Source organism: Rhinoderma darwinii, chromosome 5 (genome assembly GCF_050947455.1).
Source record: "Rhinoderma darwinii isolate aRhiDar2 chromosome 5, aRhiDar2.hap1, whole genome shotgun sequence".
Lineage (NCBI taxonomy): Eukaryota > Metazoa > Chordata > Amphibia > Anura > Rhinodermatidae > Rhinoderma > Rhinoderma darwinii.
This window is the reverse complement of record NC_134691.1, coordinates 342,539,465-342,611,553: the sequence shown is the minus strand read 5'-3', so window position 1 is coordinate 342,611,553 and position 72,089 is coordinate 342,539,465. Positions and strand designations below refer to the sequence as shown.

At 48.5% G+C, this 72,089-nt stretch overlaps 1 protein-coding gene, 1 long non-coding RNA gene and 1 other non-coding gene across 5 annotated transcripts in view; 2 read left to right on the top strand and 1 right to left on the bottom strand.

Annotated features, from left to right (window-relative positions):
* Positions 1–240, bottom strand: part of LOC142653094 (uncharacterized) — a 1,512-nt gene extending 1,272 nt beyond the window's left edge. The window contains exons 1-2 of the long non-coding RNA XR_012848047.1: positions 151–240; positions 1–29 (exon numbers count right to left, since the gene is read on the bottom strand). The exon at positions 1–29 is cut by the window's left edge and continues 28 nt beyond it. This is a non-coding gene — a long non-coding RNA (uncharacterized LOC142653094). The remainder of the gene's footprint in view (positions 30–150) is intronic.
* A 19,113-nt stretch (positions 241–19,353) lies between these two features.
* On the top strand, positions 19,354–48,186 carry SMARCC1 (SWI/SNF related BAF chromatin remodeling complex subunit C1). 3 transcript variants are annotated; one of them, XM_075827895.1, is made up of 28 exons: positions 19,354–19,872; positions 24,395–24,514; positions 24,794–24,879; positions 25,746–25,827; positions 26,284–26,376; positions 26,459–26,528; positions 27,135–27,204; positions 31,270–31,345; positions 31,424–31,549; positions 31,840–31,955; positions 34,934–35,058; positions 35,138–35,197; positions 35,370–35,407; positions 36,312–36,433; positions 36,523–36,594; positions 36,764–36,877; positions 37,211–37,364; positions 37,436–37,549; positions 37,650–37,709; positions 37,783–38,041; positions 38,324–38,485; positions 39,110–39,171; positions 39,573–39,690; positions 39,831–39,976; positions 42,527–42,661; positions 43,412–43,709; positions 45,637–45,804; positions 46,413–48,186. In XM_075827895.1, the coding sequence occupies exons 1-28, from the start codon at positions 19,447–19,449 to the stop codon at positions 46,505–46,507; spliced, it is 3,567 nt and encodes a 1,188-aa protein (XP_075684010.1). In that variant the 5' UTR covers positions 19,354–19,446; the 3' UTR covers positions 46,508–48,186. The 3 variants fall into 3 exon arrangements, with proteins under 3 accessions (XP_075684010.1, XP_075684011.1, XP_075684012.1); XM_075827896.1 differs by having other exon boundaries at positions 19,355–19,872; positions 43,412–43,679; positions 45,637–45,810; XM_075827897.1 differs by having other exon boundaries at positions 19,415–19,872; positions 45,637–45,810.
* LOC142654770 (small nucleolar RNA SNORA5) lies at positions 21,299–21,449 on the top strand. Its single transcript, XR_012849109.1, has one exon. It is a non-coding gene; the product is annotated as a small nucleolar RNA SNORA5 (small nucleolar RNA).
* Positions 48,187–72,089: the final 23,903 nt, after the last annotated feature.

Sequence of the window (72,089 nt, the reverse complement as noted above, 5' to 3'; positions counted from 1 at the left end):
TGAGGAACGATGTCCTCCGACTGGAAGTCCTGAAAGACAAGATCTGATATAAGATCCCAGACAAGAACCTACAGATATATACAAAGAATGTCCTAATCTTATCATGAGGAATAAGACGTCATCTATTATACGGAGAGAACGGAGACTTACCTCAAACTTCCATGGTCTCAGGTGGTGGGTTGGACTTTCATAGGTCAGAATGACATTAATCCAGTATGAAAAGTCCTGGAAGAGACAAGGAGATCAGTACATTCACATATAGCCCATCCCCCACAGTACAGCCGGGTCCGGGGGTTCAGGGTGTAATAAGAGGTAAATACTCACCGGCAGTTAAACCTTACTTGCCATGATTAAGAACGCAGCTCGCGTTCGAAACGCGTAGGCTCAGGTTCAAAGCCTGACTACTTGCATCTTGGGACTGCGTCTCCCTTTCGATTTTACTACTTTTCTCCAATAAACATGGGACTCTCATCTCCCTTTTAATACCATCATCAGCGCTGGATCAATTCTTTCTCCTCATTTGATACAAGACACAATGTGTGATGTCATCTCCAAGCCACACTCACCATTGTGACATCATCACAGCACCAGACATAAGCATCTGCACTGTATCTCCATTATTAACACTACAGGGAACATACCGTATTTTTCGGACTATAAGACGCAGACAGGTTTTAGACAATAGAAAATAGGGAAAAAATTATTTGTTAAAAAATAATTTATTCTGTTTCACCACATTCTGAGAGCCAAAACTTTTTTTATATGTTTTTTATCGATTGAGCGGTGTGAGGGCTTATTTTGTTGCGGGATTAAATTATTTAATTTTTTACATTGTGCTTGGGGAAAAATGAGAAAAGCTTTTTTTTTTTTACACTCCTAATAATTTATCTAACATGTTAATTTTTTTTTACACATTTTATTAGTTCCCCTAGGGGACTTGAACCAGCGGCCACTTGGTTACATGTGGAGTTACTGAAACAGCGTAACGACGCTGTTTCCCTAACTCCTATGGTAGTGAATGGCAGTTATGGAAGCAGCGTAGCATGCGAGCTACACTGTATCCATAACTACTGTTCAGTTCTATGGGAGTTACGGAAACAGCGTAGCTCAGAGAACCAAACAAGTGGCCGGGAGAGCACAGAAAGCTAGAACGGGGTTTAGGGGGCCCCGTTCTAGAGATACAGTGAAGGAAATAAGTATTTGATCCCTTGCTGATTTTGTACGTTTGCCCACTGTCAAAGACATGAACAGTCTAGAATTTTTAGGCTAAGTTAATTTTACCAGTGAGAGATAGATTATATTAAAAAAAAAAAAAACAGAAAATCACATTGTCAAAATTCTATTTATTTATTTGCATTGTGCACAGAGAAATAAGTATTTGATACCTTTGGCAAACAAGACTTAATACTTGGTGGCAAAACCCTTGTTGGCAAGCACAGCAGTCAGACGTTTTTTGTAGTTGATGATGAGGTTTGCACACATGTTAGATGGAATTTTGGCCCACTCCTCTTTGCAGATCATCTGTAAATCATTAAGATTTCGAGGCTATCGCTTGGCAACTCGGATCTTCAGCTCCCTCCATAAGTTTTCGATGGGATTAAGGTCTGGAGACTGGCTAGGCCACTCCATGACCTTAATGTGCTTCTTTTTGAGCCACTCCTTTGTTGCCTTGGCTGTATGTTTCGGGTCATTGTCGTGCTAGAAGACCCAGCCACGAGCCATTTTTAATGTCCTGGTGGAGGGAAGGAGGTTGTCACTCAGGATTTGACGGTACATGGCTCCATCCATTCTCCCATTGATGCGGTGAAGTAGTCCTGTGCCCTTAGCAGAGAAACACCCCCAAAACATAATGTTTCCACCTCCATGCTTGACAGTGGGGACGGTGTTCTTTGGGTCATAGGCAGCATTTCTCTTCCTCCAAACACGGCGAGTTGAGTTAATGCCAAAGAGCTCAATTTTAGTCTCATCTGACCACAGCACCTTCTCCCAATCACTCTCAGAATCATCCAGATGTTCATTTGCAAACTTCAAACGGGCCTGTACATGTGCCTTCTTGAGCAGGGGGACCTTGCGGGCACTGCAGGATTTTAATCCATTACGGCGTAATGTGTTACCAATGGTTTTCTTGGTGACTGTGGTCCCAGCTGCCTTGAGATCATTAACAAGTTCCCCCGTGTAGTTTTCGGCTGAGCTCTCACCTTCCTCAGGATCAAGGATACCCCACGAGGTGAGATTTTGCATGGAGCCCCAGATCGATGTCGATTGACAGTCATTTTGCATGTCTTCCATTTTCTTACTATTGCACCAACAGTTGTCTCCTTCTCACCCAGCGTCTTACTTATGGTTTTGTAGCCCATTCCAGCCTTGTGCAGGTCTATGATCTTGTCCCTGACATCCTTAGAAAGCTCTTTGGTCTTGCCCATGTTGTAGAGGTTAGAGTCAGACTGATTAGTTGAGTCTGTGGACAGGAGTCTTTTATACAGGTGACCATGTAAGAGCTGTCTATAATGCAGGCACCAAGTTGATTTGGAGCGTGTAACTGGTCTGTAGGAGGCTGAACTCTTAATGGTTGGTAGGGGATCAAATACTTATTTATCTGTGCACAATGCAAATAAATAGATATCATTTTGACTATGTGATTTTCTTATTTTTTTTTAATATAATCTATCTCTCACTGGTAAAATTAACCTAGCCTAAAAATTCTAGACTGTTCATGACTTTGACAGTGGGCAAACTTACAAAATCAGCAAGGGATCAAATACTTATTTCCTCCACTGTACATCACTAATATTCCCTGCCCCCACTGTCCACAGTCCCGTATAACAGACTTTGGGCGTTATTTATGATAAATGTTTAACATTAAACTTTTATATATATATATAATCTATCTCTCACTGGTAAAATTAACCTAGCCTAAAAATTCTAGACTGTTCATGTTATTGACAGTGGTCAAACTTACAAAATCAGCAAGGGATCAAATACTTATTTCCTTCACTGTAGGTGCGGGTCCCAGAGGCGGGTCCTGCATCTACCTGACATTTATGATATATCCTGTGGATATGTCATAAATGTCCTTCATAGAATAACCCCTATAAATGCCTCGGTCGCTATTGACCACTGCATTTAACTAGTTAAAGGGGTTTGCCATAAAATACATGTATCCCCTATCCACAGAATAGGGGCCACATGTGAGATCTCTGGGGGTCCGACCGCTGCGACCCCCAGCAATAAGGAGAACAGGGGAGCGAAAGTCACCCAAAGCGCCACATGAGAAGCCTGGACTTCCGTGGTCTGTGTCCGACTTATCTGTTCCGCAGCTCTACCTGGCTATACATGTTGTGCTTCATGACGTACACACTCTCCCTCCATGTTTCACACACTTGCACCCCATTATTCATTTATTTCTATTGAGGCACTTTACTCATTACTGCCCCCTATATTTCACTTATATTATTATCACTTGCACATACACTATTCATGTATTATTTTTTACTACACATCCCATGCACCACACGCCACTCCCCTCAAGACTAGTGGGAGTGGCTATTACTATTTAAAGCACCTGCTCACTCTCCTTCATCAGCGTTTCTGACCAGTCTGTGTCCATTTGTAAGTATGGCCTTTTCCGGTGTTTTTGTGTATATATGTCCCCTTGTTTTTTTATCTGTTATATTTCTAAAAACTGAAGAATCTGGGCAATAAATATTGAGTTGCATTTCTCTGGTAAAAGTTTGTGTTACAAAAAAAATGGATTAAAATTGAATTTTTGCAAAAAAAAATGAAATTTGTAAATTTCACCTCCACTTTGCTTTAATTCCTGTGAAACATCCAAAGGGTTAAGAAACTTTCTAAATGCTGTTTTGAATACTTTGAGGGGTGAATTTTTTTAAAATGGGTGACTTATTGGGGGTTTCTAATATATAAAGCCCTCAAAGCCACTTCACAACTGAACTGGCCCCTGTAAAAATGGCCTTTTGAAATTTTCTTGAAAATTTTAGAAATTGCAGCTAAAATTCTAAGCCTTGTAACGTCCTAGAAAAATAAAACGATATTCAAAAAATTATGCCAATCTAAAGTAGAAATATGGGGCATGTTAATTAGCAACTATTTTGTGTGGTATAACTGCCTATCTTGCAAGAAGATACATTTAAATTTAGAAAAATGCATTTGCAATTGTTCACAAAATTTTGGTGTTTTTCACAATTAAATACTGAATGTATCGAACAAATTTTGCCAGTAACATAAAGTCCAATGTGTCACGAGAAAATAATTTCAGAAACGCTTGGATAGGTGAAAGCATTGCGAAATTATTACCACATAAAGTGAAACATGTCAGATTTGAAAAATAAGGCTCTGTCAAGATCAAATGTGGCCAAAGCGGGAAGGGGTTAAGGATAATATATTTGATATTTTTCGCAGTATTAGGGTGATGATTGGTGATACACATAGCGGTGACGTGTGAAGCATTTTTTGCGCCGTTTGTCTAAATACAAATATACGTTTATATTGTAATGAATAAAGTGCAGTAAATACATAGATTGTTCTAGAGTATTGAAGTCTAGTACAGAGGTGATAGGGATGTGAGCAGCGCGCCGGAGCTTCTGTGGGGAGATCGGTGACATCACTGGCATGGGGTGGTCCCCGTCATTCAATTACACTTTTGGAGCAGCATAGCGCCGTGGAGTGTGGACTTCTCTACATTCACCTGTAACGTCTGCGGCCACGGCCCGTCATTCCTACTCACCTCCCGACGGCCCCGCCCGCAGACTCTCTGGGGCCGGCCGGCATCTCCTTCCTAGGAGACACCGGCTCTCACTTCCGCTCCGCTCTGCAGTGGCCTCAAGGGTGCGCGCATTTGTTCGTGCCCGGCCTTAAAGGGCCAGCGCATGCACATGAAAAATGTTACTAATTAGCCCTAATCACTCTGGACTATAAAAGGGGCTCTGCCCTTTTACTCCTTGGCTGAGCGTTGTTTGTATACCTATGTTAGTCTTACAAATGGTTCCTTAGTCGTGTCCTGTTCCCAGTGATCCCGTGCCCTGGTACCTGTATCCCGTGATGTATTTCTTCCTGTGCCCTCTCTAGTGCTGGAGCCGTGTTGTGCCGTCTGCTACGCCTGTTGTCATACACCACGTCTGGTGTCATCTGCCACGCCTGGTACATTCTGCCACGTTTTGAATCACCTGCTGTCAAAGTACTATCGGTGCCTAAGTCTCGCTACTGTCTGGACTATTACAGGTAACCTTGTGCTTGGACTTTGTATTGACTTGGTTCACTGTTGTTTGGCCAGCTGCTACTCCGCTACAGCGGTGCAGCCTAGTGGGTCCACATACCCACAGATCGTGACATCACCTATGACACACGCGTGCTACTGGTACTGATATGTGTTATCTGTGGTTGTATCTTTATACTTTCTTCCCTTTTAGGCGTCCGCTCCTCTATACAGAACATGATCAGCTTGTTGTGGATTGTTCCTGTCGGAGCGCAGCAGTTTATTCATAGTATTTATGTCTCTTTATGGTGAATTTAGGAGATCACTTACTGCGAGCGCAGAGACGTCAACCTGGGGGATCCCTTGTAGCACTAAAGTGTATAACGACAGCGCCTGGGACTGCAGGGGTAGAGGATGGGAGGAGTAGTACAGAGCAGGAGAGGGTCAGGGATGTTGGATTGGTTAATGTAGAGGCCGGCTTAGATTTAGTTTTAAATAGAGGGATTAGGAAATGGCTCGCACTTTTACCTGCGACAGCAAGAAGTGTTCAGAGCGTCAGTGTAGACAGTACCTCTGCTGTCTGGGCACTTTTTTCACAATGACAAAGGAGCTGCCTGGTGATCTCCTCTGTGCCGGCACGTTGATGCAGCGTCGCAGGCCCCAGTCCTTATTCAGGTGTGGGAGCATTCTTAGACCCCTGCTGGCAGTTCTGGGGTTTTCACTTGGACAGCAGGTCAAGTGGTTAGTGGCCTTTTAGCACCAGCCACCTCCATAGGTCAAGTGAGGCAATCAGGCTTTCGCCAGGTATCAGCTGTTAGCAGTGACCCATTGCCTTGTTGACAAGATTTGGATGGATGCATTCTAGAGGGCTCAGTGGTCGATGCGTTGGCCATGGTTCAGTTTCCCTCTCTGAGTTTTCTTCAGGTGCGGTTCCCGGTAAGGGTAGAAGAAGGAGGATACGCCGCACCAGGGGACACAGGTGTCCTGGTCACAAGCGTCTCCAGAGGCATTATTCTAGGCAACACCATTCCCGCAGCAGGAGCTCATCATCCTCGACAGCATCTTCTTTGCCTTCGGGGTCTTCTTCATATGCCAGTACCGCCAGCTGGTGGGAGGCAGAGCAGTTGGAACCACCGTGGCCAACGTCATCGTCCTCCACCTCTGCAAGAACAGTCCCCCAGAGGTTACTCCGACCTGCTCTTCAGGTGGGGCGCTGTTTGTGGTTCTGGCGGCGGTGGTCTCACTGGAAGTACCCTTGGGAGTCGTGAGTACGCCTTCGTCCGCTAATCAGACAGTTTGACGGAAAAAATAGTGCTACTTGTTGCACAGATGTCACGCCCTAGCCCGATAGACCCCATTGTAAGACAATGTCCTAGGTTTGAGTGGCGCATGTGCAGCATGTGTTATTGGTTATTCATGCGTACAGTATATAGAAGCTGTATCGTAAAAAGTTTTAAAAGTTTTAATAAAAGTCAGTTAGACTTTCTATCACTTATATTACGGTTACTGCTTCTAACAGCAGCACGGACAGTCTATATTCCGTGCTGCCCATGGCTCATAACTCTGAATCGGTAATATAAGTTATTTAAAAGAACGATTATTGTGAACACTCCGTAACTCGCTGAGCTACACTGTTTCCGTAATTCCCCACCATGTAATCAGTAATTGGCCGGGAGGCAGTGTGAGCACAAAAAACTAGAACGGGGTTTAGGAGGCCCCGTTCTAGAGATAGGGGTGGGTCCTAGAGGTGGGACCCTCATCTATCTGACATTTATGACATATTTTGTGGATATGTCATAAATGTCCCTCATAGGAAAACCCCTTTAATGCCTCGTTTAGACAGACACAATTTTGCGTCAGTATTTTGGCCGCTAGACCCTCGTGGTTTAAGTGAACCAAACATCATCAAAGAATCGTATGGTGAAATCAGTTCGGTTTACTTGAACTGTAAGTCCGGGTTTTGCAGACATAATACGGACCGCAAAATCTGGCTGCTTTATGGCCGTCTGAATGGCGCCTAAGAGACTTTCATCATCCCACTAATCAAGGCTAAGAAACAATCACTGCGGGTCCCAGCCAAGATATGTGGGGAATATCCGGACCATAGACATTGAAATGGGAGGTTCATCTAATCTCGGTTGTATCTGCAGACAATTGAATGTGTACGATGAACCACGGACGTTAGATTGCTGCCAGATTTTACCAAGGAGCTGTGAACAATTCTCTCTATAGCCGACTTCACTGGTCCTTGAAGACGTGAGCTCACCTGGTCTCTTTGCTGGGAAGCAATTGGATCCATCTGGTGCCTGTGGACTGTCCATCTCTAGGACCTGGAGAATGACGATCTCAGATAGCAGCCTGCCGCCACCATTCCTCTGGATCTAGCCACCATCTATGCTCCCTTTATAACACCCTTTTACAGGTGACATATACACAATCGAGAAACATTATTATGACCACCTCCTACTTTTGACGTTGGCAACGTGTAGCCCATGAAGTGAACGTGTGGTGGCTTGGTAGGTATATAAGGGGTGCGATAGTCTGATCACATATCACTTGTTGTTGCCCCGGGTAACAGGGGAGGTTTATCAGAGGTGTAATAAGGGATGATTGTCGGCTTTCGGGCCAGGGTGGCGGTATTTCTCACACAGCGCAGTTTGTGGATTGTTCTCGTGCTGCTGTGGTGAAAGTGTATTGTGAGTGGACAAGTGGCACCATTGGGAATAACCAATGTGGAAACTGTGGAGCACCACGCGCCATTGATGTGAGAGGTGAACGTCGGCTACGATGGTGCGCAAGGGCTGAACGACGCGCTACAGAGGAGCAGCTCACCATGAAAATCAACCAGGAGGCGACCAGACGAGTGTCCAAAACGACAGCGAACCTGACTGTGTATGGGGCTCCGAAGCCGACGGATGGTCACCGCTCCTATGTAACAAAGGGGCAGCGGAAAAAAAGGCTTCAATTTGCACGGCAGTATCGGAATTGGACTGCCGATGATTGGTAAAGGGTCGTCTTCTCCAAAGAGTCACATTTTCTTCTTCATGGAACGGATGGACGTTGGCGTGTCAGGCGAGAAACATCAGAGAACAAACACCCGGCAGCCATTGCTGGAGGAACACAAGCCGGTGGCAGCAGCGTTATGGTCTGGGGACGTTTTTCAAGGCCTTCTCTGGGCCACTCCTCCATATGGACGGTCCAGAAGTGATTTGGGTGTGAATCCATCGCTGCAGATCCCGTCCCCCCCTACATGCTGATTGTCTTCCTTGGGGCAGCTGGAATCTTCCAGACAATGCGACATGTCACACGGCTAGAAATGTCCGACAATAGTGGGAAGAGCACGACCACGACCTCCAAGTACTTCCCTGGCCCCCTAATTCTACAGATCTGAACCCAACTGAGCATCTGTGGGACCTCGATCGTCTTGTTGGATCTATGGATCCTCCCCCGCGCACCCTCCAGTAAATGTGGGATGTTCTTTAGTCAGCGAGCCTGAGACCACCGACCAGCATCTTATTGATCACTCCCCGCCCGTCTGGGTCTCGACTGTCTAGGATTAATGCTCTTATAAGACCATGTTCACCCATAAATATCATGTATTTTATGTTTCTGTGCTAAAAAACGTACAAAAAAAGTTTTGGATACGTTTCTATGGGGCAAATAAATGTCTAAATTCTGTATTTTTATCATTAAAAGGTTTACTTCTGGATATTACTTATTTTATGGTTCAGAATAGAGTCATCGCACCCCAAAAATGTATACGAAATGTATTTTTTTTTACATTGAGACAGTATAGTCAAGGCATGCCACTGTGATACCTAGATAGAAATACTCACAATGTACAGCACTGACAGAGCGCTAAACTGAAATCTGAACAGAGCCAAATACATTTCATTACTTATCCCGTATAAGCCTGAATTATACTCCAGAGCTGCACTCACTATTCTGCTGGTGGAGTCACTGTGTACATACATTACATTACTTATCCTGTACTGATCCTGAGTTACATCCTGTATTATACTCCAGAGCTGCACTCACTATTCTGCTGGTGGAGTCACTGTGTACATACATTACATTACTTATCCTGTACTGATCCTGAGTTACATCCTGTATTATACTCCAGAGCTGTACTCACTATTCTGCTGGTGGAGTCACTGTGTACATACATTACATTACTTATCCTGTACTGATCCTGAGTTACATCCTGTATTATACTCCAGAGCTGCACTCACTATTCTGCTGGTGCAGTCACTGTGTACATACATTACATTACTTATCCCGTACTGATCCTGAGTTACATCCTGTATTATACTAAAGAGCTGCACTCACTATTCTGCTGGTGTAGTCACTGTGTACATACATTACATTACTTATCCTGTACTGATCCTGAGTTACATCCTGTATTATACTCCAGAGCTGCACTCACTATTCTGCTGGGGGAGTCACTGTGTACATACATTACATTACTTATCCTGTACTGATCCTGAGTTATATCCTGTATTATACTAAAGAGCCGCACTCACTATTCTGCTGGTGGAGTCACTGTGTACATACATTACATTACTTATCCTGTACTGATCCTGAGATATATCCTGTATTATACTCCAGAGCTGCACTCACTATTCTGCTGCTGGAGTCACTGTATACATACATTACATTACTTATCCTGTACTGATCCTGAGTTACATCCTGTATTATACTCCAGAGCTGCACTCACTATTCTGCTGGTGGAGTCACTGTGTACATACTGTAATGTCCGTGGCTGCGGGCTGTCAGCTCCAGCCTCCCGCTGACAGCCGCAGCCACGAGTGCATCCACTCACCTCCGCCGGAGCCCGCAGGGTGCGCGCGCACGCTCTTCCCCGCTCTTAAAGGGGCAGCGCGCACACCGGACATCTTGAACGACCTTTGACCCGTGAGTACCCTGGGCTATAAGAGGGGTCCAGCCCCCTAGTTCGATGCCTGAGCGTTGTTAGTTTTCCCAGTCTGTCTTGCAAATGGTCCCTTAGTGTTTCCCGTTCCTGTTGTTACCCGTACCTTGTTCCCCGTTCCTGTTTCCCGTGCTTTGCCCTAGTATCAAGTCGTGCCACGTCCTGTGTCATCTGCCACGTCCAGAGGAATCTGCCACGTCCTGTGTCATCTGCCACGTCCAGAGGAATCTGCCACGTCCTGTGTCATCTGCCACATCTGGAGGAATCCGCCACGTCCTGTGTCATCTGCCACGTCTGGAGGAATCCGCCACGTCCAGAGGAATCTGCTACGTCCGGAGGAATCCGCCACGTCTGGTGCAACTTGCGGCTCCTGTGTCATCCGCCACGTTTGGCGTCATCTGCTGCACCCATCTCATCTGTGCCAGAGCTGCGGCCACCATCTGGACTATTCAGGTACCCTTGTGCGGGACATTGTATTTCTGGGCTGTCCTGTTTGGCCAGCTGCCTCCCCGCTGTGGCGGTACGGCCTAGTGGGTCCACTAACCCGCTCCGTGACAGTACGCTCAGGCCATGGACCCCGCTGGTCAACCTGAGACGTTGACTACACAAGCCATGCTGGCTGAGATGGAGGATCTCCAGTCACGACAAGACAAGCTCCTCCTGTTGGTGAACGCCATAGCCCACCGGCTGCTTGCTCCAACCACAGTCATCACCGCACCCGTTCCTGCGGTTCCGCCTGCTACACTTCCTGTCTGTACCGGTACCAACCCCCTGTGTTTCTTGCCGCTACCTCCACGCTATGACGGAGATCTGAGGTCCTGCAGGGGATTTTTGAATCAGTGCCTGATCCATTTCAGACTACATGCCAGGTCCTTCTGTTCGGATGACGTCAGGATCGCCTTCATCATCTCTCTCCTTACCGGCAAAGCCCTGGCATGGGCCAATCCTCTGTGGGAACATCAGGGACCAGAGACCCGGGACTTGCAGTGCTTCTTACAGACCTTCCACTCGATCTTTGAGGAACCTGGGAGAGTTTCTTCGGCTGCTGCATCCTTGCTGACTCTACACCAGGGAGACCTCTCCGTGGGCGAGTATGCCATTCTGTTCTGTATCCTGGTTGCTGAATTTACCTGCAACAACGAGGCTTTGGTGGCTACATTCTGGCAGGGACTGTCTTCAGGGATCAAGGACGAGCTGGCTGCTCGCGATCTGCCATCTACCCTGGACGATCTTATCCTACTCGCCTCCCGTGTCGACATGAGGATCCGGGAACGTTCCCAAGAGGTTCTCCGGGGGAGAGAACTTCCCAGGCTGGATTCTGCTGTCCCGCAATCCTCCTCAGTCGTCCCACCAGAGGACCCGATGCAGAGTAATTATGTTAAATTGTCTACCCAGGAGAACCGACGCACTTCTGGACTTTGTTTGTATTGCGGCCATGGAGGCCATATTGTGCGTCTGTGCCCCCAGAGGCCGGAGAGACCCCATTGCCTAGGATTGGTTGGAGAGACAACCCTAGGTGGAACGGAATCTAACAGAGGATTCGCTTCCTAATTGACTATTCCTGTGACCATGGTATCCGGCGACAGGACGCATCATGTCTCTGCCTATCTGGACTCTGGCTCTGCTGCAAATTTTATCCAGAAAGAGCTTGTGGATCATCTTCAGCTGCCCACAGTTCCCCTGGAGACATCTTTGGCTGTTGCCTCAGTTAATGGACTGCCTCTGCCTGATCCCATCATCTCTAAAACCAAGCCGTTGAAGCTCCAGGTTGGAGTACTTCATTCTGAATTTATTTTGTTCCTTGTTTTGCCAAAGGCCATCAATCCTGTTCTGCTGGGCCTGCCTTGGCTTCGACTACATGCCCCAGTCCTGGAATTCTGGAGAGGTTCTCCAATGGGGCTCCAAGTGCCATGGTCGTTGTCTGTTGCAGATCCATCCTGTCAAGCCTTCTCTGCCTCAGTCGCTGTCGGGACTGCCTCCCCATTTTGCTCAGTATGCAGATGTTTTCAGCAAAAAGGAGGCTGAGACGCTGCCTCCACATCGCACCTATGACTGCCCCATTGAACTGGTTCCTAATGCCTCTCTTCCCCGTGGACGGGTATATCCTCTCTCCTTGCCTGAGTCTCTATCCATGTCGGCCTATATCAAGGAGAATCTGGAGAGGGGTTTTATACGAAAATCTTTCTCCCCGGCCGGGGCTGGATTCTTCTTCGTTAAAAAGAAGGATGGATCCCTTCGTCCCTCCATTGACTACAGGGGCCTCAACCTGATCACAGTCAAGAACAACTCATCTCTGAGCTATTTGATCGCATACGAAGGGCCAAAATTTTTTCTAAGCTAGACCTGCGTGGGGCTTACAGTCTAGTCCGGATTCGCCGGGGTGACGAATGGAAGACGGCATTTAACACCCGGGACGGGCACTACGAATACCTGGTGATGCCCTTCAGACAGTGTAACGCTCCCGCAGTGTTTCAGGAGTTCGTTAACGACATCTTCCGAGATCTACTCTATGTCTGTGTTGTTGTTTATCTCGATGATATTTTGATTTTCTCCCCAGATCAGACGACTCATCGGAGGCATGTTCGTCAGGTTCTGCTACGATTGAGGGAGAATCATTTATATGCCAAGCTGGAGAAGTGCGTCTTTGAGAAGAGTTCTCTGCCCTTCCTGGGCTACATCATCTCGGATCAAGGCCTCAAGATGGATCCTGAGAAAGTGAAGGCTGTCCTGGAGTGGCCACGTCCCCAAGGCTTAAGGGCCACACAGCGGTTCCTGGGATTCGCCAATTTCTACCGGCAGTTTATTCCTAACTTCTCTTCTCTGACGTCTCCCATCTCGACCCTTACCAAGAAGGGTGTGAATGCCAAAATGTGGACTCCAGAGGCAGAGTCCGCATTTATTAGCCTCAAGAGAGCCTTCACTTCAGCCTCGATCCTCCATCATCCTGACGTATCTCGGCAGTTCTCACTGGAAGTGGACGCTTCCTCTGTCGGTGCAGGTGCACTTCTGTTCCAGAGGAGCTCCAAAGGAAAGGCAGTAGTATGTGGCTACTACTCTAGACTGTTTTCTTCTACTGAGCGCAATTACTCCATTGAAGATTGGGAGCTGCTGGCCATCAAATTGGCTCTGGAGGAGTGGAGACATCTTCTGGAGGGCGCTGCTCACCCCATCCTGATCTCCACCGACCACAAGAACCTCACTTACTTTCAGTCCGCTCAAAGACTTAATCCTCGTCAAGCCAGGTGGTCGCTGTTCTTCACCCGTTTTCTGTTTGTGCTCCACTACCGTCCCGCGGACAAGAATGTGAGGGCTGATGCCCTGTCCAGATCGTTTGAGACGGAAGACACGGTGGAGTCCCTTCAGACCATCATAGACCCGTCCTGCATTGTCACTGCTAATCCTCTGCAGGTTAGAGACATCCCTCCTGGGAGGACTTTTGTTCGGTTGGCAGACAGGAGAAGAATTCTCCGCTGGGGACACAGTTCTAAACTTGCTGGGCACGCCGGTGTCCGTAAAACCCGAGACCTGATTTCTCGTTACTTTTGGTGGTCCACGCTACATAAGGATGTTCTGTACTTTGTCTCTTCTTGCACGGTGTGTGCCTCTAACAAAGTGACTCACTCCAAGCCTGCCGGTCTGCTTCAACCTCTGCCTGTACCCAATGCCTGATCCTGAGTTACATCCTGTATTATACTCCAGAGCTGCCCTCACTATTCTGCTGGTGGAGTCACTGTGTACATACATTACATTACTTATCCTGTACTGATCCTGAGTTATATCCTGTATTATACTCCAGAGCTGCCCTCACTATTCTGCTGGTGGATTCACTGTGTACATACATTACATTACTTATCCTGTACTGATCCTGAGTTACATCCTGTATTATACTCCAGAGCTGCACTCACTATTCTGCTGGTGGAGTCACTGTGTACATACATTACATTACTTATCCTGTACTGATCCAGAGTTACATCCTGTATTATACTCCGGAGCTGCACTCACTATTCTGCTGGTGGAGTCACTGTGTACATACATTACATTACTTATCCTGTACTGATCCTGAGTTACATCCTGTATTATACTCCAGAGCTGCACTCACTATTCTGCTGGTGGAGTCACTGTGTACATACATTACATTACTTATCCTGTACTGATCCTGAGTTACATCCTGTATTATACTCCAGAGCTGCACTCGCTATTCTGCTGGTGGAGTCACTGTGTACATACATTACATTACTTATCCTGTACTGATCCTGAGTTACATCCTGTATTATACTCCAGAGCTGCACTCACTATTCTGCTGGTGGAGTCACTGTGTACATACATTACTTATCCTGTACTGATCCTGAGTTATATCCTGTATTATACTCCAGAGCTGCACTCACTATTCTGCTGGTGGAGTCACTGTGTACATACATTACATTACTTATCCTGTACTGATCCTGAGTTACATCCCGTATTATACTCCAGAGTTGCACTCACTATTCTGCTGGTGGAGTCACTGTGTACATACATTACATTACTTATCCTGTACTGATCCTGAGTTATATCCTGTATTATACTCCAGAGCTGCACTCACTATTCTGCTGGTGGAGTCACTGTGTACATACATTACATTACTTATCCTGTACTGATCCTGAGTTACATCCTGTATTATACCCCAGAGCTGCGCTCACTATTCTGCTGGTGGAGTCACTGTGTACATACATTACATTACTTATCCTGTACTGATCCTGAGTTATAGCCTGTATTATACTCCAGAGCTGCACTCACTATTCTGCTGGTGGAGTCACTGTGTACATACATTACATTACTTATCCTGTACTGATCCTGAGTTACATCCTGTATTATACTCCAGAGCTGCACTCACTATTCTGCTGGTGGAGTCACTGTGTACATACATTACTTATCCTGTACTGATCCTGAGTTACATCCTGTATTATACTCCAGAGCTGCACTCACTATTCTGCTGGTTCAGTCACTGTGTACATACATTACATTACTTATCCTGTACTGATCCGGAGTTACATCCTGTATTATACTCCAGAGCTGCACTCACTATTCTGCTGGTGGAGTCACTGTGTACATACATTACATTACTTATCCTGTACTGATCCTGAGTTACATCCTGTATTATACTCCAGAGCTGCACTCACTATTCTGCTGGTGGAGTCACTGTGTACATACATTACTTATCCTGTACTGATCCTGAGTTATATCCTGTATTATACTCCAGAGCTGCACTCACTATACCTGCTGGTGGAGTCACTGTGTACATACATTACATTACTTATCCTGTACTGATCCTGAGTTACATCCCGTATTATACTCCAGAGCTGCACTCACTATTCTGCTGGTGGAGTCACTGTGTACATACATTACATTACTTATCCTGTACTGATCCTGAGTTACATCCTGTATTATACTCCAGAGCTGCACTCACTATTCTGCTGGTGGTGTCACTGTGTACATACATTACATTACTTATCCTGTACTGATCCTGAGTTATATCCTATATTATACTCCAGAGCTGCACTCACTATTCTGCTGGTGGAGTCACTGTGTACATACATTACATTACTTATCCTGTACTGATCCTGAGTTACATCCTGTATTATACTCCAGAGCTGCACTCACTATTCTGCTGGTGGAGTCACTGTGTACATACATTACATTACTTATCCTGTACTGATCCTGAGTTACATCCTGTATTATACTCCAGAGCTGCACTCACTATTCTGCTGGTGGAGTCACTGTGTACATACATTACATTACTTATCCTGTACTGATCCTGAGTTACATCCTGTATTATACTCCAGAGCTGCACTCACTATTCTGCTGGTGGAGTCACTGTGTACATACATTACATTACTTATCCTGTACTGATCCGGAGTTACATCCTGTATTATACTCCAGAGCTGCACTCACTATTCTGCTGGTGGAGTCACTGTGTACATACATTACATTACTTATCCTGTACTGATCCTGAGTTACATCCTGTATTATACTCCAGAGCTGCACTCTCTATTCTGCTGGTGGAGTCACTGTGTACATACATTACATTACTTGTCCTGTACTGATCCTGAGTTACATCCTGTATTATACTCCAGAGCTGCACTCACTATTCTGCTGGTGTAGTCACTGTGTACATACATTACATTACTTATCCTGTACTGATCCTGAGTTACATCCTGTATTATACTCCAGAGCTGCACTCACTATTCTGCTGGTGGAGTCACTGTGTACATACATTACATTACTTATCCTGTACTGATCCTGAGTTACATCCTGTATTATACTCCAGAGCTGCACTCACTATTCTGCTGGTGGTGTCACTGTGTACATACATTACATTACTTATCCTGTACTGATCCTGAGTTATATCCTATATTATACTCCAGAGCTGCACTTACTATTCTGCTGGTGGAGTCACTGTGTACATACATTACATTACTTATCCTGTACTGATCCTGAGTTACATCCTGTATTATACTCCAGAGCTGCACTCACTATTCTGCTGGTGGAGTCACTGTGTACATACATTACATTACTTATCCTGTACTGATCCTGAGTTACATCCTGTATTATACTCCAGAGCTGCACTCACTATTCTGCTGGTGGAGTCACTGTGTACATACATTACATTACTTATCCTGTACTGATCCTGAGTTACATCCTGTATTATACTCCAGAGCTGCACTCACTATTCTGCTGGTGGAGTCACTGTGTACATACATTACATTACTTATCCTGTACTGATCCTGAGTTACATCCTGTATTATACTCCAGAGCTGCACTCACTATTCTGCTGGTGGAGTCACTGTGTACATACATTACATTACTTATCCTGTACTGATCCTGAGTTACATCCTGTATTATACTCCAGAGCTGCACTCTCTATTCTGCTGGTGGAGTCACTGTGTACATACATTACATTACTTATCCTGTACTGATCCTGAGTTACATCCTGTATTATACTCCAGAGCTGCACTCACTATTCTGCTGGTGGAGTCACTGTGTACATACATTACATTACTTATCCTGTACTGATCCTGAGTTACATCCTGTATTATACTCCAGAGCTGCACTCACTATTCTGCTGGTGTAGTCACTGTGTACATACATTACATTACTTATCCTGTACTGATCCTGAGTTACATCCTGTATTATACTCCAGAGCTGCACTCACTATTCTGCTGGTGTAGTCACTGTGTACATACATTACATTACTTATCCTGTACTGATCCTGAGTTACATCCTGTATTATACTCCAGAGCTGCACTCACTATTCTGCTGGTGGAGTCACTGTGTACATACATTACATTACTTATCCTGTACTGATCCCGAGTTATATCCTGTATTATACTCCAGAGCTGCACTCACTATTCTGCTGGTGGAGTCACTGTGTACATACATTACATTACTTATCCTGTACTGATCCTGAGTTACATCCTGTATTATACTCCAGAGCTGCACTCACTATTCTGCTGGTGGAGTCACTGTGTACATACATTACATTACTTATCCTGTACTGATCCGGAGTTATATCCTGTATTATACTCCAGAGCTGCACTCACTATTCTGCTGGTGGAGTCACTGTGTACATACATTACATTACTTATCCAGATACTGATCCTGAGTTACATCCTGTATTATACTCCAGAGCTGCACTCACTATTCTGCTGGTGGGGTCACTGTGTACATACATTACATTACTTATCCTGTACTGATCCTGAGTTACATCCTGTATTATACTCCAGAGCTGCACTCACTATTCTGCTGGTGGAGTCACTGTGTACATACATTACATTACTTATCCTGTACTGATCCTGAGTTATATCCTGTATTATACTCCAGAGCTGCACTCACTATTCTGCTGGTGGAGTCACTGTGTACATACATACATTACTTATCCTGTACTGATCCTGAGTTACATCCTGTATTATACTCCAGAGCTGCACTCACTATTCTGCTGGTGGAGTCACTGTGTACATACATACATTACTTATCCTGTACTGATCCTGAGTTACATCCTGTATTATACTCCAGAGCTGCACTCTCTATTCTGCTGGTGGAGTCACTGTGTACATACATTACATTACTTATCCTGTACTGATCCTGAGTTACATCCTGTATTATACTCCAGAGCCGCACTCACTATTCTGCAGGTTATCAGGAAACTCGTGTTCACACGGGGTATTTTGCAGGAGGAATATCTGCCTCAAAATTCCGTTTGGAAGTTTGAGGCAGATATTCCTCTCCCTGCACGGCGATTTTCGCGCCGTTTTTCGCCCGCGGCCATTGAGCGCCGCGGGCATAAAACAGCGCGAAATACGCTTTCTCTGCCTCCCATTGAAGTCTCGCGGGAAAAAGACGCCGACGCCTACCATTGAAATCAATGGGAGGCGTTTTCGGGCCGTTTTTGCCGAGTTTTGCGACGCGGTTCCCGCGTCAAAAAACTTGGCAGAATACTCTGTGTGAACATAGCCTTAATGTTTTGCATTATTTAGGTATTATAAAAAAAAAAACAAACATATTTTATAATAAAACTGTACAACACTTTTGATGCTGGAGCAGCCATGTCCTACGTGCTGAAGCCGTGAAGAGGGAACCTTACTCTATTAGTAAATGACAATACATCAGATACGGGACGAATTCCACTTCCCGCGCATTTAGGAAAATTAGTCCTGCGCATGCGTTAGTTATTTTTTTCAACCATGTAGATAAAGTTTATTTTGTTGACATACAGCGTCGCTTTGTGCCTGTCTGTTTGAGCGTATCGACGTTTCGAAACGTGCTAAAGGGGCGTGGCTATTGGAAATGTAGGGTCTTGTAGTTCAGGACTGTTTGGAATAAACAAGGTGTGTAGGTGTGTTATTCGCTTGGTGGGCGTGAACTAAGACCCTTTCCAATCAGAGGAGTGCCCCGGCGATGAGTGACAGTTAAATGAAGCCGCGGAATGAATTAGGTGGGTGTGAGTCGCTCTGTGATGAACGTTGGGAAGGCGGGGTTTTTCAATTGATAAACATTTCGTGGGAGGAGTCCAAAACTCTGAGTGGGTGTGATCGTCAATGATGTACACTTGTGGGTGTGTCTTAAATAATGATTGTCAGGTAATGTGGGCGTGTTTTTTAGTGATTGACATTCTGGGTGGGTGGTTTCTCTAGTCATTGGGATTAGAAGTAGGCGTGTTGTTGACAGATAGTGGGCGTGTTGTCCGTGTGATTGGCAGCCGGAGGGGGAGGGTCTCCCGCGCTGCACAGGCCGCAGCAGCATTCCCCGGCAGGCAACGAGTGTGGCGGCGATGAAACAAAGGCAGGTCGGGCCCGGTGTCCCCGGCGGCTGTAACGGCAGCAGTAGCGGAGGAGACGGCAGGCTGGCGGGATCTAGGCAGAGACGTAGGCGCCGCCGGGGAGGCGGAGCGGCCGGTGGGGAGGATGGCAGCCCGGCCACACGCCAGTATCAGCAGGCCGGGCCTCGCCGGGAGGAGCCCCGGAGAGATCCCGAGGAGGAAGAGGACGGAGAAGAGGAGGACGAAGAAGAGGAGGAAGAGGAGGAGTGTGAGGGGGAGGAAGAGGACGGCGACGGGGACTCCATGGCGGCATCGGCGGCTCCGCTGGCTCAGGCCCGGAGGAAGGACGGAGGCCCCGTCACTAAGTTCTGGGAGAGCCCGGATACGGTGTCGCAGCTGGACGGCGTGCGGGTGTGGATCGGGAAGAACTACAAGAAGGTGAGTGGGGGAGGGGCTGGGATCCAGTGGATCACACATTCCTGTCCTCCTATTGGTGCAGCGTCTCCTCTTCTCTGCAGACTGTGGGGTCGTGTATTGTTTATATATTCACCCCCCAGCGGTCCCCGGCACATCTTGCTGTCCACATGACGTGTCCTCGCAGATCGGTGGCGGAATACGTCCGTAATCCGCCGGCCAATCACGAGTAACGCAAATCCGATTTCCATGACGACCCGGGTATTTTGGCGCAACGTTACCATCATCTTCCTCGGGTGTAGATCTAGTGCTCCTCCCCCACTGTCCTATAAGACACCCGGGATTCCCCCCCCCCCCCCCCCACCAGCGACGTCGGAAATCCGATAAATCGGGAAGACGCCGTTAAAGGGCCGGCGTCCAGTCTGTGAATAAACCGTTACCGTTGTATGGTAAGAAGTTGCGCCGCTTTCTAATGGACTTTGTGTTTCTAGTCAACACTATTGTCAAGATCTCTGCTTGCTGTTTGTGAATGGGAACATTCTTGTTTACATCCAGGCGTTGATAACGCAGCCGGAGTCCACATCACGGGGTAATTACCGTCGCTGCCTCATCAATGAGAGGGGGGGCATCGCTGGCTGGGGGGTTAGAGATACAGGGTAGATGAGTTACAGGGAAATGTCTCCCCTCGTCCTCTGGTCTTCTCCACTTTTGGGGGGTACAATCATGCGCTCCACCCTGACTGTCCAAGACGTTATCTCTTGGTGGGTACCGGGCGATTGGGGGGGGGGATTATAACCTTATTACGGTGCAATCCTGATAATACTGAGACACTTTCTTCTAATGACACCAAAAATAACACTCCACGACTCTAAAGATGATGAGGGTGACAGTCCTGGACCCTGCCGATACTAAAAGGGTCGTGTTCTGGCAATGAAGGGGTTATATCCCGCTGTTTCCAGCTCTGTGCAGGGTTGATTGCTCATGACTAGGTCTGTGGCCTGGAGAGGAATGTGTGATCCAGACATGAGCAATCAATTCTGCCAGGAGCACATGGGAACCAAAGAGGAGCTTAAAGGGCCAGTAAAGTCTGGTGGTTACAATAGTACTGGAGCGTAATAAGAGGAGCGGCTCATCAGTCACCGCTTCTGCCAACTTCTCATTCTCAATGGGGTGGAGAGACCCCCGTCCTCTTACTAAACGGCTGTCCCAGACATGTTACCCCGCATGGGGCGGATCTCTCGTAGGTGCAGTGTCCATCAGAGGGGTGATCGATTCTATATAGGAATCTCAGCAAAGCTTTAGTATTGTCGTCCCGCTAGATTATGGGGGGGGGGGTCTAACCTGGGGACCCTCGAGGTTATCGGACATGTGGGCTCGCTCAGGGCTCCTCCTCCACTAGATGTCACCGCACTCTGATCCGCTGAACACTCCTCCCCGCAGGGTTAATATCCGCTGCCTCGTCAAATTCAGGACCACCGTCAAATTCAGGACCACCGGGCAAGTGGTGGCTCCTGGCCTTGGGGCTGCTACACAATGTTGTAGTTCATGGGCCTCACATTCTCTGCGGTGACATGTGGGGATATATTGTACTACAGACACCTGATGACCTCACATGACGGGTGAAAGTCGCCCACACGTGGTCCGTGTGCCCCCAGCAATCCGACGCTGATCAATGGCGGTCACTGCAAGATCCCCCCCCCCCCCCAGAGCAGAAGCGTTCCGGTCGTTACAAATCACTTCGGTGCAGGGTGATCATGTATTTTTTCTGACTTGGGGTGTGAACGCTTCTGCAACTCATCCATCAGTCTGCTCTCCAAGGCCGTGTTCACACAGGGCAGATACACCGCGTATCCTCCCCGGGCGCCGCAGGGAATTCCAGCTGAAAAACCGCAGCAAATTGTAGTGCAGTTTTTTTTTTGTCCGGAATTTCCGCTGTGGAAAACATAGATTAAAAAAAACAAACAAACACCTCTGTAGCCGTGGCGACGCGTCCCCCTGACGTCCTGCAGCCCCGCCTCCTGGGGTGACATTTTATCCCGTGTGACCGCAACAGTCTGTGATTGGCTGCAGTGGTCACATGGGCTGACACGTCCTCTCAGGAGGTCCGGCCTGGACACCGGAGAAGAGTTCTGGGGAAGTGTCAGGGTATGTTCACACGGCGGAAAAATCAGAAGCAGAACGCGCCCAAACATCTGCCCATCGAAATCAATGGGAAAAACTGCATTATGTTCCCATGGGCCGTTTTTTTACGCGGCCGTTTTGAAAAATGGCCGCGAAAAAGGGCCGGACACTTCTTGGGATGTCTTTGGAGCTGTTTTTTTTATACTATATTGAAAAACGGCCGTAAAAAAACGCAGCAAAAATCGCGAGTGGCTTCAAAAACGTCTGAAAATCAGGAGCGGTTTTCACTTGAAGACCGCTCTGTATTTTCAGACTTTTTAGTCGTGTGTGAACAGACCCTTAGATTTAAAAGTTTTTCTGAGTTTCGATTTTTCCGGCGGAATCACAGGTTTTTCCGCCGCAAAAATCCCGACCTGCTATTTGTTGGGGGTTTTACCTCCATATTGAATTCAATGGGGAAAACCCACAACAAATAAGTGGCGATTACACAAATACAATTGACAGGCTGCGCATTTTAAAAAAAGGCACCGCGGGTCGATTTCTGAGCGTTTTTCCTCATTTACGCAGCGGGTGGAGATTTGTTCAAATCTCATCCACTTTGCTGCTGCCGACATTCCGCACTGAAATCCGTTGCGGAAAATCGACAGTATTTGCGCTACGCATGAACGGCCCCCTTGAATCACATAGGTCCGTGTTTTACCGGAGTGCGTGATTTTTCACGTAGCGTATTTCCGTTGCGTGAAACTCACTGCGTGTCCTCACTTGGTGCGTTTTTTGCAAACCTTGTTGCCCATTAAAGTCAATGGGGGCCGGAGAATCACGGACGTCTTCCGTGTCTTGTCCGTGATTCTCGCACCCGTTGCTATAGAAATGCAGAGAAAAAAATAAAACGATGTGCGCCGACACGGACCTGAAAAACTGAGGACGCACGGAACCGTAAGCGTCTGTTCACACGGAAAACGGGCGCTTGGCCTCAGTATTTTTAGCCGTTTTTCTAGACGCTTACGGCTGACTACAGGCTGTGTGAACATACCCCAACAGAGGGAAAAACGCTGCGTTTTTTGCGGACACAAAATAGACCCGTTCGTGTGAATCGGGCTTTACGGTTAGTGGATTAGCGAGACGAGAGCGCGGGAGAAACGCATGACTGCAGGTTCAGACTACGCGGCTGTTACCATGGAGACGCTTCGGACGGTGTCAGAGCTGTGGACTCAAAAGCACAGAATTTCTAATCCAGTTGAGGGTTTTTTTTAAAAATGTAACCCATTAATGACCAAGCAATTTTTTTACGTTTTTCCATCGTCTCATTCCAAAAGCTATAACTTTTTTTTGCGGGATTAGTTGTATTTTTTAATTGCACCGTTTTGGGGGACATCATTCATTTATTGATTAACTTTTTTCGGGGCGTAATAGAAAAAAACATAGCAATTTCACCACCCTTTTTTTGCGGCTTTAGTTTACGCCGTTTACCGCGTGGTATAAATAACTTTATTCAGCAGGTCGTTACGATTGCGACGATACCAAGTGTATATAGTTTACTGTGTAAAAGTAGTAAAACGTAAAGTTTTTTTTTTTTTTTTTTTTTCTCCAAATTGTTTTTTTGTGTCTCCATATTTGAAGAGCCTTAACTTTTTTTTTTTTTTTTTATTCCGCTGATTTCAGCTGTATAAGGGCTTTTTTTTGCGGGACGACTTGTAGTTTCTATCGGTACCGTTTTGGCGTAGATGCGACTTTCTGATCGCTTTTTATCACAGATTTTTGGAGGCAGGATGAACAGAAAACAGCAATTCTGGCATTGTTTTTTGTTTTATTTTTGACAGCGTTCGCCGAGGGGGTTAAATAACATAATAGCTTTATAGTCGGTGTCGTTACGGACGCGGCGATACCAAATATGTGTAACTTTTAACTTAACGGCGGTCGTCAGGAGGCTAAATCCATCAACAGCACAAGTCCCCGGGTTTGATAGTTTGTTACATTGTGTCAGTCTGGAGGCCGGGCCGTAGAGTCTTGTTCTCACTGTAACGTCCTCGGGCTAGCTTCACGTTCGTTAGGCGCCTCCGTCGCAGATCTGGTGAAAACGTCTGACAAAATGTTTGTCAAACAAGGGACACCGTGATGAAGCCGCACGCAAGCAATTATGGGTCCTGACGGCGCCTCAGGTGTCCATCAGGAGACGTATCTGGAGGAAAGAAACAAACGCAATGTGAACGCGGCCTCCGCTGTGTTTTATCAGGATTGAAAATAAGAATGGTAAACTCACTGGCTGCAAGCAGAGATCTTGAGAAAGTTCAGGAATTTAAATTCAAGCCCTATTAAATAGATGCAGAACTTAGTGACCTCTGGAATGAATGTGTCCTGTCTGAACGTGGCCTTAGAGTACGCTGGTGGTTGTAGTTCTTGTTAACCCTTTGTCTTCTCTCCGCAGTATGTGCAGGCCGATTCTCCGACCAATAAATCCCTGGCTGTTCTGGTCTCCCAACTCCTGCAGTTCCAGGAAGATGCGTTCGGACGACACGTCACCAACCCGGCCTTCACCAAACTGCCTGTGAGTGTCCGGTCAACGACCACCCTAGAGCCTTCACCCCGATTATACCCACAATGCCGGGGTATATCATTTAGGGGGTCCCGTCCCCAATATATCTACACCTCCTAGTTCCAGATAAAACGTACAGTGCGGAATCTGCCGTATGTATCATTAACCTCTACCCTGCTGGAGCCAGCGAGCATCACCAGTGCGTGGCCCTGTCATTCCCCCGGCGATGCGCGACCTGCGTGATAATGTTTTAAAATTGTCATGACTTTTGGGTAATCCCGTCTCTTGCAGATTAAGTGCTTCTTGGATTTTAAAGCAGGCGGTGCCCTGTCTCACATACTAGGGGCTGCGTACAAGCACCGCAGTGACCAGGGATGGTAAGAATTCCTAATCTGCCTACTCAGTCTTTATAGCTTGTGCCCTAATACTCCTGTGTAGAATTAATCTAAGTGTGAAGTATTTACTAAGTGACTTCTGTACTGACCCTGAGCTACAGCCAGAGTTATACATACTAATGTATGTACAGTGTCTCCAGCAGCAGAATAGTGAGTGCAGCTCTGGGGTATAATACAGGCTGTAACTCAGGATCAGTACAGGATAAGTAATGTAATGTATGTACACAGTGACTCCACCAGCAGAATAGTGAGTGCAGCTCTGGAGTATAATACAGGATATAACTCAGGATCAGTACAGGGTAAGTAATGTAATGTATGTACACAGTGACTCCACCAGCAGAATAGTGAGTGCAGCTCTGGAGTATAATACAGGATGTAACTCCGGATCAGTACAGGATAAGTAATGTAATGTATGTACACAGTGACTCCTCCAGCAGAATAGTGAGTACAGCTCTGGAGTATAATACAGGATATAACTCAGGATCAGTACAGGATAAGTAATGTAATCTATGTACACAGTGACTCCACCAGCAGAATAGTGAGTGCAGCTCTGGAGTATAATACAGGATATAACTCGGGATCAGTACAGGATAAGTAATGTAATGTATGTACACAGTGACTCCACCAGCAGAATAGTGAGTGCAGCTCTGGAGTATAATACAGGATGTAGCTCGGTCAGTAATGTAGTCTGTATTCTGTAGAATATTTCTGGCTGTGAGCTGTATAATGGTCATCCGCTATGTGATGGTTGTTGAGTTCTGCTCATATTGTCTGCGGGTGTCATTGATGTTATACAGATATATTGGGTACGTTGTGGCTGCCGGTGACCTCTGTTTTCGCTTCCGCAGGAGGAGGTTTGATTTGCAGAATCCATCAAGGATGGATCGGAACGTGGAGATGTTCATGGCTATTGAGAAAACACTGATGCAGGTGGGGCTGCGCTTCCTTCTCTGGCGTCCGTGCTGTGTAGTTTTGTATTTGATCCTCATTTCCCCTCATATAGTTTATCAGTACATTATATAATGCAGAATGTGGGTCTTAATTAGGGCTGGCCAATTAATCGGGGAAAAAACAAACCAAAATTCTGCCGTAAACGGCTCCTGGTGATCGATCCATCTATTAAAAAGCTTTTACAGGGAGTTTCCTTTAATCTGCCATCTGATAATCTAGAAAGTCTGCTCATCCGGCACAGAACGGGGGGTTCTTTCCCCTGACAAGCTAGTCGTATGTTCTCCTCTGTGACGTCACCTCTTGGGTCCCTTTAATGCCGGATTATACGTAGTTTCCGTTATTTGTAGATGAACCTCCATCACATCCCGGCCCCTCCTGGTCGGGCTCGTTTTTCTCATTCGTTTATTGATGTCGTTGGGTTTTACCTCTTTATAGAACAACTGTCTGACCCGACCGACCGTCTACCTCGTCCCCGAAATAGAACTGAAGCTGGCCAATAAGCTGAAGGACATCGTCAAGCGCCATCAGGTGAGCGGCGGAGTCATGGCGGCAGCTGGCATCCATCTCCTTACAATAAGATACGTGCTCATTGGGTTTCCCTGTGTTTTAGGGTACAATCACAGAAGAGAAAGCTAAAGCCTCGCACCACGTGTACCCCGTGCCTACCTCACTGGATGACGGTAAGAAAACGTCTGTCCCCGCGCAGGCGGAGGGAGGATATAAAGATCTCTTACATGTCTGCGGCTACTGGGGGGGTCTTGGGGGCAGAATAGAGCACCCTACACGTGCCAGTGAGTTTACCTCTATTGCTTCGTCCTTCCTCGGCAGTGCTCGGAGGTTGGACGTGTCGTGCTCCTTTGCTTGTTCTCAGCTTTTCAGGGAGCGGCTTCTTTCTCATGTATATAAAGACTTTCTTGATCTGACCGGACACAACCCAATCCTGTCTGGTTCTAGATAGAATATATATATTGTTTTTTTGTTAGTGAGGCTGTGGGAGCATGACTTTGCTATGGAAACCGGGCTTAATGTTCCTGGTTTCTTTGAGCAGTGGGGAAGGGCTCCTGCTGCAGCCAGTTGCCTTACAGTCAGGCAGATCTTATCTGGTTTGTGAAAAGGAACCTGAGAAATAGATTTAAAAAAATCTTCGATGTGCCTCAGTTTTGATTGCAGAAGAGGAGGATCTGCTGGGATTATTTGGGGGTATTTCCCGGTGGAGTTTTCTTTTAGTGACGTGTTTACAAAATAAAATGTAATAATTTCTGTGTTCACGTTGATTCACTTTTCAGATGAGTGGCTGAGACCCGTTGTGAAGAAGGATAAACAAGTTCTTGTGCATTGGGGTTATCACCCGGACAGGTGAGGCTGCACTTATATAATGTATAGGATCTCTGCTGCTGCTTTCCTTGCATTAGGCAAACGCTTAAAGAGAACCTTTCACCTCCCTGTACGGGTGCAGCATCTAATGGGGAGGGCTGCACAAACCCTGGGGCACTTTAAAAAAAAAAAAAAAAAAAAAAATTCTACCCGCCTCCGTTATTTAGATATCGGTGCCGTTCTATTTGGTGCCCAATATTGCAAGAGCTGGAGAGTTCGCTTGCGCACTCCTCTTCAGCTCTTGCACTGTCTGTAGCAGAGACACGCCCCCTTGCTGTTACACGCCCCCTTGCTGTTACACGCCCCACAAGTACAAGACTGATCTCTCGTGAGCGATCAGTCTTGTCCTTGTTTGCCGAGAGCTGAAGAGAGCGCGCACACACTCTATCCTCTATCCTTGCTCTTGCTGTGATACTGTCCGTAGCTGATTGGATTGTCACAGCCCTAGTAACACTCCCCATTGACACTTAAGGGGGTTATTTAAATATTGGACGCCAAATATAACCGCACCGATATCTAGATAACAGAGGAGGGTAGAGAAAAAAAGGAAAGTGCCCCAGGGTTTGTTAAGCACTGCTCATTACATGCTGCACCTGTATGGGCAGGGGAAAGGTTCTCTTTAAAGGGAATGTGTCGCTAGAAAAATATATTTATATATTTTTTTTTTTTGTTCAACTGTTAGTATATACATGATTAGACATTGTTCTAATTTTTTCACAAGTCAGGAAATATAAATTAGACTCTAATTTATAGCATTTCCATGTGCTGGCCACTAGAGGGAGCAATTCCCAAAATTGCAGCATTGGCATGTGGTAAAGCAACCTCATTGCTTTATGCTGCAAAATTGTAGAAGAGACACTCGCTCTAGTGTCCTCAAACAAGTGCCAGGAGAAAGGAGGGGATTGAATGTTCAAACCTCCTACACTGTGTGCTGCCATTTTTTGAGTGAATGCACAGTGTAGGAGGATTAGATACAGTGGTAATCACACAGTAAAACACGAACAAACACAGACGTAACTTACCTGCTCCTGCCGCTGCCTCCGCTCCGTCCGTTCCTAGTCCCTGCTTCTGAACATATGGACGGAAGCCGCAACCGGAAGTAGTCCTCTTACTGTCCGGCCGCGGCTTCCGGTCCACATGAAAATGGCGCCGGATGTCGCTCTGCCGAAGACCTTCCTTTTAGACTGTGTGGGAGCGGCGCATGCCCCGTTCCCACACAGACGGTGTACGCTATAGTGAATGGGACGGCTCCCGTTCGCATTCTCTATGGGGATGTATGTGCCGTATTCCATCTCTGTATGTGTCGTTAATCGACACATACAGAGATGGAAAAAAAAATGGCAGCCCCCTTAACCCCTTCCCCCTGCTTGCATTCTGGGCCCTAATGTCCAAGCCATTTTTTACATTTTTCCATTGTCACATTCGAAGAGCTGTAACTTTTTTATTTTTGCGTCGGCATAGCTGTATAAGGTCTTGTTTTTTGCGGGACGACTTGCAGTTTTTATTGGTACCATTTGAGAGTAGATGCGACTTTTTGATCACTTTTTATCACATTTTTTTTAAGTCAGGATTAACAGAAAACAGCAATTTTTCCATTGTTTTTTATTTTATTTTTTACGGCGTTCACCGTGCGGGTTAAATAATGTAACAGCTTTATAGTCGGGGTCGTTACGGACGCGGCGATACCAAATATGTGTAACTTTTTTGCTTTATTGTAGTTTTTTTTAAATAGTAAAGCAGTTTGTAAGGGGAAAAAGTGGGTTTTTAATTTTTTTTGTTTCACTTTTTTTTTTATTTTTTATTATACTTTTTTACTAGTCCCACTAGGGGACTTCACTATCCTCCGATCGCTATGATAATACACTGCAATACTTTTGTATTGCAGTGTATTACTGCCTGTCCGTTTAAAACGGACAGGCATCTGCTAGGTCATGCCTGCGGCATGATCTAGCAGGCATTCGCTGCAGGCAGACCTGGGGGCCTTTATTAGACATAGAAGACACAGACACTCGGCGATTTTATCGCCGGGTGTCAGTGAGATGAGAGGGAGCTCCTCCCTCTCTCCAAAACCACTCAGATGCGGCGCTCGCTATTGCGCACCGCATCTGAAGGGTTAAACGGGTGAGATCGATACTAATATCGATCTCACCCGGCAGAGCAGGGACGCCCCCAGCCCTCAGCTACATCTGACAGCCGAGAGCAGGGAGATTTCACGGCTCCCTGCTCTGTTTACTTTATTCTACAGCAGCGACGTAGTTTGGCGGCGCTCTAGAATAAAGCCCACTAATGACCGCCGTAAAAAGGAGTATCGGCGGTCATTAAGGGGTTAGAGAAGAAAAAAGTACAATACAAATAAATAACATTTCTTTTAATGACATACTAAAAGCAATAACATATAAAAAAAAATAATTTGTGACTCCTTCCCTTTAACCCTTTCACGCCGCAGCCCTTTTTCAGATTTTCGTCCCGTCCCCGTCCCCCCCCCCCCCCCCACATTCCAGAAGCCATAACGTCTTTATTTTTCTGTCTATATAGTACTATGAAGGCTTGATTTTTGCGGGACGAGTTTGTTTTTCGTAGCACCATTTTTTGTGCCATATAATGTACTAGGAAACAGGAAAAAATTATTTGTGGGGTAGAAAATGAAAAAAACAGCGATTCCGCCATAGTTCTTTGCGTGCCATTTTTACGGAATTCACTGTACAATTAAAACAACATGTTAACTTTATTCTGCAGGTCAGTACGATTACGCTGATACCAAATATATATCGTTTTTTCTATATTTTACTACTTTTACAAGTAAAAACCTAAATGTAAAAAAGAACATTTATTTTGTCGCCAAATTCAGAGCGCCGTAACTTCTTTATTTTTCTGTCGATTACGCGGTATGAGGCTTATTTTTTTGCGGGATAAGCTGTAGTTTTTAATAATACCATTTTGGGGAACATGCGACGGTTTGATCACTTTTTATTTAATTTTTTTGTAGGAGACGAGGTGACCAAAAAATAGAGATTCTGTCGTTTTACCTTTTTTTTTTTTTTACGGCGTTCACCGTGCGGGTTAAATAATGATATATTGTGATAGTTCAGACTTTTACGGACGCGGCGATACCAATTATGTTTATTTAATTTTTTACTATGCCTTAGGGGGAAAGGGGGGTTTTTTGAACTTTTAACTTTTTTTTTTTTTTTTTTTTAATTTTTTTATTAGTCCCCCTCCCCCCTAGGGGACTTCAACCAGCGATCGTTAGATCGCTTGCACGATATACTGCAACACTAATGTATTGCAGCATATCGTGATTCTGACAGGCCGGAGGCAGAGCTTCATAGGAGTACCAAGATGGCAGACCTGGGGGACTTCGTCAGACCCCCAGGCAGCCGTGTGAACCAACGGCTCCACCCGATCTCGCCGCGGGGGTGCCGATGAGACGTTACAGGGGGTCGCCCCCTGTTTTTAGTCATTTAAATGCTGCGATCTCTATTGAACGCGGCATTTTAACAGGTTAAACAAGCGAGAACGCGCTAAAGCGCGATCTCGCTCGTAACCCGGAAGTGTCGGCTGTAACACACAGCCGACACACTCGCTCTATGGTGCGGACTCCGCCCGTGAACCCGCTCCATATTCCCCCACCCGGTGTGTGCCGTATATATACGGCGGATGTCGGGAAGGAGTTAAATGACAGTTCTGCAGATTGTCCGCGTTGCGCCGCTCCCTGAAAAAAACCTGCAAGAATTACCCATTTCCTGCAAACCAATCAATACCTATTGTTTACATTGAGGCCCAGAATCTGTCCTGTTCTCTAGTCCTGCTCACACAGCTGAGGGTGTTTTAATGGAGTCGAGTACAGCAGGTTTATTGTTTTTTTTTTTACCTCACAGAGGATTGTAACAAACCCATCAGCTGTGTGAGCAGGACTAGATCAGGACAGGTTTTCAGTCTCTGGATGTAAAATGTGAATGTTTCCAGTCACTGACAACAAGCAAAGATCTTTTGATGCTTAGCCCGACCCACCACGCTCGCTGACTGACCGCTTTTCGGTTTCCACAGCTACGATTCCTGGATTCCGGCTACAGATCTGGATGTGGATATTGAGGATCCTCCAATTGCTGAGAAGCCGTGGAAAGTGAGTGATTTATGACGCTGATCTCTGATTCTGAAGCCGCTGAACGCCCCGTAATCCGCAAACCTTCCGTTATTTCAGGTTCATGCCAAATGGCTGCTGGACAGCGACGTGTTTAACGAGTGGATGAACGAGGAGGACTACGAGATCGACGAGAGTAAGAAGGTGACCGTCTTCCGGCAGAGGATTTCCCTGAAGAGTGACGAGGTATGGAGCGGCCTGAGAGCCCCGACCACATGACGTCATGACCAGTATTAAGACCCTACACATAACGCAGCAGCTGAGTTCACGCCGCTTATCTCCAGGGGAAGCGATGGTCTATAGGGGAGTGATGGGCTGCCCCTTACACATTAGATGGTCATAAATTCACCAGAATTGGCTGACAATTTACCAACATATAATATATCCTAATGTCTGGACAACTTTATCTGTAATACCCATCATCTGCTGTAGGTGTTGCTGTTGGGGGTTACACTCCGATATTCATTGTGTTTCAGGCTGCGCGGAGCCCAGAGAGGAAAGACCGGAGGTCCGCGGGTAGTGCCAAGAAAAGGAAGCGCTCTCCATCTCCACAGACTCCTTCTGAATCCCGCAAGAAGCCTGGAAAAAAGGGGTGAGATCATAGAGGAGGAGGGGGGGGGTGAGATCATAGAGGAGGAGGGGGGGGGTGAGATGATAGAGGAGGAAGGCGGGTGAGATCATAGAGGAGGAGGAGGAGGGGGGTGAGATCGTAGAGGAGGAGGAGGAGGGGGGTGAGATCGTAGAGGAGGAGGAGGAGGGGGGGTGAGATCGTAGAGGAGGAGGGGGGGTGAGATCGTGGAGGAGGAGGGGGGTGAGATCGTAGAGGAGGAGGAGGGGGGGTGAGATCGTAGAGGAGGAGGAGGGGGGGTGAGATCGTAGAGGAGGAGGAGGGGGGGTGAGATCGTAGAGGAGGAGGAGGGGGGGTGAGATCGTAGAGGAGGAGGAGGGGGGGTGAGATCGTAGAGGAGGAGGAGGGGGGGTGAGATCGTAGAGGAGGAGGAGGAGGGGGGGTGAGATCGTGGAGGAGGAGGAGGGGGGGTGAGATCGTAGAGGAGGAGGGGGGGTGAGATCGTAGAGGAGGAGGGGGGGTGAGATCGTAGAGGAGGAGGGGGGGTGAGATCGTAGAGGAGGAGGGGGGGTGAGATCGTAGAGGAGGAGGGGGGGTGAGATCGTAGAGGAGGAGGGGGGGTGAGATCGTAGAGGAGGAGGGGGGGTGAGATCGTAGAGGAGGAGGGGGGGTGAGATCGTAGAGGAGGAGGGGGGGTGAGATCGTAGAGGAGGAGGAGGGGGGGTGAGATCGTAGAGGAGGAGGAGGGGGGGTGAGATCGTAGAGGAGGAGGAGGGGGGGTGAGATCGTAGAGGAGGAGGAGGGGGGGTGAGATCGTAGAGGAGGAGGAGGGGGGGTGAGATCGTAGAGGAGGAGGAGGGGGGGTGAGATCGTAGAGGAGGAGGAGGGGGGGTGAGATCGTAGAGGAGGAGGAGGGGGGGTGAGATCGTAGAGGAGGAGGAGGGGGGGTGAGATCGTAGAGGAGGAGGAGGGGGGGTGAGATCGTAGAGGAGGAGGAGGGGGGGTGAGATCGTAGAGGAGGAGGAGGGGGGGTGAGATCGTAGAGGAGGAGGAGGGGGGGTGAGATCGTAGAGGAGGAGGAGGGGGGGTGAGATCGTAGAGGAGGAGGAGGGGGGGTGAGATCGTAGAGGAGGAGGAGGGGGGGTGAGATCGTAGAGGAGGAGGAGGGGGGGTGAGATCGTAGAGGAGGAGGAGGGGGGGTGAGATCGTAGAGGAGGAGGAGGGGGGGTGAGATCGTAGAGGAGGAGGAGGGGGGGTGAGATCGTAGAGGAGGAGGAGGGGGGGTGAGATCGTAGAGGAGGAGGAGGGGGGGTGAGATCGTAGAGGAGGAGGAGGGGGGGTGAGATCGTAGAGGAGGAGGAGGGGGGGTGAGATCGTAGAGGAGGAGGAGGGGGGGTGAGATCGTAGAGGAGGAGGAGGGGGGGTGAGATCGTAGAGGAGGAGGAGGGGGGGTGAGATCGTAGAGGAGGAGGAGGGGGGGTGAGATCGTAGAGGAGGAGGAGGGGGGGTGAGATCGTAGAGGAGGAGGAGGGGGGGTGAGATCGTAGAGGAGGAGGAGGGGGGGTGAGATCGTAGAGGAGGAGGAGGGGGGGTGAGATCGTAGAGGAGGAGGAGGGGGGGTGAGATCGTAGAGGAGGAGGAGGGGGGGTGAGATCGTAGAGGAGGAGGAGGGGGGGTGAGATCGTAGAGGAGGAGGAGGGGGGGTGAGATCGTAGAGGAGGAGGAGGGGGGGTGAGATCGTAGAGGAGGAGGAGGGGGGGTGAGATCGTAGAGGAGGAGGAGGGGGGGTGAGATCGTAGAGGAGGAGGAGGGGGGGTGAGATCGTAGAGGAGGAGGAGGGGGGGTGAGATCGTAGAGGAGGAGGAGGGGGGGTGAGATCGTAGAGGAGGAGGAGGGGGGGTGAGATCGTAGAGGAGGAGGAGGGGGGGTGAGATCGTAGAGGAGGAGGAGGGGGGGTGAGATCGTAGAGGAGGAGGAGGGGGGGTGAGATCGTAGAGGAGGAGGAGGGGGGGTGAGATCGTAGAGGAGGAGGAGGGGGGGTGAGATCGTAGAGGAGGGGGGGTGAGATCGTAGAGGAGGGGGGGTGAGATCGTAGAGGAGGAGGAGGGGGGGGTGAGATCGTAGAGGAGGAGGAGGGGGGGGTGAGATCGTAGAGGAGGAGGAGGGGGTGAGATCGTAGAGGAGGAGGGGGGGGTGAGATCGTAGAGGAGGAGGGGGGGGTGAGATCGTAGAGGAGGAGGAGGGGGGGGTGAGATCGTAGAGGAGGGGGGGTGAGATCGTAGAGGAGGGGGGGTGAGATCGTAGAGGAGGAGGAGGGGGGGGTGAGATCGTAGAGGAGGAGGAGGGGGGGGTGAGATCGTAGAGGAGGAGGAGGGGGGGGTGAGATCGTGGAGGGGGGGGACCCGTAGCCTTGTACTACTCCCAGTCACGGAGCGGCACGCTGATCAGGGCTGGATTGTGCTCGTATAAGTGGCCATGCTGTCACTCGCTGATCGTAGGCTGCCGTTGTGACGTCGCTATGGATGGCACGTGATTGCGCTGACCTGTGATTGGTCGCTTGTTTTTTCCCAGTTACACCTCTCCGTGTCACGCGCCGTACATTTCTAGTGCTGGAATCTTCCCGTTGATGACCTGACAGTTTTCCACTCCAGACTGCTACGTTGTATCTTCGCTGATCCATCGTAACAATGTATCAGTCCGGGCTGTTTAGCGCACTGTGCATTATCTAGGATGCATATAATTGTAACAAACTCTCAGCTGTGAGAAGTATAAGGTCACGACAGGTTTTTGGCTTCTGAATGTAAACAATGTTTCCCTTCACTGACCGAAAGCGGAGATCTTTAAAATGGTGATGGATTCAAAGTCTATTAAGTTGCTGAACTTTTTATTCTACAAGGGTTGAGCTTTATTTGCCCAAGACGGGGACGACCTCATTCAGGATTTGGGGACTTTTAAGGTCTATTCCGATTAAAACCTAATTGTAAACTGTTGATTCTCTTTAGCCAAGGAGGATTTTATACCAAGCGAAAATGGCAAAAGGAGGAGGACGAGCAGGAGGATCTGACGAAGGACATGGAGGACCCGACGCCGGTCCCCAACATGGAGGAGGTCATCCTCCCAAAAAATGGTAACGTCTATCTACTAGTCTGATGTTTTACGGTTTCTTCCTGCTGTGCGGCTTCTTACTGACGGATTTTTCTGTCTAGTGAATCCAAAGAAGGACAGTGAGCACACCCCGGTGAAGGGGGGCGTGGTGGCCGATTTAGGTGAGTCTCCGGCACACGACGACCTCCGGCTATGGTCTTCTCTCCCGATGTACAGCCCCCAGTGATCCCGGGGGAGGGGGGGGTATCAGGAACCTTTCTAAAAGTTACCGCAAAACGTATCTCTGCAGTGTAAATATTCTGCGCCGTTTTTATTTTCACATTTCTTTTGCAGATGAGCAGGAGGAGGAAGCGGTCGCTGCAAGTGGGAAGGTGAGAACAGATGGACTTCGTGTAGAGCGGCCATGGACGTCATGTCTTCATTTTTTTTTTTACAATCTCTAAAAACGGCTGAAGTAGTGACATGCTCGTCGTCTTCTTTTTCGCAGGCGTTTTTTTTTTTATGTGGCCGTTTAAAAACGGCCGCAGAAAAAAACTGCCAATCGGAACAGAACGCCGTATGTCCCCTTGAAATCAATGGGCAGATGTTTGCAGGCGTTCTGCTTCTATTTTTTTACGGGCCGAAAAATGGCAGAAAATAAGCCGCGTGCACGTACCCTTATAGTTCATGGCATTAGTATTCACCAACGCACTGAACTACAGTGATCGCACACGATAATGACTCCCACCATCCAATCTATACATCTATCAAATGCTCCATGTTGACTTTAAGGTAAATGTTATTTTTCTGATAGTTCCAAATCCCCTGCACATAGCCACGTGGTAATATGACGAATATTTGACTACCTGCAGCTACCACTAGGGGGAGCTCTACATACAGATGTATACAGCTCCCATAGAGTTACATGATAACATTCTGCTGCCTGCAGCCACCACTAGGGGGAGCTCACTATATATATACAGCGCCTATAGTGTTACATGATCTACTACCTGAAGCCATCACTAGGGGGAGCTCCCTACATAGGGATATATATATACAGCTCCCATAGTTACATTATAATATTCCAGCTGCGTGATCCTAGTAATCCCTGCGCCCCCATGTTTGTGGTGACCACCGGCAGGATGTTATTGGGTAACTATGGCTGTGTAAAGAGAAGTTGTTGCTCTGAGCCCTATAAAGATATATATTCTGAATCTGCACCGAGTTTTTCCGCCGTCGTGTCACGCGCTGATCTGGATCCCGGTGATTGAGTCTCGTTGTTTTGTGCGGTTTCAGGAAGATGAAGATCCCAGTCGAGGAGACCAGAGCCGGATGATTGACAACGGGGAAGATAACGTGACGGAGCAGACGAATCACATCATCATTCCCAGCTACGCCGCGTGGTTTGACTATAACAGGTGACGATCAGGCCATAGGCGCTGGTTTGGCGCAGCTCACGGCGTCTCCTTTATACACGGCGGTCACGTCAATCTCTCGTCTCTTCCAGTATTCACGTCATTGAACGCCGGGCGCTTCCAGAATTCTTCAATGGGAAAAATAAATCCAAGACTCCGGAAATGTAAGTGAGGACGTCCGGTGACGTGTTTTGTGCTGCTTTATGGGCCGGCTTTGACTTCCAGGGGGATGAAGATGGCGGCTGTGATCCAGTGCTGGGTTTTTGGGACCGGAGGGATCGGTAGGGATCTTTGTGGCGGTTCCATTATTGACTTGGTCTTCTCTTACTATAGATACTTGGCTTACCGCAACTTTATCATAGACACGTACCGGCTGAACCCTCAAGAGTATCTCACCAGCACCGCGTGCCGGAGGAACCTAACCGGAGACGTCTGTGCCGTCATGAGGTGAGACGTGCGGCTCGCACAGGACGCTCAAGGGGTTATATTCAGATTCTAAAGGGTTATTCCCGTCTGGCGTAGCCACGGGATAAATGTCTGGAAGCCGCGGGACTGGACGCCTTTGTTGAGACCCTGGTGAGGCGGCAGCTTCCAAAGGGAGAATGACCTGTAGGGTTGGGGGGGCCGCACGTGGACGCTGCGCGCGCTGGCTCCGTGCAGCTCATCTAGAGCAGGATGGTGGCGCTGCGGACATCGTGGCCACCTCTACGTTCAGTCTGTTTCTGTGTGTGTGTGTGTCAACGTCTCCTACAATTGCTTCTTGTTTCCCCACCATATTAGGGTCCACGCCTTTTTGGAGCAGTGGGGGCTTGTGAATTATCAGGTGGACGCAGACTCACGGCCTATGGCAATGGGGCCGCCCCCAACACCCCATTTTAACGTGCTGGCTGACACCCCATCTGGTCTGGTGCCCCTTCACATGAGGACCCCGCAGGTAGGACGCGTCTTCCTCAGGGCCTTACACATGAGGGGTCGGGGTGCTGACGACTTGTCTCGTACCTCCAGGTGCCGTCTGCTCAGCAGATGTTGAATTTCCCAGAGAAAAACAAAGACAAGCCGAGCGATCTCCAGAACTTCGGCCTCAGGACGGACATTTTCTCCAAGAAGACTTTGGCCAAGGTAGGAGTTTGGGCGTTTTTTCCCTTGGGCAGCGAGTGTCGTGTGGGCAGTGATTGAGGCTGGTACTGACCGGGACTTATGAGGTGTCTTTACTTGGCAGAGCAAATCTGCGAGCGCCGGGAGGGAATGGACGGAGCAGGAGACGTTGCTGCTCTTAGAGGTGAGTAGTGACACGTCTGGGCTGCTGTGACGTCCGTCAGGTCGGTGCCGACACTTGTCCCTCTCATTCACAGGCGCTGGAAATGTACAAGGACGACTGGAACAAGGTGTCAGAGCATGTTGGCAGCCGCACCCAGGACGAATGCATCCTTCACTTCCTCCGACTCCCCATAGAAGACCCGTACCTCGAAAACTCTGACTCTTCCCTTGGGCCTCTGGCCTATCAGCCGGTCCCCTTCAGCCAGTCCGGCAACCCAGTCATGAGCACAGTCGCCTTCCTGGCCTCGGTGGTAGATCCCAGAGTGGCTGCCGCCGCCGCTAAAGCTGCTCTAGGTAATTATCGCAGTGTCCCTTTAACGGGATTAGCGGTTATAAAGCAGAATCTCTGTATTATATATCATTCTGCGGTTTCTGCACTGCTTGCTGTCAGTGAATAGAAACATTGGCTACATCATGATGCTAAAAACCCACTAAGTGATGCTGATGGGTTTTTAGAAGACTGATCTGATGCACTGTAACGAACCATGCACTTGTCAGTTGGACAGGCTTAGAGCAGGAATGAAGCATGACGTATAATACAATGATTGAGCTCATGTGTCTCCCTTGTATTCTTAGAGGAATTCTCCCGGGTGCGTGAAGAGGTTCCCCTGGAGCTGGTGGAGGCGCACATCAAGAAGGTCCAAGAAGCCGCCAAGGCTCTAGGCAAAGTGGATCCTTCCTATGGACTGGAAAGCAGCTGCATAGCTGGGACTGCCACCGAGGAAGCAGAGAAATCCAGTAAGTGGGCTGATTTATATCCTATACAATGCAGTGTAAGGCCTAGTTCACACTGCGGGTTATTTTTTATTTTTTTTACGCCGATCCACGTCGGAAAACGGGCAAAATCGCTCCCATTGATTTCAATCGGAGGCGTTTTTCCACTCGCAGGAAAAAAAAGCGAAGTGTTTTCATCTCTGACCTCTCGCTGACAACAATGGTAGGCAGAAAAGCGGTTTTCGCTGCGTTTTTTGTTCGTGGCCGAAAAATGGCGCAAAGTGTGCAGGCAGGTCAATATCAGATTTTTCTGCCTGCAAATGCTCAGTGTGAACCCAGCCTAAGACTCTCCTGATGGGGTATGACTCCAGGCTTCACTGGTGCGACACTTGTGCTGCCACCATGTGGTTAATATTAGTACTACAAGTTTTTTTTTTTTCATTTGAAGCCAAACTATTAAACTTTACGTATTCAAGTGCGCAACTTCCTAAACAATCAGTGGACTTGAAAGTCTGAACTATTGAGCGTGCGTAAATCCAGCATTATCTGTAAATGATAGATTTATACCGTCTGTTTCCTTACATTGGTGGTGTAGTAATCTGGTTATTGTATTTCATGGGTAATAATCCAACCTCTTCTTTTGTAAAGGTGAACCTCCAGAAGAGGAGAAGATGGAAACTGAGACCCCGGAAGCCCCTCAGCCAGAAAAAGTGAGTGTCAAACTCCTTAAATCCTCTAGACAACCTCATTTCTGAAGGGAATTTGTTTTGTTGGAGGAGGGGACATGTGGCTTAGTCATGGAGGGGGTTCGGTGCTCCATTAAAATGCTGTCCAATAGGCTGTGATCAGGGGCGCATATTTCAATCACCTGCATCCTATAGAGCTGAACGTCTCTTCTGTGGGCGCAATCTATGCCAGGATAGCCCCTGGTCCCCTGCATCTGCCCTCATCCATCCATTTCTGCTATTGATGCAATAAAGTAACATCTGGGGTGTGGCAAAGTTGTCAATTGGGGCCTATGGGCGCAGCTATTTAATAAAGCCCTGAGCCCCTTTAACAGCATGGCATCCAGACAGAGCGAGTTACCAACCGGTGTCTTACCTGTTCCTAGACTGAAGTGAAGAGCGAGAAGGAAAGTGAAACGGAGTCTTGTGAGAAGCCGGAATCCTCCGCAGAGAAGAAACCGGAGGAGGAGGAGGGGGGCGAGGCGGCGCCGGAGGAGAAGACAGGTGAGGTGCAATGCGCTGCACGCGTCATGGCCGTATTCTGGGCGCTCTGTAGTTCAGTTTACATCGGTGTCTATTTAATCTGCAGTATAATGGATCTTATGCGATGATTATAAATCTCATGAGTTTGTTGCACCTTGCAGAGGAAGAAAGCGAGGAAACTAAAGAGAATGCCGACTCGATCAAGGAGTCCGACCCCGTGAAAAAGAAAATGGAGAACGATATGAATGAGAGCAACGTCGCTATGGCAGCCGCGGCCGCGCTGGCATCTGCAGCCACCAAAGCCAAGGTAAAGTCACACAATAAAGCCTCCAAATATATCAGTGATGATCCCCGTACACTGTCTACATATGTGCACGTCACTATGTCCATAGAGCGTCCACTATGTGATCTACCCATACAGAGTGGAATGCTACAGATAGTTATTATAGTACAGTATACAGGAGTATAATACAGGTGTAACTCAGGATCAGTAATGTATGTACACAGTGACTCCACCAGCAGAATAGTGAGTGCAGCTCTGGAGTATAATACAGGATGTAACTCAGGATCAGTACAGGATAAGTAATGTAATGTATGTACACAGTGACTCCACCAGCAGAATAGTGAGTGCAGCTCTGGAGTAGAATACAGGATATAACTCAGGATCAGTACAGGATAAGTAATGTAATGTATGTACACAGTGACTCCACCAGCAGAATAGTGCGTGCAGCTCTGGAGTATAATACAGGATGTAACTCAGGATCAGTACAGGATAATTAATGTAATGTATGTACACAGTGACTCCACCAGCAGAATAGTGAGGGCAGCTCTGGAGTATAATACAGGATGTAACTCAGGATCGGTACAGGATAAGTAATGTAATGTATGTACACAGTAACTCCACCAGCAGAATAGTGAGTGCAGCTCTGGAGTATAATACAGGATATAACTCAGGATCAGTACAGGATAAGTAATGTATGTACACAGTGACTCCACCAGCAGAATAGTGAGCGCAGCTCTGGTGTATAATACAGGGTGTAACTCAGGATCAGTACAGGGTAAGTAATGTAATGTATGTACACAGTGACTCCACCAGCAGAATAGTGAGTGCAGCTCTGGAGTATAATACAGGATGTAACTCAGGATCCGTACAGGATAAGTAATGTAATGTATGCAGTGACTCCACCAGCAGAATAGTGAGTGCAGCTCTGGAGTATAATACATGATATAACTCAGGATCAGTACAGGATAAGTAATGTAATGTATGTACACAGTGACTCCACCAGCAGAATAGTGAGTGCAGCTCTGGAGTATAATACAGGATATAACTCAGGATCAGTACAGGATAAGTAATGTATGTACACAGTGACTCCACCAGCAGAATAGTGAGTGCAGCTCTGGAGTATAATACAGGATGTAACCCAGGATCAGTACAGGATAAGTAATGTAATGTATGTACACAGTGACTCCACCAGCAGAATAGTGAGTACAGCTCTGGAGTATAATACAGGGTGTAACTCAGGATCAGTACAGGATAAGTAATGTAATGTATGTACACAGTGACACCACCAGCAGAATAGTGAGTGCAGCTCTGGAGTATAATACAGGATGTAACTCAGGATCAGTACAGGATAAGTAATGTAATGTATGTACACAGTGACTCCACCAGCAGAATAGTGAGTGCAGCTCTGGAGTATAATACAGGATGTAACTCAGGATCAGTACAGGATAAGTAATGTAATGTATGTACACAGTGACTCCACCAGCAGAATAGTGAGTGCAGCTCTGGAGTATAATACAGGATATAACCAAGGATCAGTACAGGATAAGTAATGTAATGTATGTACACAGTGACTCCACCAGCAGAATAGTGAGTGCAGCTCTGGAGTATAATACAGGATGTAACTCAGGATCAGTACAGGATAAGTAATGTAATGTATGTACACAGTGACTCCACCAGCAGAATAGTGAGTACAGCTCTGGAGTATAATACAGGATGTAACTCAGGATCCGTACAGGATAAGTAATGTAATGTATGCAGTGACTCCACCAGCAGAATAGTGAGTGCAGCTCTGGAGTATAATACAGGATATAACTCAGGATCAGTACAGGATAAGTAATGTATGTACACAGTGACTCCACCAGCAGAATAGTGAGTGCAGCTCTGGAGTATAATACAGGATGTAACCCAGGATCAGTACAGGATAAGTAATGTAATGTTTGTATACAGTGACTCCACCAGCAGAATAGTGAGTGCAGCTCTGGAGTATAATACAGGGTGTAACTCAGGATCAGTACAGGATAAGTAATGTAATGTATGTACACAGTGACTCCACCAGCAGAATAGTGAGTGCAGCTCTGGAGTATAATACAGGATATAACCAAGGATCAGTACAGGATAAGTAATGTAATGTATGTACACAGTTATTAGCGTTGGGCATAATGCACTCGGCTGTAGCTGTGTACACGGTCCGTTATTACGGCACGGACAGCCCGGGGAGTGCCATCCTTAGACCGTCCATAATCACGGACCGGGCACACACGAGTTTAATGAGCCCGGACCGCAAATGCGTCCCGTAAAATGACGTCCTAATTTTCTTGCCGTGTGGGCTCCGGGCAATTCATGGAAACCACGCTCGTGTGCATTGGCCCATAGGATATAATGTGCCCTATACTATCTGCAATTGCGGACACAAATGCACGGTCCTGGGCATGGGACCTTAGTCAATATGTGAACTGTAATGGTGGTCAGAGTTAGATCTGGCCTGGGACTAGTTGGGTACAATTAGCGTTGGGGTCTGGGCGTCCTGTAGAGGGTTTGTCCACTATTATAATTTGTTGTTTTCCCTATTGCCAGCACCTGGCCGCTGTGGAGGAACGTAAAATAAAGTCGCTGGTTGCGCTGCTGGTGGAGACGCAGATGAAGAAACTGGAGATTAAGCTGCGCCATTTTGAGGAACTGGAAACCATCATGGACCGGGAAAAGGAAGCGGTGAGTGATCTCTCGTGTCCGTGATGGGGGAGGGTCGGCTATTACTGCAGGTCACAGACTCTACAGAAGCCGAATATCAGTCGCCATGTATATCATCCCGATGCCGTCAGCGCTCTCAGACCCGTCTGTGCCGTTTTCAATGGCTCCCGTCCTCCACTGTCGCCCTGCGTTACCTCTGCTTTAGATTACTGACCCCGGACTCCGGGGCTCCCAGACCATTATCTGCCCTGTCTGTCATTCTTCTGATTGCTCCTGACAAACCGCAGTTCCCCTGCCCTGGAGCGGCGCTCACATGAAATGTCTGGTGACGTCCGGCGCTGCGCTGGAGAATCCTCAGCCACTCAACTTCACCACAGACTAGAAGTCGTCGCGTTGTGTTTATAGATTGAGGTTACATTGCGGAAGGAGCCGCCAAAGGACTTGGTAATTGCGCCGTATGTTCTCGCCTATGTAACCGTATCATCCCCCTCACCCTCCTGCCGCCTGCACCTCCCCCTTTTCTGGCCTTCCTACAGCCTCTATATAAATGTTCACAAACCTCAGTCACCAAAGAAATCCATCCAGAGTAATACAGCAAAGTCAGGCGGGGGGAGGGGGATGCAGCTGCAGGTTCTATGTCTGAGAGGGAAGGCAAAAGTAAGGAGACATAGGGGGGGCCCCGCTTTACTTCTAATAGACCCGACAGTCTCCAGATAATGTTTTATGACCGTTCCGTTTTTGATGACCCTGGTGTCCGTCCTCCCGTTTCAGCTGGAACAGCAGCGGCAGCAGCTCCTCACCGAGCGACAGAACTTCCACATGGAGCAGCTGAAATACGCAGAGATGAGGGCGCGGCAGCAAATGGAGCAGCAGCACGGACAGAACGCTCAACACCCCGCCGCCCCCCCGGCACCTGCAATGGGCCACATACCCCCTACCCACCCTGGAATAATGGGTCACCAGCAACAGCAGCCGCCATCACAGCCCCCTCCATATGGTGTACACCAGCAGATGCCCCCTGCCCACCCGCCACAGCCAGGCATGTATTCTGGGCATACGCAGGGTTGGGGTAAGTCTGAGCGTGTGACGTGTGGGGGGTCGCGCAGAGCACGCCACGTCTTCAGCTTCTTTCTCTTCTTTACTTTTATTTTTTTTGTTCCTCCCTCAGATTGTGAAACGTTTCTGGCTTTAGAGACTCGGAGGGAACATTACGTTCTATTCACACTGAGGATTGTGGCGGTCATCGCTCTCATAGTGCTGGCCGGACATGCTGCTTGTCCAGGGTTAGAAAAACATGGCCGCTGTCTTCCAGAAACAGCGCTGCACATGTCCTCAGGTTGTGTGTGGTATTGCAGTTTAGCTCCATTCACTTATATGTATCTCAGCTGTAATACCGGACACTACCCATGGACAGGTGTGGCGCTGTTTCTATAAGAAAGCGGCTGTGTTTTTCTTATCCTACACAACCCCTTTAAATAGAAATCATTCAGTATGTGGGTTACTCTCAGGATTATTATGCATGGTGGTAAGACCCCCCTTATTCGTTCACCCTAGGGGGGGGGGGGGGGTCTTATACCTGGGCCCTTGTAGCAGTGTCAGGCACCGTAATGTTAGACTTTTCTCAGTGTCCTTCAATATTCATTATATTTCCCCATAGTCCGCCCTGGGGACCGGCGTTAGACCGGGGGCCGCACCTGCATGGAGTTCCCCATTCTTTTCTGGGTTCGGTTTCCTTCAAAATGAAGAGCATCCGGGATGATGGGAGTTATACATTGTATGTCTAATAGGGGGTTAGAGATGTGGAGGCAGAGGTCTGATTGCTTGAATTTTTAGGCCCAAATCCTGAGGCTGCACTACTGAGAGATTCTTATGACACGTCCACATGTCAGCTGCGGTGTCGTCACCTTGTGTGGCTCCACATCCCGCTCCGTCTTCATTTCTCCGTCTCTCTCTCTTCATTGGTGGTGTGTGCACGTTGCTGTAGGTGGTGGCTCGGGTGATTGAGGGGTTCTCCTGATCTTGGGGTTTGGATCTCCTGGCTTTTCTTCTTTTTTGCTGCTGAAGTTTCGTTTGTCTAATCTTCGGTCTCGTCCTTTAAAGGGAATGTGTTGCCAGAAAAACATGTTTTGTTTTTTTTAGTTAAACAGTTAGTGTGTGGGTGATTAAACATTGTTCAAATTTTTTTTATTTTTTTTCACGAGTCAGGAAATATTATAAATTAGATTCTAATTTATAATATTTCCCAGCACTGGTCACTAGATGGAGCCATTCCCAAAATTGCAGCATTGCATGTGGTAAAGCAACCACATTGCTTTATGCTGCAAAATTGGGTAAAAAGCACTCGCTCTAGTGAGCTCTGAGAATCCCCCCCTCCTTTATCCTGGCTAGTGCCGGGAGAAACGAGGGGATTGAACGGTCTAACCTCCTACACTGTGTGTCGCCATTTTTTGAGCTAACACACAGTGTAGAAGGTTTACATACCGTAGTAAACACACTGAAACACGAACATACATAGAAATCTCTTACCTGCTCCTGCCGCCGCGGCTCCCTCCAGCCCGTCCGCTCCGTCTGCTGCCGCTGGTCCAAGTGCACAAGTCCGGAAGCCGCGACCGGAAGTAGTAATCTTACTGTCCGGCCGCGACTTCCGGTCCACAGAAAAATGGCGCCGGACGGCGCGCATTTCAAATTGGACTGTGTGGGAGCGGCGCATGCGCAGTTCCCACACAGACGGCGTACATGTTAGTGGATGGAACGGGCCCCGTTCGCAGTCCCTATGGGACTGTGGCTGCCGTATTCCATGTCTGTATGTGTCGTTAATCGACACATACAGAAATGGAAAAAAAAAATGGCAGCCCCCATAGGGAAGAAAAAGTGTAAAAATAAGAAAAAGTAAAACACAAACACACAAATGAATCCAAACGTTTTTAATAAAGCACTAACATCTTTAACATATAAAAAAAAAAATTGTGATGACACTGTTCCTTTAACTCTTGCAGGTCAGATGCCCGGACCAAGCTCCGTGTTGTCCGGACCACCTATGCCTGGACGGATAATGCCGAACATGCATCCAGCCGGACCGCCTCACCCTGCACCCCCTCCTCAGTCAGCGATGCCCCCGATGCCAAGCGGCATGATGGGACCACGACCACCTATGGCTCCAAATGGCATGTGTAAGCTCTTAACCCGCAATACACACACATTATAGAACCTAGTACACTGCATCTCCTGCCCTCCGAGCCCGCGCAACAGGAGGGGCCTCCGATCAGTGGTGCCCGCTCGCGGCTAGACACCCCCCCCCCCCCCAGTAGTGCTGAAATGGGAGTAAAACAGCGGACTGGTCACTGGGTGTTTGATATAAATCATGGACCATAGTGAAGCGCTCCACCTGCTGTAAGGGCCGCTCCACCTGCTGTAAGGGCCGCTCCACCTGCTGTAAGGGCCGCTCCACCTGCTGTAAGGGCCGCTCCACCTGCTGTAAGGGCCGCTCCACCTGCTGTAAGGGCCGCTCCACCTGCTGTAAGGGCCGCTCCACCTGCTGTAAGGGCCGCTCCACCTGCTGTAAGGGCCGCTCCACCTGCTGTAAGGGCCGCTCCACCTGCTGTAAGGGCTGCTCCACCTGCGGTCTGGTGACGCGGAGCAGTGTCCTCCTCGGAAGGTGGTACGGCCTTGCGGTCATATTACGCCACCTGCGCTCTCTGGCGCTTTTACACGGCACGTTTTGTTCTTCTGTTAGATCTTAAGATTACTAAACTATATTGTCTTCTCCTCGCAGACCCAACCCCTCCCCCGCAGCAGCAGCCGCCACCTCCACCCAGCGATGGACCAACTCCACCCCCCATGGTGCCTCCGGCATCGTCTGCGCCATAGAAGGGTCGGCGATCTCCCCGCATCTCTAGTCTGAGTGACGTGGTTTTACTTTAAAGGTTCATTTGTGTAACATCCGGCTCTGACCAATGAGGGGCGGCGTGCGCGCTCACGCTCTAGTATTTATTGGACAACGCGCCGGCACAGCAGCGATCCGTCAGGGGGTTGTTTTTTCTTCACCTGCCACCGAATCCTGTTGATCACCCCCAGTTTTTTTTATGACAATGGGCCGGGTTTTTCGTTTCCGTATTTGTGGCATTTTTCAGGTCGTGCTCCAGGATTTGTTGCATGTTTAATGTTCATTTCCTTTTTTTTTTTCCCCTCCCCCATTTTTATTTGTAATAAAACGTCATGAGTAAACCGGTGGTGCGCTGTTCTGCTGGGCTGGGGTGTTTCATGGTACTTGTCGGTTCTTTGTCCACCAGGGGGCAGCGTTTAGAGCCTGGTCAATAAATGGACGCTAATTGTAGTTTGTTTTAATTGTCGCCCGATCCAGCGGCTGGAAAGGGGGAGACGTAAATATATATAATGTCTTAGTCAGAAATCTACCTCTGCCGGGCAGCTGATGTGTGTTCTCTGGGGTATTTAGGGGAGAATAATTTTGGGGTGAGGAGACGGTAGGAACATGGTTGTCCGTAAATACTATTGATGTTTGTCCTCTGCAGCCTGGGTACATCTCCTCTTCATTAAGGAACTCCTATATATCCTATAAATGGAGGTACATCATATCTTGTACTCCAGTCACCTCCAAAGCTGCAGTCACTAATCTTCCATTACATCAGGTTTTGTTTGTTCTCCAGTCACCTCCAGAGATACATTTATAATTCTCCAGGATTCTTCTTAGGTTCTGCTGCCCAGGAGCAAACATTTTGCCCTAATGGATTAGTGTCTGGACAGAGCATCACCTGCTGTATTGCATTCGGGGAGACGTATAGTTCATACCAACCATTGTGCAGTAGTCTGGTATAGAGAATGCTACATCTTCCACAATGCAGCTCAGTGTGTTGTGAGCTCTCGTCTAATCTGTTTAGAGTGCAGTCAGCACAGTGTAGCAGAACTGTGAATGCAGCTCTGGATGTAACTGGAGTAGAAGACGAGATGTAACTCTGGATCAGTACAAGATGAATGAAGTTACAGATTTTACCTGTGACACGAGCGGAGCTGCTGCGCTCCTGAGGACGTAGTAATGATCTGTCTGTGCCTAGTGAGATCTGCAGAGCGTTGCTCCTTATACCTCCTCTACACTACTGCTTGCACTTTTCTTCCCGTCTTTCCTTCAGTTTCTGTTTTCTCTCTGTTCTGCATCAATATCCGGTTTTATTTTTTCCTCCTGGACTCGGCCGAAGTGAACACTTTAGTGATTTAATCTTGGAGCGTGCCCCTCCCCCTCTGTCTCTGCCCCTCTGTCTCTGCCCCTCCCCCTCTGTCTCTGCCCCTCCCCCTCTGTCTCTGCCCCTCCCCCTCTGTCTCTGCCCCTCCCCCTCTGTCTCTGCCCCTCCCCCTCTGTCTCTGCCCCTCTGTCTCTGCCCCTGCCCCTCCCCCTCTGCCCCTCCCCAGACGTAATAAACTTGTCGCTCGCTGCGTTTGTTTTTAAGCCAACTTGTCGGACGTGTTCGATGACCCGGATCCTGACGTTCAGCCGCTGAGATTTGTTAAATAAAATACGGTTTCTTTTGTAGAAATTTTCTTGTGCTGATTTTTATTTATTTTTTAATATTTTGTAAATTTTGTAAAATTGTCGGTTATATAGGAAAGCTGGGTGACCCCCAATATTTCCTGTGTTCTTAATGTCTCGTCATCCAGCTTTCTCATAGTCCTGAATGGCAAACTTGTCCAGTTACGCAGCGCGGGAGACTTATCGACTTTGTAACAATCTACTGAAGGGTCGTCCAGGGTTAGAAAAACATGGCGGCTTTCTCTCTGAAACGGCACCACCCCTGTCCACAGGTTGTGTGTGGTATTGCAGCTCAATTGAGCTCTGCTGCAATACCAGGACTAACCCATAGACAACTGTGGCGTGGTTTTTCAAAGCAGCCATGTTTTCCAATCCTGTACAATTCCTTTAAGGATTTTAGACTTGATTCATAGCTCAGCCCTGAAGGCCAGCCCGTGTTAGTGGACAGGACATTGTTGAACCGGACAGTCGTATTGGAGGTTGATCAGGCACTATAGTAAAATAAAAACCAGAGTGCAGGGGCTATGCATTTCTATGAAGTCTGAGTGACTCTGTGACTAACTGATGGCTCCACAGCGGGTAAAGATGGCGGCTGTATCTTGTTGCTTGCTGGACCGAGCGTTACAGGGAATCTTATCAGAAAATTACCGCTTGTTAACTGTAAGTAAAGTTCAACTTGTATTTATTCTCCGACGTCATGATGTGAACTTTTACCATTTTCACTCTGACCTGAGTCTCACAATAGGCTAACTCTTCCTGTCACTCTTTACCGTGTGCTGTGATCCCGGAGGCGGCGGTCTGCTCATTGTCAGGGGGCGGCGGTCTGCTCATTGTCAGGGGGCGGCGGCGGTCTGCTCATTGTCAGGGGGCGGCGGCCTGCTCATTGTCAGGGGGCGGCGGCGGCGGTCTGCTCATTGTCAGGGGGCGGCGGTCTGCTCATTGTCAGGGGGCGGCGGCGGTCTGCTCATTGTCAGGGGGCGGCGGTCTGCTCATTGTCAGGGGGCGGCGGCGGTCTGCTCATTGTCAGGGGGCGGCGGCGGTCTGCTCATTGTCAGGGGGCGGCGGCGGCGGTCTGCTCATTGTCAGGGGGCGGCGTTACAATGAAAGGTGACCGGCTGAAGCAAATAAGATGACACTATTGACAGTAGGTGATAGACCGCGCCGCTTCTCCCTGTGACAACCGCACATCACAGAGCATGGTCGCTACACTCTACTGCAGAGGGGGGGGGGGGGTCACAGGGGTGGAGCTACAATAAGCACAGCCCTTGTAACGAGCCGTGCGCCTCATCCATAATTACATCTGGACTGACTTGTTCACCAAGAAGCCTCTTACAGCAAGCAGAGATCTTGAAAATGAAGGAATTAAAACAGTATATTGGAACACTAATGATTCCCTATAGGAAAAAAAAACGTTTATTTGCTGAAACCGGAACATTCCCTTAATATTGTAGCCCTCGACTCCTCCATTTAGTGGCTTCCAATGGCTCCTGATAACTGTCAGGGAATGTTCACAGCGGTAGCGAAATACGTCTGACATTACGGAGCCGTTTTTCAGACCTTTTTTTTTTTTTTTGTTTTAACAACTCGCGTTTTTCGCTGCATTTTTTATGGCCGTTTTTGGATTTGTTTTTCAATGGAGTCAATGACAAAACGCCTCCAAAAACGTCCCAAGAAGTGACCTGCGCATCTTTTGACGAGCCGTCATTTTACGAGCCATATTTTGACAGCGACGCGTAAAATAAAGGCTCGTGGGAACAGAACATCATAATTCCCATTGAAAGCAACAGGCAGATGTTTGTAGGTGTAATTTGAGGCGTTAAATGCCCGAATTACATCTGAAACCGCGGCGTGTGAACATAGCCTGAAAAGGGACAAGACTCCAAGAAAGAACCCGCCCCCCCCCCCCCCTATAACTCAGTGCGGTAGAGCCCCCCCCACTATAACTCAGTGCGGTAGAGCCCCCCCCCCCATAACTCAGTGCAGAAGAAGAGCCCCCCCATACCATACAATTGGTTTATGCAGGAAATTGGAAGAAAAAGATGGCGGCCGTTTCGCTTTCTATCGAGGCCGGCGCTGTTCTTGCTGCTGGTTTCATGTTGGGCTGCGTCGTCCTTGAAGTGTCCGCAGTTTCCGAGTTCTCCCTGTTTGTTGGGCGGAGGTTCAGCGCTGGTGTCGGGTGGCGGTTTCGGCTCCTGTCGGACGTTCTTGTGGTTTGGCTCAATGTGTTGGAATCTGAGAAGCTTTTCCTTCCTGACTGCAGAGACGAGATCATCGTGAGGAGCCGGAGCCGCCGCCACGGAGAAGGAAACCAGACTGCAAAGTAATCAGGGTTATAACGGCCGGTCCTGCGGGGAGTTCCTGGTCTGTAGTGGTTGGTACCGACCGAAACTGCTCCAAGGATGGACGACGGTCATGGGCGCACAAAGCTCATTGATGTGCGGGGGAGGGGAGATCTGATCTGATCCCACAGAAGATTTACTGTACCACAAATTACTAATAAAGTTACTTCCAACTATGATAGAAAGATGTCCGGACACGCAGAGCATCGCGGCTCGCTGTACATGGGGCTGTGTAGCTTCAGACCGGTCAGAGCACCCACGCCGACCCCAGTCCATCATAGAAAACACCTACAATGGAAGGTGGTGTCTGGTGTGATGGATCATGTGGACGGCCGGGTGCGGCACTTACCTGGGGGAGAGATGGCACCAGGATGCATTATGGGAAGAAGACAAGGGCAGGGGGATGATCTGGACAATGTTCTGCTGGGAAACCTTGTGTCCTGACATTCATGTGGATGTGACACGTACCCCCGACCAAAACATTGCTGCAGACCCCCCATCATGGCAGCGCTATACCCTAATGGCAGTGCCCCCTGTCAGCAGAATGCGCCCGCCACACTGCAGGAGAACTCCCCCCGCCACACTGCAGGATACCGCCACACTGCAGGGGAACTCCCCCCGCCACACTGCAGGAGAACTCCCCCCCGCCACACTGCAGGATACCGCCACACTGCAGGATACCGCCCCCCGCCACACTGCAGGAGAACTCCCCCCGCCACACTGCAGGAGAACTCCCCCCGCCACACTGCAGGAGAACTCCCCCCCGCCACACTGCAGGAGAACTCCCCCGCCACACTGCAGGAGAACGCCCCCGCCACACTGCAGGAGAACGCCCCCGCCACACTGCAGGAGAACGCCCCCGCCACACTGCAGGAGAACTCCCCCCGCCACACTGCAGGAGAACTCCCCCGCCACACTGCAGGAGAACTCCCCCGCCACACTGCAGGATACCGCCACACTGCAGGGGAACTCCCCCAGCCACACTGCAGGGTAACTCCCCACGCCACACTGCAGGGGAACTCCCCCCGCCACACTGCAGGAGAACTCCCCCCGCCACACTGCAGGAGAACTCCCCCCGCCACACTGCAGGAGAACTCCCCCCGCCACACTGCAGGAGAACTCCCCCCGTCACACTGCAGGATACCGCGCCCCGCCACACTGCAGGAGAACTCCCCCCGCCACACTGCAGGATACCGCGCCCCGCCACACTGCAGGATACCGCGCCCCGCCACACTGCAGGAGAACTCCCCGCCACACTGCAGGAGAACTCCCCCCGCCACACTGCAGGAGAACTCCCCCCGTCACACTGCAGGAGAACTCCCCTCGCCACACTGCAGGGGAACTCCCCCCGCCACACTGCAGGAGAACTCCCCTCGCCACACTGCAGGAGAACTCCCCCCGCCACACTGCAGGAGAACTCCCCCCGCCACACTGCAGGATAACGCCCCCCGCCACACTGCAGGAGAACGCCCCCCGCCACACTGCAGGAGAACGCCCCCCGCCACACTGCAGGAGAACGCCCCCCGCCACACTGCAGGATAACGCCCCCCCGCCACACTGCAGGAGAACTCCCCCCGCCACACTGCAGGATAACGCCCCCCCGCCACACTTCAAGAGAACGCCCGCCGCCACACTGCAGGAGAACGCCCCCCGCCACACTGCAGGAGAACTCCCCCCGCCACACTGCAGGAGAACTCCCCCCGCCACACTGCAGGAGAACTCCCCCCGCCACACTGCAGGAGAACTCCCCCGCCACACTGCAGGAGAACGCCCCCCCCCCCCGCCACACTGCAGGAGAACACCCCCCCCCCGCCACACTGCAGGAGAACGCCACACTGCAGCCATTGTCCAGGAATGAAGAGGAACATGACAAAGACCTCAAGATGTCGTCTCCAGATCTCAATCTGCTTGATCATCTGTGGGAGGTGCTGGAGAAACGTCCGATCCCTGGAGGCCGCACCTCACAACTTACAGGATCTGCTGCCAGAGATCACAGGAACCTCCAGACGTCTTGTGGAGTCCAGGCCTCAATGGGTCAGAGGTGTACGGGGCCACGAGGGCGACTACACGGTATTAGGCCGGGGGCTATAATGTGGCTGACGTTGACGTTGCGCCTTCTCCAGCTTCTCGCTTCCCAGGCTGCTGTAGATCTGGCAGTAAAGTTTGGGGTCTGGGTGACTGGCAGCTCCGCGGCTGCTGTGAATGACATCATGTGGAGGTGCGTACGATGTGACTACAAACAATACAGAAAAACCACCGGATGTTCTATGCGGATTATTCCGCTTTACTGCTGCGTTACTCAGATGTGAGGTTCTTAGCGCACATTTTGGTTGTGTGAGACACGACAAGGCGACTTCTTGTGTTTAGTGTTGTATGTGTGCGGGGGGTGACTGCCTGGTCGTGCTCTCCTCCTGTTCTTCCCAAGGCTGTTTTTAATGTGTAAAACTGTTTGCTACCTCCCCTGAGTCCATTCTGCAGCTCTAGGCCCGGGAGAAGGGGGTTTTAAGTTGGGGACCCACTTAAGAGGTCGCCTTGTCGTTGCAGGTGGGCTCACATAATCACCACCCCCGTCGAGGTATGTTTAGCTGGTCAATCCCACAAAAAAAAATAATCAGCCGATTTGGATGGCTAAATCCTGCCTACCTATGGTACGTCACGTACATTTTTCTTCAAATGACATTAAGGGACCCCAAATTTTAAAGGGTTCAAATAAATGACAATTATGACCATCTGCCGGAAGAATTGCAGTACTAAAAAGCGGGGGTTAGGAGCCCTGGTACAATGTCAAAGAATACCAGCAGAATAGTGAGTGCAGCTCTGGAGTACAGGATGTAAATCAGGATCAGTACAGGATAAGTAATGTAATGTATGTACACAGTGACTCCACCAGCAGAATAGTGAGTGCAGCTCTGGAGTACAGGATGTAACTCAGGATGATTACAGGATAAGTAATGTAATGTATGTACACAGTGACTCCACCAGCAGAATAGTGAGTACAGCTCTGGAGTATAATACAGGATGTAACTCAGGATGATTACAGGATAAGTAATGTAATGTATGTACACAGTGACTCCACCAGCAGAATAGTGAGTGCAGCTCTGGAGTACAGGATGTAACTCAGGATGATTACAGGATAAGTAATGTAATGTATGTACACAGTGACTCCACCAGCAGAATAGTGAGTACAGCTCTGGAGTATAATACAGGATGTAACTCAGGATCAGTACAGGATAAGTAATGTAATGTATGTACACAGTGACTCCACCAGCAGAATAGTGAGTGCAGCTCTGGAGTATAATATAGGATGTAACTCAGGACCAGTACAGGATAAGTAATGTAATGTATGTACACAGTGACTCCACCAGCAGAATAGTGAGTGCAGCTCTGGAGTATAATACAGGATGATAAGTAATGTATGTACACAGTGACTCCACCAGCAGAATAGTGAGTGCAGCTCTGGAGTATAATATAAGATGTAACTCAGGACCAGTACAGGATAAGTAATGTAATGTATGTACACAGTGACTCCACCAGAAGAATAGTGAGTGCAGCTCTGGAGTATTATACAGGATATAACTCAGGATCAGTACAGGATAAGTAATGTAATGTATGTACACTGACTCCACCAGCAGAATAGTGAGTGCAGCTCTGGAGTATAATACAGGATATAACTCAGGATCAGTACAGGATAAGTAATGTAATGTATGCACACAGTGACGCCACCAGCAGAATAGTGAGTGCAGCTCTGGAGTATAATACAGGATGTAACTCAGGATCAGTACAGGATAAGTAATGTAATGTATGTACACAGTGACTCTACCAGCAGAATAGTGAGTGCAGCTCTGGAGTATAATACAGGATATAATACAGGATGATGAGTAATGTATGTACTCAGTGACTCTGCTGCTTATGGAGACTAATTCTATATGTGAACTGCATTTTGATGCTCAGCAGAAACCTTAATCCTTGTGCCTCTGTCATCATTTTAGTTTTTTTTTAGGATTTTTGTGGCTCAGGCCCATAAATATACTATAACTAGTTGCTCCCCATCAGCATTGCACACACACTGCAGCAGAAACCACCCCCTGTATGTATTTTTATGTATTCGTTATTTATTGTTGGAACTGATACATTGTATCATAATGTTTGGTTTGGCAGTTTTCTTGCCTGATGTTTTAGATTTTGGAGGTCAGTGATTCCTCCTCTGGTGGGGGGGGGGGTGTTGGTCGGCTGACGTCAGTAACGTCCTCATCCCGGAGGTCGAGCTCTTCCTTCTGTGTTTGGACGGTATTATTGGAGAAGTGTCTTGCTGAGGTTTACAGGACGGTGGAATGTTCCTTCTTGTCCAGGTCTCGGGACATCTGCTTTTCTCATCTATGTCACAGCATGAAAACGATGGTTCTAAAATCTTCACTTTCCAATATGGACGTCAGAATATATTTTGTCACGTTTTGTCGTCCACCTCCTCCTAGCAGGATGTACCGGACTGGTTTCTATTTAGAACTGTAATATAGCGATATGAAATCTGGATTGTCCAGCCACATAAAATTATTTCAAAGAGCTTATAATGCTATAAAATAACAAAATAAGAAATACTCACCTTCCCGATCCCGGCCGCTGCTGTGCCGAGGCTTCCCGACTTCTCCGCTGGTCTCGGATTTCCATGCTTCTGGCTGTGGCGGTCCTAAGTCATATCGACATGTCATCGATGGAGCAGAACAGAGACCAGCGGGGGACCAGGGAAGCTTTGACAGGGGATTGGTAAGGTGAGTCTTTCTTTCTTTTGGGACTTTATAGCATTTTATGCTCTTTGTAAAAATAAAAGGATTTTATGCTGAGATGATCTAAAACACCATCCACATCAATATCTACATCCTCCCTGGCTTGAATAGCTGCAGTAATATTAATAAATGTGTGAACATTGATGGTGATGGTGAATTGTGTCCACACGGGGTCTTCATGACAATAATGCAACTAACAGATATCAGAAGTGGATATGTTGTCAGTAGTGCAGCCTCAGGCTTTGGGCCGAAATCAGATCTCCGCATGTTAAAAACCTGTAAAGGGCTCTTCATTTATTTCTGCTGTTAGGTCTCCTGCTGTTAAAGGGACTGTCCAGTTTAGAAGACCCTTTGTCATACATCCTATAAGGGAATTCTGAGTTAGTAGAGGGTTGGGGTCCTCTATTCAGGATCCTCATCTCTGGGCCAGTGGATCGATCATGACCATTTAACCCCTTAGATACTGCGGGCAATAGTGACACCCTTTGTCTTCCCGCCACTGCCACCGCTATGCAATCGCAGGGACCAATGGTTAAATATGGCAGCTAGGCGTCTAAGAAAGGCCCCCACGGCAGCCATATGTAGTTGCCTATTAGGTGGTCCCTTAGGTTTGTCCTTATAAGTGCCTGTCAATTTTTCACTAAACGTTTTATAAAGTTGTTAATTCATTTTATTTGCCTTTTTTTTTACATTTTTCCGCCGGGCTGTTTGACGTGTTTCCTTTATATTGAAGTATTATTGTGAGAATAATAAATCTCTTTAGTGTTTCATATTTCTAATATCCGTGACGATTATCTGTCCTGGAGATGGGAATAAAAGCGCTGGTGCTCACGTGTGAATCTTGTTTGGAGACCCTGCGGCCGTTGATCTGGTCCAGACCCTTCGGTGATGAACGCGTCGGTAGCTGCAGCATCGAATAGTTTTCTTACATGGGGGAGAGGACTTCACATTTGGAATTGTTTGTGTGCTGGACTTTTCTGAACTGCGTAGCGCGGGGGGATTACCGAGCGTTTACATTACACTGAGGAGTACATGGTCTCCTGGTTCTTTACCTTCATCTGCTCCGTTGGCAAAAGGACTTTGTGAGACTCTTGATTACAGTGTATTATAGTGTGAGATATTTGGAAGGATGGATGGGGCTCGGGCACAGGAGGGAGGATGGACGGGGCTCAGGGGCAGGATGGGCTGGGTTCAGGGGCAGGGCTCGGGCAGGATGGGCTGGGTTCAGGGGCAGGATGGGCAGGGTTCAGGGGCAGGATGGGCTGGGTTCAGGGGCAGGATGGGCAGGGCTCAGGGGCAGGATGGGCTGGGTTCAGGGGCAGGGCTCGGGCAGGATGGGCAGGGTTCAGGAGCAGGATGGGCTGGGTTCAGGGGCAGGATGGGCTGGGTTCAGGGGCAGGGCTCAGGGGCAGAATGGGCAGGGTTCAGGGGCAGGATGGGCTGGGTTCAGGGGCAGGATGGGCTGGGTTCAGGGGCAGGATGGGCAGGGCTCAGGGGCAGGATGGGCAGGGTTCAGGGGCAGGGCTCAGGGGCAGGATGGGCAGGGCTCAGGGGCAGGATGGGCAGGGTTCAGGGGCAGGATGGGCTGGGTTCAGGGGCAGGATGGGCAGGGCTCAGGGGCAGGATGGGCTGGGTTCAGGGGCAGGGCTCGGGCAGGATGGGCAGGGTTCAGGAGCAGGATGGGCTGGGTTCAGGGGCAGGATGGGCTGGGTTCAGGGGCAGGGCTCAGGGGCAGAATGGGCAGGGTTCAGGGGCAGGATGGGCTGGGTTCAGGGGCAGGGCTCAGGGGCAGGGTTCAGGGGCAGGATGGGCAGGGCTCAGGGGCAGGATGGGCAGGGCTCAGGGGCAGGGCTCAGGTAGGATGGGCAGGGTTCAGGTACATGTTGACAGGTGGACATAGAATGAATGGGCAGGGCTCGGGCACAGTGATAAAGCAATGAAGGAGCTAGAAGAATGAACAGTTACTCGTGGAGCTTTGTCTATGAATGCCATTGCGGCAGGTTGCAGAGTGATATGTGACAAAGACGCAGACGCTACTCAGGAGCTACCAGTCATTGAATAGATCTCATGATTGAGCTTGTCCTGGGCTGAAGCTGCCACGTGACTGATGGGCCTCATCTTCTCGCTGGAGATGGGATTTAGTAATCAGCCGCATGTTAGTCGGCTCCGTATAGCGCTGGTGGGAGAAGCAATGGAAGCCCCCCTCGCGCTCATCAGACGTCCATACAGGGGTTCTATGGACATGGGCATGTAAACAAAAACACCCATCCAAGTGTGAGCGGGTTCCCGGGCAAAAGAAGCGGGAGAGGATGCCAAGCTGACCAATGAAGCATTGCCTTACATGGTGCCCAGTAAAATCTTTGGGATCCCCCTCTATTACCTCCATGTGGAAAATGGTTTATGGGAAAAAGTTTGCCAAAGATTTGATTTGTGAGTAATTGTGATCCTGATTTTACTGTGACTTTCGCCATGTAGCCCTAGACGTCCATGCTGCTCTACTATCTCTGGCCAGCAGGTGGCGACTTCTATTCTGTGATTGATTTAATTGTGGAGCAATGGATTTATTTGTTGAGAAACTATCACTCCCAGCAGGTCGCTGTCTGGGGATGCTGGGAGTCATAGGTTGAATTACGGATCAGACCGATGAGTGAAGATCTCCAGATATGTGAAATCTTTACTTGTAGTCTCTTAAATAGGTGATATCTCCCATGATGCATCATTTCCAGTTGACATTTTATAAAAGATAGACAGAGTGACTGTAATAACCTGACAAGACCATAAAGGGGTGGAGCCTGACACCTGTTTGCTGGTATGGGAAAATAGTTGTCAGAGAAGAAAATACTACGATCTGGAAACCCAGACGGTAAGGCTATGTTCACACGCTTAACTAAAAACGGCTGAAAATAGCCCATGTGCACATACCCTAACAGTGACTGCGGGGGGCACAAACTCCTCAAATTGGTGGAGTAGTCCAATGGCAACTGCATAGCGACAGCTGTGAATGTTTCTAAAATCCCAGTGACAGCTGGAAGAAAAATCACGTCAAGAACGTCAATTCTGAAAAAGGCCTCCGGTCCTAGTTTTTTTAGTTTCGTCTTCTGAACTTTGTCGCGGTAATTAATTCCGCCCAATCAGCTCAGGTGACGGGGACCTCGGAGGGGTCGCTCTGCGCTTTCTCTGCTGTGTGAGAACCTCTATTCATCTCATTCATGTCTCCTCTATAGAGAAAAGCGTCTCTGGGGGTGAAGATGATGATGATGATGGGGGAAGGCGGATGGCCCCGCACGACCCCAACACACGTGATGAGAATATAAAGGACAGGGTGTGGGGGGCGATCGCCTTGTTCAGACCCTCCAGCAGTCAGAGATAGAGAAGTAAAACACTGAGGACTACACACAGGCCCCGTGTAGGAAGTGGAGATGTCGCCCATAGCAACCAATAAGATTCCAGCTACCATCTTAACAGCACAGGCTTGAAAATGAAAGCAGAGACCTGATTGGTAGTTATGGACCCTGCACCCCTCCATGTCAGCCTCTTACACACACGGCCTCATGGAACAATCTAATATAATACGGGAACAAGATGGAGATCGTCCTCCCCTCAGCGCAGGTCACTTAATGACTGGTCTTGTATCCAAATTTGTAATGACGTTTATGAATTCATTATAACCCCCCCCCCCCCCCTCTATACTGTATAGTAATATTCCGAACAATGCGATCAGATCACCCCATACATAACCCTACAGAATGCCGGTGCCGTGCAGTGACGTCATCGCACCCTCCTGTATCGGGCTCCTGAATAGAGTTGCCACCAGCCCGATACGCCGCCAGCCTAGCCGGTATTGGCACTTGGAGGCCAGTGCCATTTATTTTTTTGGGGGGCAATAGCAAGTGCCGGTAATTTTGCGTAATAAGATGTGGTCAGAGATTCCTCATTTCCCAGCCTGATCAGCCTTATAGGTGACACAATAATTACCTGTCACTCAATTCTTCATAGGAATGGGGTTGTGCAAGCATTTTTTGGGGGGTACCATCTGTGTGGCACTTTTATTTTTCATGTTATTATTGTCATTATTCAGCTCTGCTCACATCTGCATCATACAACAGACACTGTTGGCGCCCGACGGACCTCATTGAATTAAAGGGGTATTCTGGTTAGAACAAGTTTCCCCAACTCCGTAGGGTAAGGGGTAACTTGCTTATCGGTGGGGGTCCCGAACCCCTCGTTTGAACAGAGTGGCGGGTCGCTCATACGCACTGCCGCTCCATTCACCCGGAGATAGCCGAGTACTGAGATGGAGGGGCCCAGGGCTGGTCCCCCAGCAATTGCATGTCCCAGTTTCAACTGTAGCTGCATCCTCAGGACACAGATACAGTTGAATCTAATGCTGGAGCAGGGAGTTGGCGGCTCCTTGCTCCACCACTCACAATGTCAGGCCGGCTGAGAGTGGCTGGACGCAAACACACGCGATGTAGTGACGTCATCACACCTGTCAGCGCAGAGCCACATACTACACAGAGCGGAGGAGAAGAGCCATATACTACACAGAGCGGAGGAGCGATCTACTCCACTCACCGTGGGAACAGGGATAGGTGAGTATTTATTTTATTTTTATTTTTTTATTAGGCATTATAGGGGGCTGCAATGGGGAAATATACTGTATGGAGGCATTATACTGTATGGGGCAGCTATGTGGGATTATGATGTGTGGGGGCAGCTATAAGGGCATTATACTGTGTGGGGCAGCGATGGGGGGCATTATACTGTATGGGGCAGCTATGGGGACATTATACTGTATGGGGCAGCTATGTGGGATTATGATGTGTGGGGGCAGCTATAAGGGCATTATACTGTGTGGGGCAGCGATGGGGGGCATTATACTGTATGGGGCAGCTATGGGGACATTATACTGTATGGGGCAGCTATGGGGACATTATACTGTGTGGAGGCAGCTATGGGGACATTATACTGTGTGGAGGCAGCTATGGGGGCATTATACTGTGTGGAGGCAGCTATGGGGGCATTATACTGTGTGGAGGCAGCTATGGGGACATTATACTGTGTGGAGGCAGCTATGGGGGCATTATACTGTGTGGGGGCAGCTATGGGGACATTATACTGTATGTGGCAGCTATGGGGACATTATACTGTGTGGTGGCAGCTATGGGGACATTATACTGTGTGGGGCAGCTATGGGGGCATTATACTGTGTGTGGGGGCAGCTATGGGACATTATACTGTGTGGGGGCAGCTATGGGGGCATTATACTGTGTGTGGGGGCAGCTATGGGGACATTATACTGTGTGGGGGCAGCTATGGGACATTATACTGTGTGGAGGCAGCTATGGGGGCATTATACTGTGTGGGGGCAGCTATGGGACATTATACTGTGTGGAGGCAGCTATGGGGGCATTATACTGTGTGGGGGCAGCTATGGGACATTATACTGTGTGGAGGCAGCTATGGGGGCATTATACTGTGTGGAGGGCAGTTATGGGGACATTATACTGTGTGGAGGGCAGTTATGGGGACATTATACTGTGTGGAGTCAGCTATGGGGGCATTATACTGTGTGGGGCAGCTATGGAGGCATTATACTGTGTGGTGGCAGCTATGGGGACATTATACTGTGTGGGGCAGCTATGGGGACATTATACTGTATGTGGCAGCTATGGGGACATTATACTGTGTGGGGCAGCTATGGGGGCATTATACTGTGTGTGGGGGCAGCTATGGGACATTATACTGTGTGGGGGCAGCTATGGGGGCATTATACTGTGTGTGGGGGCAGCTATGGGGACATTATACTGTGTGGGGGCAGCTATGGGACATTATACTGTGTGGAGGCAGCTATGGGGGCATTATACTGTGTGGGGGCAGCTATGGGACATTATACTGTGTGGAGGCAGCTATGGGGGCATTATACTGTGTGGGGGCAGCTATGGGACATTATACTGTGTGGAGGCAGCTATGGGGGCATTATACTGTGTGGAGGGCAGTTATGGGGACATTATACTGTGTGGAGGGCAGTTATGGGGACATTATACTGTGTGGAGTCAGCTATGGGGGCATTATACTGTGTGGGGCAGCTATGGAGGCATTATACTGTGTGGTGGCAGCTATGGGGACATTATACTGTGTGGGGCAGCTATGGGACATTATACTGTGTGGAGGCAGCTATGGGGGCATTATACTGTGTGGAGGGCAGTTATGGGGACATTATACTGTGTGGACTCAGCTATGGGGGCATTATACTGTGTGGGGCAGCTATGGGACATTATACTGTGTGGAGGCAGCTATGGGGGCATTATACTGTGTGGAGGGCAGTTATGGGGGCATTATACTGTGTGGAGGGCAGCTATGGGGCATTATACTGTGTGGGGGCAGCTACGGGGACATTATACTGTGTGGAGGCAGCTATGGGGACATTATACTGTGTGGGGGCAGCTACGGGGACATTATACTGTGTGGGGCAGCTATGGGGACATTATACTGTGTGGGGGCAGCTATGGGGGCATTATACTGTGTGGAGGGCAGTTATGGGGGCATTATACTGTGTGGAGGCAGCTATGGGGGCATTATACTGTGTGGAGGCAGCTATGCGGGCATTATACTGTGTGGGGGCAGCTATGGGGGCATTATACTGTGTGGGGGCAGCTATGGGGGCATTATACTGTGTGGGGGCAGCTATGGGGACATTATACTGTGTGGAGGCAGCTATGGGGACATTATACTGTGTGGGGGCAGCTATGGGGACATTATACTGTGTGGGGGCAGCTATGGGGACATTATACTGTGTGGGGGCAGCTATGGGGACATTATACTGTGTGGGGCAGCTATGGGGGCATTATACTGTGTGGGGGCAGCTATGGGGACATTATACTGTGTGGAGTCAGCTATGGGGACATTATACTGTGTGGAGGCAGCTATGGGGACATTATACTGTGTGGAGGCAGCTATGGGGACATTATACTGTGTGGGGGCAGCTATGGGGACATTATACTGTGTGGGGGCAGCTATGGGGACATTATACTTTGTGGAGTCAGCTATGGGGACATTATACTGTGGGGGGCAGCTATGGGGACATTATACTGTGTGGGGGCAGCTATGGGGTCATTATACTGTGTGGGGGCAGCTATGGGGGCATTATACTGTGTGGGGGCAGCTATGGGGGCATTATACTGTGTGGGGGCAGCTATGGGGACATTATACTGTGTGGGGGCAGCTATGTGGGATTATGATGTGTGGGGGCAGCTATAAGGGCATTATACTGTGTGGGGGCAGCTATGGGGACATTATACTGTGTGGGGGCAGCTATGGGGGCATTATACTGTGTGGGGGCAGCTATGGGGACATTATACTGTAGGGGCAGCTATGGGGACATTATACTGTGTGGGGGCAGCTATGGGGGCATTATACTGTGTGGAGTCAGCTATTGGGACATTATACTGTAGGGGCAGCTATGGGGGCATTATACTGTGTGGAGGCAGCTATGGGGACATTATACTGTGTGGTGGCAGCTATGGAGGCATTATACTGTGTGGAGTCAGCTATGGGGACATTATACTGTGTGGGGGCAGCTATGGGGGCATTATACTGTGTGGGGGCAGCTATGGGGACATTATACTTTGTGGAGTCAGCTATGGGGACATTATACTGTGTGGGGGCAGCTATGGGGGCATTATACTGTGTGGGGCAGCTATGGGGGCATTATACTGTGTGGGGGCAGCTATGGGGACATTATACTGTGTGGGGCAGCTATGGGGGCATTATACTGTGTGGGGGCAGCTATGGGGGCATTATACTGTGTGGAGGCAGCTATGGGGACATTATACTGTGTGGAGCAGCTATGGGGGCATTATACTGTGTGGGGGCAGCTATGTGGGATTATGATGTGTGGGGGCCACTATGGGGGCATTATACTGTGTGGGGCAGCTATGGGGGCATTATACTGTGTGGGGGCAGCTATGGGGGCATTATACTGTGTGGGGGCAGCTATGGGGGGCATTATACTGTGTGGGGGCAGCTATGGGGGGCATTATACTGTGTGGGGGCAGCTATGGGGGCATTATACTGTGTGGGGGAAGCTATGGGGGCATTATACTGTGTGGGGGCAGCTATGTGGGATTATGATGTGTGGGGGCAGCTATAAGGGCATTATACTGTGTGGGGGGCCCACTCAGATGTGTCTTGCCCCCTGTACTAAACCATATTATTCAGTCACTGTGGTGGTATTATTTTGCCTCTTATGGCACTATTATGAAGACATTGTATGATGGTATTACGTGGGGCAGTGTCAGGCGATGTTATTTGGTTCTTTATTGTAGTATTAGTTAGGCAGTATTATTACAGACTTACTCTAGAGGGGGAAACTCCTCCACACATTCTCAGGGGGCTTCTTCACAGATCTTGTTGTGTGCACTAGGATTGCTTCAGAACCCTTTGAAGAACATCCTCTCCCCAGCCTGACATGTCTGATAACAGAGAACAATAGATTGTATTCACCTGTCCTACAGTCATCCTCCCCCAGCCTGACATGTCTGATAACAGAGAACAATAGATTGTATTCACCTGTCCTACAGTCATCCTCCCCCAGCCTGACATGTCTGATAACAGAGAACAATAGATTGTATTCACCTGTCCTCCAGTCATCCTCCCCCAGCCTGACATGTCTGATAACAGAGAACAATAGATTATATTCACCTGTCCTACAGTCATCCTCTCCACCCCAGCCTGACATGTCTGATAACTGAGAACAATAGATTCTATTCACCTGTCCTACAGTCACCCTCTCCCCAGCCTGACGTGTCTGATAACAGAACAATAGATTGTATTCACCTGTCCTACAGTCATCCTCTCCCCATCCTGACGTGTCTGATAACAGAGAACAAAAGATTGCATCCTCCCCCAGCCTGACATGTCTGATAACAGAGAACAAAAGATTGCATCCTCCCCCAGCCTGACATGTCTGATAACAGAGAACAATAGATTGTATTCACCTGTCCTACAGTCATCTTCCCCCAGTCTGACATGTCTGATAACCGAGAACATTTTATTGTATTCACCTGTCCTACAGTCATCCCCCCCAGCCTGACATGTCTGATAACAGAGAACAATAGATTGTAATCACCTGTCCTACAGTCATCCTCCCCCAGCCTGACATGTCTGATAACAGAGAACAATAGATTGTATTCACCTGTCCTACAGTCATCCTCCCCAGCCTGACATGTCCGATAACAGAGAACAATAGATTGTATTCACCTGTCCTACAGTCATTCTCACCCAGCCTGACATGTCTGATAACAGAGAACAATAGATTGTATTCTCCTGTCCTACAGTCATCCTCCCCAGCCTGACATGTCTGATAACAGAGAACAAAAGATTGCATCCTCCCCCAGCCTGACATGTCTGATAACAGAGAACAATAGATTGTATTCTCCTGTCCTACAGTCATCCTCCCCCAGCCTGACATGTCTGATAACAGAGAACAATAGATTGTATTCTGTCCTACAGTCATCCTCCCCCAGCCTGACATGTCTGATAACAGAGAACAATAGATTGTATTCACCTGTCCTACAGTCATCCTCCCCCAGCCTGACATGTCTGATAACAGAGAACAATAGATTGTATTCACCTGTCCTACAGTCATCCTCCCCCAGTCTGACATGTCTGATAACAGAGAACAGTAGATTCTATTCACCTGTCCTACAGTTATCCTCCCCCATCCTGACATGTCTGATAACAGAGAACAATAGATTGTATTCACCTGTCCTACAGTCATACTCCCCCAGCCTGACATGTCTGATAGCAGAGAACAATAGATTGTGTTCACCTGTCCTACAGTCATCCCCCCAGCCTGACATGTCTGATAACAGAGAACAATAGATTGTATTCTCCTGTCCTACAGTCATCCTCCCCCAGCCTGACATGTCTGATAACAGAGAACAATAGATTGTATTCACCTGTCCTACAGTCATCCTCCCCCAGCCTGACATGTCTAAAAACCGAGAACAATAGATTGTATTCACCTTTCCTACAGTCATCCTCTCCCAGCCAGACATGTCTGATAACAGAGAACAATAGATTGTATTCACCTGTCCTACAGTCATCCTCCCCCATCCTGACATGTCTGATAACAGAGAACAATAGATTGTAATCACCTGTCCTACAGTCATCCTCCCCCAGCCTGACATGTCTAATAACAGAGAACAATAGATTGTATTCTCCTGTCCTACAGTCATCCTCCCCCAGCCTGACAACAGAGAACAATAGATTGTAATCACCTGTCCTACAGTCATCCTCCCCCAGCCTGACATGTCTGATAACAGAGAACAGTAGATTGTATTCTCCTGTCCTACAGTCATCCTCCCCCAGCCTGACATGTCTGATAACAGAGAACAATAGATTGTATTCACCTGTCCTACAGTCATGCTCACCCAGCCTGACATGTCTGATAACAGAGAACAATAGATTGTATTCTCCTGTCCTACAGTCATCCTCCCCAGCCTGACATGTCTGATAACAGAGAACAAAAGATTGCATCCTCCCCCAGCCTGACATGTCTGATAACAGAGAACAATAGATTGTATTCTCCTGTCCTACAGTCATCCTCCCCCAGCCTGACATGTCTGATAACAGAGAACAATAGATTGTATTCTTCTGTCCTACAGTCATCCTCCCCCATCCTGACATGTCTGATAACAGAGAACAATAGATTGTATTCTCCTGTCCTACAGTCATCCTCCCCAGCCTGACATGTCTGATAACAGAGAACAAAAGATTGCATCCTCCCCCAGCCTGACATGTCTGATAACAGAGAACAATAGATTGTATTCTCCTGTCCTACAGTCATCCTCCCCCAGCCTGACATGTCTGATAACAGAGAACAATAGATTGTATTCTTCTGTCCTACAGTCATCCTCCCCCATCCTGACATGTCTGATAACAGAGAACAATAGATTGTATCCACCTGTCCTACAGTCATCCTCCCCCAGCCTGACATGTCTGATAGCAGAGAACAATAGATTGTGTTCACCTGTCCTACAGTCATCCCCCCAGCCTGACATGTCTGATAACAGAGAACAATAGATTGTGTTCACCTGTCCTACAGTCATCCCCCCAGCCTGACATGTCTGATAACAGAGAACAATAGATTGTATTCTCCTGTCCTACAGTCATCCTCCCCCAGCCTGACATGTCTGATAACAGAGAACAATAGATTGTATTCACCTGTCCTACAGTCATCCTCCCCCAGCCTGACATGTCTAAAAACCGAGAACAATAGATTGTATTCACCTTTCCTACAGTCATCCTCTCCCAGCCAGACATGTCTGATAACAGAGAACAATAGATTGTATTCACCTGTCCTACAGTCATCCTCCCCCATCCTGACATGTCTGATAACAGAGAACAATAGATTGTAATCACCTGTCCTACAGTCATCCTCCCCCAGCCTGACATGTCTAATAACAGAGAACAATAGATTGTATTCTCCTGTCCTACAGTCATCCTCCCCCAGCCTGACAACAGAGAACAATAGATTGTAATCACCTGTCCTACAGTCATCCTCCCCCAGCCTGACATGTCTGATAACAGAGAACAGTAGATTGTATTCTCCTGTCCTACAGTCATCCTCCCCCAGCCTGACATGTCTGATAACAGAGAACAATAGATTGTATTCACCTGTCCTACAGTCATGCTCACCCAGCCTGACATGTCTGATAACAGAGAACAATAGATTGTATTCTCCTGTCCTACAGTCATCCTCCCCAGCCTGACATGTCTGATAACAGAGAACAAAAGATTGCATCCTCCCCCAGCCTGACATGTCTGATAACAGAGAACAATAGATTGTATTCTCCTGTCCTACAGTCATCCTCCCCCAGCCTGACATGTCTGATAACAGAGAACAATAGATTGTATTCTTCTGTCCTACAGTCATCCTCCCCCATCCTGACATGTCTGATAACAGAGAACAATAGATTGTATTCTCCTGTCCTACAGTCATCCTCCCCAGCCTGACATGTCTGATAACAGAGAACAAAAGATTGCATCCTCCCCCAGCCTGACATGTCTGATAACAGAGAACAATAGATTGTATTCTCCTGTCCTACAGTCATCCTCCCCCAGCCTGACATGTCTGATAACAGAGAACAATAGATTGTATTCTTCTGTCCTACAGTCATCCTCCCCCATCCTGACATGTCTGATAACAGAGAACAATAGATTGTATCCACCTGTCCTACAGTCATCCTCCCCCAGCCTGACATGTCTGATAGCAGAGAACAATAGATTGTATTCACCTGTCCTACAGTCATCCCCCCAGCCTGACATGTCTGATAACAGAGAACAATAGATTGTATTCTCCTGTCCTACAGTCATCCTCCCCCAGCCTGACATGTCTGATAACAGAGAACAATAGATTGTATTCACCTTTCCTACAGTCATCCTCTCCCAGCCAGACATGTCTGATAACAGAGAACAATAGATTGTATTCACCTGTCCTACAGTCATCCTCCCCCATCCTGACATGTCTGATAACAGAGAACAATAGATTGTATTCACCTGTCCTACAGTCATCTTCCCCCAGTCTGACATGTCTGATAACAGAGAACAATAGATTGTATTCACCTGTCCTACAGTCATCCCCCCCAGCCTGACATGTCTGATAACAGAGAACAATAGATTGTAATCACCTGTCCTACAGTCATCCTCCCCCAGCCTGACATGTCTGATAACAGAGAACAATAGATTGTATTCTCCTGTCCTACAGTCATCCTCCCCCAGCCTGACAACAGAGAACAATAGATTGTATTCACCTGTCCTACAGTCACCCTCTCCCCAGCCTGACGTGTCTGATAACAGAACAATAGATTGTATTCACCTGTCCTACAGTCATCCTCTCCCCAGCCTGACGTGTCTGATAACAGAGAACAATAGATTGTATTCACCTGTCCTACAGTCATCCTCTCCCCAGCCTGACATGTCTGATAACAGAGAACAAAAGATTGCATCCTCCCCCAGCCTGACATGTCTGCTAACAGAGAACAATAGATTGTATTCTCCTGTCCTACAGTCATCCTCCCCCAGCCTGACATGTCTGATAACAGAGAACAATAGATTGTAGGACAGGAGAATACAATCATCCTCCCCCAGCCTGACATGTCTGATAACAGAGAACAGTAGATTCTATTCACCTGTCCTACCGTTATCATCCCCCATCCTGACATGTCTGATAACAGAGAACAATAGATTGTATTCTCCTGTCCTACAGTCATCCTCCCCCAGCCTGACAACAGAGAACAATAGATTGTATTCACCTGTCCTACAGTCACCCTCTCCCCAGCCTGACGTGTCTGATAACAGAACAATAGATTGTATTCACCTGTCCTACAGTCATCCTCTCCCCAGCCTGACGTGTCTGATAACAGAGAACAATAGATTGTATTCACCTGTCCTACAGTCATCCTCTCCCCAGCCTGACATGTCTGATAACAGAGAACAAAAGATTGCATCCTCCCCCAGCCTGACATGTCTGATAACAGAGAACAATAGATTGTATTCTCCTGTCCTACAGTCATCCTCCCCCAGCCTGACATGTCTGATAACAGAGAACAATAGATTGTAGGACAGGAGAATACAATCATCCTCCCCCAGCCTGACATGTCTGATAACAGAGAACAGTAGATTCTATTCACCTGTCCTACCGTTATCATCCCCCATCCTGACATGTCTGATAACAGAGAACAATAGATTGTATTCACCTGTCCTACAGTCATACTCCCCCAGCCTGACATGTCTGATAGCAGAGAACAATAGATTGTATTCACCTGTCCTACAGTCATCCCCCCAGCCTGACATGTCTGATAACAGAGAACAATAGATTGTATTCTCCTTTCCTACAGTCATCCTCCCCCAGCCTGACATGTCTAAAAACCGAGAACAATAGATTGTATTCACCTGTCCTACAGTCACCTCTCCCCAGCCTGACATGTCTGATAACAGAGAACAATAGATTGTATTCACCTGTCCTACAGTCATCCTCCCCCAGCCTGACATGTCTAAAAACCGAGAACAATAGATTGTATTCACCTGTCCTACAGTCATCCTCCCCCAGCCTGACGTGTCTGATAACAGAGAACAATAGATTGTAATCACCTGTCCTACAGTCATCCTCCCCCAGCCTGACATGTCTGATAACAGAGAACAATAGATTGTATTCACCTGTCCTACAGTCATCCTCCCCCAGCCTGACGTGTCTGATAACAGAGAACAATAGATTGTAATCACCTGTCCTACGGTCATCCTCCCCCAGCCTGACATGTCTGATAACAGAGAACAATAGATTGTATTCACCTGTCCTACAGTCATCCTCCCCCAGCCTGACATGTCTGATAACAGAGAACAATAGATTGTATTCACCTGTCCTACAGTCATCCTCCCCGAGCCTGACATTTCTGATAACAGGGAGCAATAGCTTGTTGTAGCGCTTGCTGCTGTGCGTGTCGCAGGTTTTCTATGGTATCGGTGCTGGCATCATTTTTGCAGCTCTGCGGTTGATGTGCACAGTGTGAACGCGGCCTTCGTTTTGGTTGAACCTTCCCACGGGACAATCACGAGCTTTAGGCGCTAAGTGATTGTTTCCCTTTAATGAACAGTTTAAGTGGACATGCCCTTTAAATCCCTAGGGCTTTGTTTATGGAGCGGGTGCGGCCTGTGATAATATTTAGGCCCAGCTGCCCCCTGAGTGACGGGGAGGGGACAGGGCCGGCTGCCATTGTCGGCTCGGAGGAGGGGACGAGCCATCTGCTTCCAGCCAGACACGGATTCCTTTACACTGTCTGTTTCCCAGGGGCTCGCAGTGCGCGGGAATCTGGAGACCCACGACATCGCACAGCGCAGCGCACAATGCACTCCACACAACAGGGTGTAATGTGATACAACCTCATTGTGCGCTTAATAAACCGCAGTGTAAAATCGCCATGTGAACCGAGGTCGTGTATCAATCTGCGCTCATAACCACGAGTGTCACATGATCTGACCGGTAAACGGCGCGTTACAAGGGGTACAGCAGCGCGGAAACATCTCAACATTGCGTCAGCGTCCTATATAATCCGGTGGAATTTGGCGTATTTGATCCGATGACCAGTGTGACTATTATAAGTTACTTTAGTGAGTTTTTCTGCCATGGTGCATTGTGGGTCATGACACGTTTGATAACGTATTAAGGCGCTGGTTCCTTTTTTGCGCAAACGGTCGGCAAAACACAAGTCCATTTTACGTTGCTTTCATTTGGGAATGGGCGGCTCACCCATAAGTCACCCTGATAGATTTGTGTCCTCCATTCGCAGTAGGCGGGACTTGTGCGCCCTCTCCCATCTGATCACCGCGTTATTGATGGTTATGATGCGCTCCGGGGGTCCCGGCGCCATAGAGGGGAAGATTGCGAGAAGTTTATTTCTTCTATTTCATGGCTTATGTGGATTTTATACGAATATTGTGCCATATCCTGGACATCAACTTAGCGGATAATAATATTTAGAGTGAAATTCCTTTAGTCCGGCACCTGACAGTCTGGAATTCTAACCTCTTCTCCGCCTTAAATTGTCAGTTTTTTTACATGACGGATTCCAATGTTCCTCCGAGCCCTTATAACTAGTGAACGGGTCAGTTTAGGGACTGAGCTCTGCTCACTCTGAGCCGCAAGATCCAAAACCGCAGCAAATAAATATTACCGTATACCGCCAAAATAATGAGTCACACAGCGGCCAGGTAAATAGTCATCTAGATCAACCAGAAAAATCAGTGCTGCCCCCTACTGGGGTGGAGGAGCGATGGTAATGTCTCTAATGTTGTAGGGTAGTTGAGGGGTTAATGGTAAGACACCAAGAGGTGCAGAGAAGGGAATTGATTAAAGGGGGTTTCCTATCTCACAAAGTTTTTGAAAAAGTGGGCTCCAACTTCCGCGACCCCTCCGATCCTTAGAACGAACCAGGAGCAGCACCAGATCAGCGCTTTAGGCCCTTTCAAAGTTTTTCCCTTCTCAGCGGCGCTCCCGGCCATGAGCTGTTCAGAAAACCACTGCCCGGCCCCATTTACTAAACCAGCGCTGCTGCCCGTTCATTATTCAGGATCGCTGGGGTCCCGGCAGTCGGACTCCCACCATTTTATCCTAGCAATATGCCGTCGCTTTCTAGGGAGAGAAACCTTTTTAACAGGTTGATACCAAAATTCAAGGTGGTCTAGAAATTTGAAGTAGTTTATAGAATAACAGCCCTGGTGGTGTAGGGGTTAATACTCGCGTTCCTGGGGTGGGGGTGTAGGGCAGAGAAGTGGTTAATGTCTACTTCCCTGGTGGTCTAGGACAGTGAGGGGGTTAATGTTTCATAGCTGGTATCTTGCGGGGTTTACCAGGATTGCCAAAATGATTTTTTTTCAAGACAATTTATCCAAAAATCACGCGCTGCCCTAAAACTTTTTTCGGGCAAATAAAAAAAATCAAAATGTATCAAAATGATAAGTGATAAATGTCTAAGGCCTCGTGCACACTTCAGTGAAATGCTTGAGGGTGCCATCCGTTTTTTTTAAGGATCGCACACTGACCCATTCTTTTCTATGGGGCCATCACACTTCTGTTATTTTAATGGTTCCATGAAAAATAGAACTTGTCGGTTCTTCGCAAATCAGTCACGGCCTTTCTATTCATTTGGTCCTTTAAACGGACCGCACACAGAAGCCGTCCACGTACGGCCCGTGTTTTACGGATCCGTGATTTGCGGCAGTACAAATAG

Excerpts from the sequence above, each read along its gene's own strand:
- SMARCC1 (XM_075827897.1), top strand. The coding sequence starts at position 19,447 with ATGAAACAAAGGCAGGTCGGGCCCGGTGTCCCCGGCGGCTGTAACGGC. Across the intron at positions 39,691-39,830 it reads GGCGCCGGAGGAGAAGACAG|AGGAAGAAAGCGAGGAAACT; the intron begins GTGAGGTGCAAT and ends TGCACCTTGCAG. Across the intron at positions 43,710-45,636 it reads TGGGCATACGCAGGGTTGGG|GTCAGATGCCCGGACCAAGC; the intron begins GTAAGTCTGAGC and ends TAACTCTTGCAG.